The 60,948-nt window shown below is 41.0% G+C and overlaps 1 long non-coding RNA gene across 1 annotated transcript; it reads right to left on the bottom strand.

Annotated features, from left to right (window-relative positions):
* Positions 1–19,495: 19,495 nt before the first annotated feature.
* On the bottom strand, positions 19,496–40,945 carry LOC127468601 (uncharacterized). The gene is made up of 4 exons (XR_007903605.1): positions 40,838–40,945; positions 39,275–39,418; positions 35,165–35,230; positions 19,496–19,556 (listed from the first exon to the last, which is right to left on the bottom strand). It is a non-coding gene; the product is annotated as an uncharacterized LOC127468601 (long non-coding RNA).
* Between the last annotated feature and the right edge of the window lie 20,003 nt (positions 40,946–60,948).

The following is a 60,948-nucleotide window of genomic DNA, read 5'->3' as shown; positions in this document are numbered from 1 at the left end:
ATAAATAAATATTAAATATACATTTTAATATATATATTTACACATACTTCATACAACCATCTTTATAGAACAACACTGAAGTGCTGAGAGTGAATCTGCAATTTTGAAGCTCCTGTTCACTCCTGTCTCGATCATAGAGATGGAAATAACAGAGTTTGAGAGCTGGAATGTCTTTTATTTCTTTTTCCTTTCAGTATCTTTTCTCCTTTTAAGATTCTGTGGCCTACTTGCTGAGGGAAGAGTTTCCCTGTTCGTTGGGAAGGAGTCTGCCTGTCTGACTTGAACAAAGCCGTCAGCCTGATCACAGGAGATGCAGCTGCATCTGAACATCTACATTTTAAAACATCTTCATTTCCAAACATCTGCCTTGGAGGTACAAATCCCACCTCTCTGTGTTTTTAAGCCACACACCATAAACTCAAGAATATTTGGGAAACAGGTTGAGGGAGGGGATTCTGCCCCTCAGCTCAGGTGGGACCCCCCTGCAGAGCTGCCTCCAGCCCTGGGATCACCAGCACAGGAGGGACATGGAGCTGCTGGAGAGAGTCCAGAGGAGGCACCAAGATGATCAGAGGGATGGAGCAGCTCTGCTGGCAGGAAAGGCTGGGGGAACTGGGATTGTTCAGCCTGGAGAAGAGAAGTTTCAGGGTGATCTAATGGCAGCCTTTCAGGACCTGAAGGAGCTACAAGAAAGATGGAGAGACTGTCGACAAGGGATGGAGTGACAGGACAAGGGGGAATGGATTAAAACTGAGAGGAGGGTTAGATTAGGAAGAGTTTCTTTCCTGTGAGGATGTGAGGCCCTGGCACAGGTTGCCCAGAGAAGCTGTGGCTGCCTCATCCCTGGAAGTGTCCAAGGTCAGGTTGGACAGGGCTTGGAGCAACCTGGGCTAGTGGGAGATGTCCCTGCCCATGGCAGGGGTGGAACTGGATGGTCTTTAAGTCCCTTCCAACCCAAATAATTCTATGATTTCAGTCTAATGATGGATAGAGTCCCAAACCATCTCTCCAAACCTCAAGAATGATCCATTAGCACACACATCCTCTGAAAAAAACCTGGGAACAAAACCATACTCTCATGCTTGCAGTGTCACATTAGGAATGAACAACCTTTTGGAACAAACTCTTCTTTTTATGGGCCAGAAGTCACAAAGAGAGCTAAAAAAGCATTCCTGAAAAAGCTTCTCGGTGGTAGAGGAAGGGTAAGAGCAATAAGGAGTGAGAACTCCATTCTAGGAAAATAAAAACCCACCAACCTCATGAAAAATAAGAACTAGGTAAATATCTTTCACCAAATCTAGGAAACAAACAAACAAAAAAAAATCCAGGGTGCTATGATCACTTTGAAAGCATAAAATGAAGTAAAAACCAAGTTCAGACAGTGCAGTCAAGAAGAAAAATTATACAACAGACTTCTCTTCCAGTCTGTAAGAGTCAGCACAATATGTGAGTTAGACCTTAAATAAGGCACTGGGGTTTTACAGCAGGTCAAAGCCTCAAACCACACTGCAGGCATTTGTACGGAGAGGTAGCACTGCAAGCAAAAAGAAAAAAATAAATAAATAAACCTGAATTTCTCAATTGTATTTACACTGAGAAGGGGAAAGAGGCCAACAGGAGAGTTCTCTGGGAAGGATGAGTTTCCAGAGAGCTCCCAACTTCTCCAGGCAGCACCACAAATCCTGTAAGAGATCATAATCCAAATTCCCTACCACAATCTTCACGTTTTAAAGTTATTCTGATTCAATTTCTCAAGTCACTGGGACACATTTCTTTGAGGACCTCACAGAGACCATTTTTCTTAATTGCTGTGGGACAGCTGACAAAATTGAAACCCAAAAATAAAAAAAAAAAAAACTGGAGAGACTTGGTTTTCCAGAGGATATGTATGTGTGCTTATACATGTGTGTATATATAAATATCACACTTAGCTCGCTCCCAAATGTTGTGAGAACTGAAATAATTATGCTGTTCACAACTTTAATTAAAAGACTCCAGTTTTGCTACTTTTCCAGAACCCTTTCTTTTTTAAATGCTGGGGGAAAAGTGTAGCATCTGATGGAATGAACTCTTACGGCTCAGGCAGGTCTGGAAATTCCAAAAATATATTAGAATTTGATTTGTATGTTTTCTGTAACTTTCTTCGAGGTTTGTAATGAAAATCTGGACCACGTATTGCACAGTAACCATTTACTGAAACTCCTGCTCCACTGCCCTGGCAGTAAATCCCACTTCTGCAGAACCACAAGGAATTTTTTCCCTTCTCAATACCCACCCAGGAAAGCCAGTTGGGTTTTTTTTTTACTGCAAAACTCAACCCCTCAGCTTTTAAACTTCTCTCAGAGATACACAGTGATACCACAACTCTTCCAGGAGTCTCTTTGGATTTAGGAAATGAATTTTTGCTTGGACTGGCCTCAAACCCAGGCAATCCACATTAGGCTTAGGGGGTATCAGCTCTGTGGAATTATAGTTCCCACACAGGTTATTCCTCTTGCAAAGCAAGTTGAAGGAAAGAGAAGGAAATCGAAATTGTCTGAAATAAATGTCTTTATAGCTACAGTTTATTCCTACAATTAAAAGAAAGGGAGATTCTTATAATGATCATGTTCATGGAGAAAACTGTTTTCCTGAATATCAGTATCTTTATGTATCAGTGACAGCAGGAGTGATTTTATGTTAGTTTGCAGATGCATATATTTGCAAAGGAAATGATAAATGTCTCACCAGGATTCACCTGCTGCCAGACACAGTGAGAACACACCGGTGACTGTCACCAGTGTCCAAGGAAATTAGGGCATATGCAAAATAAACATAGGGAGAGAGCATTTGGGAGACATTACTAATCATGTTAAATACACTAAAAGCCTGAATTTCAAAGGCCTGGAGGTCCCTGATGAGATTTTTTCAAAGAACTGGAATTTCTGTGATACCACCTGTGGCCACACTTTGTTCCAGCTCCTGGCACCCACATTCCCTGGGCTAAGTCCCACACCTTTAGGATTGAGGCCACATCATTCATTTATTATCTAGTGAGGAATGGTCTCAAGTTGTGCAAGGAGAGGTTCAGGCTGGATATCAGGAAAGGTTTCTTCAATGGAAGAGTGACAAAGCTTTGGCACAGCCTACCCAGGGCAGTGAGGGAGTCACACCCTTGGAAGTGTTCAAACCATGATATGGTTTAGTGGGCATGGTGGGATACAGGTGAAGGTCAGACTTCACCATCTTGGAGGTCTTTTCCAAATTTAATGATTCTGTGATTCATTCCCATTTGAAATAAGAGCAGTGAAATAACTTCGGTGACTCCTGAGTGGGTTCCTACATTCCATACATCCCATGGCTTCTGCTCCAGGCAGACCTCAGTGACCAGCTGGGCTCAGGGATGGTCCCCTCTGAGGGCACCTGTCATATCACCCAGGCCATTTCTGGGGCACAGGTATCCCCTGTGTTTCTAAGAAAAGGGTTCTGCTTTGCCCAGAGAGGTTGCAGATGCTCCATCCCTGGAAAGTGTTCAAGGTCAAGCTGGAAGAGGCTCGGAGCAACCTGGTCTAGTGGAAGGTGTCCCTGCCCATGGTGGGGCTGGAACGAGATCTTTTAAGGTCCCCTCCAACCCAAACCATTCTGTGATTCCATGATTTTTCAGCTTAACCTGAAATGAGGACACGGTGCAGCTGCTGGGCTGGGTGGGCAGAAGAGCACAGTGTCCTCATGGAGTGTCAGGACAGCTCTGGAGTGTTATGCAGAGTCAGAGAGAGAGGGAAAAAATCCTGGATGTTGTTTACTTTGAACCAAACCAAGCCTTGCTGAGTAAAATCAGGAATATTTACAGAGCAGTGTGGGGACTGGGGTTGGGACCAAACCAGGGAGTGAAGCTTTGACAGTCCAGACACACTTTGCAATTTCAAACAACTCCATTTTTTTTTCTCCTTTTAAATTTGTTGTTTCCCTCTCGGTTCCTAACAAAAATATATCCTCTTAAAGATGAAGGGTAAACATTGCATTTGAAAAATGTCATAAAAATCCATTTTTCTCCCCCCCTCTAAAAAACCAAACTATTTGCATAGTGAAGCCCAGCCTGTCTTTCTTCTCCCCACGGGCAGGTTCTGATGCTTCAGAAACACAAAGAACAGAATACAAATCAGTTCCTACTTCCATGACATGCAATGATTTCAGCTGAGAGCAATTTACTTGAGATGTATTTCTTTGGCTGGGAATACACAGGACTAGTTCTCCTTATTGTCCTGGACATTTCACCCACTAAACCATTAGTTTCCTCTGAGAACAGAAATAAATAGCACAATTTGTCCTCACAGAAGACTGGCTGCTTCTGAAATGTGAAGAAGCTCGTGGTAAATGGGCAGAATGTTGGGAATAAATAAGAAAAACGGGGCAGCAGAAATCAATCTTGCACCATGACTTCTCTCATTCATTTAAATGGGAAAAGTTTTTTTTTTTCTGGGGCTCCCAGGAATCGAGACACAGCAAATTTGCAAGCTGCAGAGAAAATATGGGGAGTCTTCTATGCAGATTTGAAATATGAACTTGAAAGAAAAATTTGAAGACACAAACAGCCAGCAATTTAAGGAAATTATATCAGCCAGGGGAGAAGAGATGTTTGCTGTAGCCATTTAAACAATAAATTGCTTTAAAGTTGTAAGGAAATCAATGAAAACACTAAATCTTCTCCTATTTTTCAGGCTACACCCAGGCAGGGATTAAATAGCACATGTTGTACCTGATCTTACAAAAAAGTTTAATCTCAGTGCCACTTCATAAGCCTCTGAAAAACTCCATCTGCCAAAAGATTCACCTTTTCCAGGTACTATTTCATGATCTTCCCTCACCTATAGCAGACTCTTCCCTCTGCACTTTAATCTAAGTCTCTTCAGATGCTCAAGAGAGTTAAATGGAAATGATAAGTCGTGACTTTGAGACAAGTCTCTCTTGATGCTCCTCAAATTATCAGGAAGATTCAGTGCAAGTGCAGGTGACAAACCTGCCCCAGCCACATTTCACTGGGAATCTCCTGAGCAAAAGCAGAAATGAGATCTTACTTGTCTGAATTCTTCCCAGATTTTCAGGTGATCTGGACAGTTTTTCCCAGAAGAATTTCCAATGACCATCCTTACTGGAACAGCACAAAGAGGAGTTACCATCAACACTGCAACAACCAGAGAGAAGAGGAAGAATTAAGCAAAAAAAAAACCCAACAAAACCAAAAAAAACCCAACTTGCATTGGAAACACTGGTTTTGAAGTATTTCCAGGTTTTTGCTGATGTCAGGAGATGGTTCAGATGGCAACACACAGCTTTGGTGTCCAAAGGGAATGTCTTACCCAAAAGGGCCTTTTAACTCAGTTTTTTCCCATCCTTTTGGGCCAGAGAGGAATAAAAAGAAACTTTCACAACCAAATGTGCCCAAAGAAGGTGGTGCTTCAGAACCACTTTATTTCAGTAACAAATGTCCATGAATTTGTTGAATAATTTCTTATTTGTTCCCTTCAACATATGCCGTGATTTCACTTCCCAAACAGCATTTTCACTCCCCAGCTGACAAGCTGATTGATTGTCCTTGTTATCTGTCAGAGAGCTTCATCACTGCATTTTGAAAAGAACTTATAGGCCGAAATAAATTCAAAAGATGAAGTGGCTGAAATTAGAAACCTTCAGATTCAAACCCAAATTACAACACTTCAACTTTTTCCTCTAACTTTTAACCACTGTTCAAGTGCCACGACTTGTACGTTGTGGAGCAGAGCAAGGCCCAAGTGACATTAAGAAGAATCAGTTTGGACTTTCAAAGCATTTCACACCCCTATTAAATGCCTTAGCAGCTCTGCTCCTTTTTTATATTCAAGCAGAGTTAAATTTAGGTTCTTTTAGCATAAAATAGGTGATTGGAAATGTGGTTGTGTGTTGGTGAGAGTGAGTCCCCACCTGTCTGTGGAAATGGGAGCTGACATCTGATTAAGGAGCAATAGGAGTCACAAACTCCTTCAGTCTGGATTCCCCCTGGATTCCCACGTTCAGGAATTCGCTCCATAAACTTTAATGGTTATTCAGTTAATTTTTCTGTTGGAGTGTGTGTGCCTTGGCACGAGCTCCATTAAACCTTTTGTCTGTGGGAATGTCACCAGTGAGGCAGAAGCCAACGTGCCCCCTGAGCCCGTGCAGAGAGCGCTGAGCTATTCCTGTGACAGTGACTGTCACGGGAGGAGAAATGTCACCTCACAACTGCAGCTTTCTGAAGTGCACTGAAAGGCAGCCTCGTCACTGGTAGACTTTTACAGACCTACAGGAGGAACACGGAACATTCTCCTACCTCTTCACATGAAGAAGTTGCCTTTGCAGAGTTTCACAGACAATAAAATGTTGGCAGAGGATGCCCAGTGCCAGCACTGGTACCAGTACACGCATGATCTACTTATCAGGTGTGAAGGCAGGGAGCAAAAAACAGCTTTGCAACAGATCATTCACTTACAGTCAGAGACCTGGACAAGAGCACCTCAAGGAAACCCTCAGACAACTCTGGGAAAAGATGGAGTGAGGATGATTGAGAACATTGGTTTTTAAAATTCCAATAAATTTGTTTTTCAAGATGCTGCAGGCAGAACAACACAGAATCAAATCAGCCTAAAAAAATATTTCCCTCTCTACCAAACCCTCAGACTGGTAAGAAAAGGGCAAAAGTACCTCTGGGAGGGATCCTGGCAGAAGACACAAGAAATGTGAGGACGGATGAGGCTGAAGCTCAGATGAGCCATTTCCACCAAAATACCTGGTAAAGCAGAAGGTTTGGTGGTGATAGCTTCAGATTTGGTAAATCTGTGAAAGAACCCACAGAAATGGCTTTAGCAGCCACACCAAATTTCCCACAGAATCACCAGGAAAGGCTGGTCTCACACTCAGCCTGGGGGTTGAACTGGGCTCTCTCCTTCCTCCGATGGGAGGTGCTGCTGTTCTGGTAACATTTACTTCTGTGTTAGTACCAAAATGTTACCAGAAGCATAATTAAAAAGGAAACAGTTAAAATACCTCTGGCCAATGAAATAGGAAGTGGGGTTGTTCAAACACAGGGCAGAACCCCTTTAATATAAGAGTGTTTTTCTACCAAACAAAAAGCACTGAGGAGAGGACGTGTCGCACAGATGCAAGATGAACTAAATTTCACAATAGATTTCTCCCCATATGAATAAAATCTCTATCCACACAGAATGTTTGTATTGTCTTACATTAACTTAGAACACTCAGATCTAACAAATGTGGCAAGCTCAAAAATAGGTGCCTGTAAACTTTAATCTCCTTTCTAGAGATGTGTTTTTATTAGGAGACCGTGGCTGCCAAAGCTGTGCAGCCAGTCAGGAACAGATTTTATTCAGGACTTTTATTCAGGAATGCATGCTGCAAAATAAGTTTAATTTAAATGTCAGCGAGGGAGAGGATTTCACCTGAGCAATATTCAAAGGTTAGGACAATATGTCAGTGGAGATTCTTCGTTAATGCCGCTACAATGGCTTTATAAACACCCACAACAGAGATTCACCCAAAGCAACTTTCATAAATTGAAAACTCTGTTAGAAGGTGCTTATGAAATGCATTAAATCCCCCTGTGAGTTATTCAGCAAGGCGAGGGAATCTGTTGTTGGAGTGGAAAGACCATGAAGTTGTTGAAAACAGCTATTTTGAAACCTCAGCCAACACTGTGATTCCGAAATAGCTGTTTTCGAAGCCTCTTGCTATAGTGAATTTCTGTCTTGATCATTAATTTTCATGCCTGAGAGTATTCTTGCATATTTTACTCTCATTTTGCATACCTGAGAACAATGAAAGCCAGAAAAAGGGAAGGGATGCTTTGCAAGTTCACCCAAAGTGATTAATACCTCTTAACTTCACCGCAACAATAGGACACGTGTGACCTACACCACAGAAAGAAATGATGAACAGACACGTAAATCTTCCTTAATTACCTCTCTTTGTAACACGGGAAAAAAAGGGGTGGCAACTTGAGGAGGAAGTATCAGTCAGTCAAATCACAGAGTAGTGGAAAGGTCAGGTTCTTACAGCCTAAACATCGTGAATTACAAGAAATATAAAGCATTAAAATTCCAAATGGCTCCTTTTTGACAGAGGTTCTAATGAGAACGGAAAACGAGAAAGCAATCTGTCCTCACGACAAAAATTGGAATGAGAATGTTCTCCCCTTTAAATCTCTTCAACGAGGGAAAATATGTTTCTGTGCCAGGACCACGAAGGACTCGACTCATGTTTGCACATTACACAGTTCAAGAAATTCGTTCGTGATCAATTGATTGGCCATTTCCCCATCCCAAAACAACTGTGCTGGAGCATCTGGCCTGGTTTCCATGACTCCTGTTTCCCACTTGGCTAGTAAAAGGCACACCCAAATTCTCCAGCGGGCAAGGAGCAATTAGGAAAGAAGCAGGAACAATTACCAATGAAAGCTAAGCAAGCCTGGCTAAATGAGGGAACTTTTAACTCCAGCATTAAAGCAGTGAAACCAGTAGGGGAACAAGGTGTTATTTTTCCCTTGCAACACTCCAAAAGCCAGAAGGCTCTTGGAAGAAGATCCCTGGAGCTCAGTTCCATCTCCTCCCACACAGGCACCACAGAGCCATGGATGGGCTGTGCCAGGAGGGTGGCTCTGTCCTGCTCTGGTCACTGAAGGGCTGTTTGGTGCCCACCACCACCAAAGGGGCTCCTGCAGCCTCCTGCTCCTTCCAATGTGCCCCTGGTGGCATTTCTGTACTTAACAACCCCTGTTAGAAATGCCTAATGATTTTAATTCCATGTGAAAAGCAGCAATCTTCCCAGCATTTCCATGCTAATGTACCTCAAATACACTCAGGAGAACAGCTCCCCAGTGGGAAGGTGTCTTACTCTGCTCTTGGCTTCTCTACTGCACTGTTCAGCAAGGATTTAAAAGTTTGGTTTTCCATCAGAACAAGAAAATAACTTTTTTTTTTATATATATTTTTTTAAATACATCACTAACCATTACTCATTTTTTGTAACCTGCATTGCCACAAGGTGATCACATCTTTCATGACAGTACCATCACACGTGGGTATAAAACAAGTTCTCCTTTCTATATTTAAAAACAATCACGGCGTCGTGGTGTCTTACCATTGCACTTCCTCCTCCCCTCGCTTTCCTACCACCTCAAGCCCCACAGGAAGCAATCATTTCTATGCAAATGCTGCCTAATAGAAATATAACTTCTCCATAACCTGCCTTTTCCTTGGGGAAACCAATCTGCTGGATGCGTGTTTGGATACGGGGCGAAATCAAACCGCTCGCGGTTTCCGAGCAAAGCACTAAGCTGCAAAATTTATAGCATATTAATGGCCTCCTGCATCATTTCCATATTCATGGAACGCTTCTGACTCGTGCACACTTCATTTTGGAGGAGCAATAACAATCTCATTCACACAGCAAGTGACAATGGGCAGGTTCAATAATGGAGGTAACTGGTACAAACACCATCAGCCACATCCCGCCCCCCCCGGAGTGTCAGCTCGTAAACCACTCACAAAGCATGTTTAAAAGATGACGGCAGCTGGGAGGGAGACTGGGTAGGAACATTTAATTGCAAAATGCTTCATATTTCCTGTTCTCCATGGGGAATGTGAAGGTTGTAGCACCCAGTGACCATTTGGGGCTAAACCACGAGAAATCGGCCTGTTCACAGTGAGCTATGCAAGAAGCCACTCTGCACATGGACTGCTTGTCCCCTCCTCCTCAGGGGTGACAAAAATGGCAGATATGGGTAATAATGAACAGGAATTATTGGCAGAGAGGATCTGTCACCTCCATCACCCTGCAAAGCAGTTGGTGGCCCCTTGAGCAGGTACAGTGTTGCTGAAGCAACCCACGTCCTCTGGACAGCAGGTTGGGGCTCAAAGGTCCAGATTTGTCCTTTTTTGCCTGTGATCCCAAATGTCCCACTGGGGGGTCTCGCTGTGGGAAGGAAGAAGAGGCTCTGCCCAGCATCACACAAAGCCTTCAACACTCCTGCTGAATGCACAAGCTGCACTGCAGTAATTTCAGCCCAGCTGCCAAAAATCTGTTTGCCTTTATAATTTTCCCTGGGAGTTTAATTTTTTTAGAACACCCAGGAAATTTATCTATGAGAACCTTTGAATTAACACATGGGGTGCTGAGCTCAGCAGCTCTGATAACTCCCTCCAGAGTGTAAGACTTTTAAAGTGAGTTGTCCTCTGCAGCTTTTTCATATTTCTGCCCAAATACCTGAAGCAAATAAATAAATAAACAATGTGAACCCCTTGTATACACAACACTGAGAACAAACGTCTCAATAAACGTTTCCTGAGAGCCTGCACTGTGCTTTTGCACATCTTGCAGTCACATGGTGGCCTTGATCTCCTCTGATCTTCAAAGATCAAGGTGAAAAAGCAGCTCCAAGAGTTTCAAGAGCTCCAAGAGAAGCTTTTGTGCTTCTGGCACGTGTGACAACACTGATGTGGCCCTTCACAACCTTTCCTTACTGTCCAAGGATGTGGGAGTCATCCCCAGAGGAATCACTAGAAGCAGACATAGAACAGGTTCTCAAGCCTGTTTGAGGAGTAGATATTTGGGTACATCTGTAGTAAGTCAGAGGCACCACAAATTACAAGAAGGACGGAGAACAACTACTTACAAGAGGATGGAGTGACAGGACAAGGGGGAATGGCTTCAAACTGACAGAGGGAAAGGTTAGTTGGGATATTAGGACAGAATTCTTCCCTGCAAAAGGCACAGGTTGCCCAGAGAAGCTGTGGCTGCCCCTGGATCCCTGGAAGTGTCCAAGGCCAGGCTAGACAGGCCTTGGAGCAACCTGGGCTAGTGGGAGGTGTCCCTGCCCATGGTAGGGGGTGGAACAAGATGAGCTTTAAGGTCCCTTCCAACCCAAAATATTCTGTGATTCCATGAATCTATGATATAAGATAAAAAACAGCTCCAGAACAAGAAGTAGCCACAGAGACTTATGGCAGAGTCTTGAGCATTAGGGTGTGTTAACAGTAAAAGATGTGGTGAATTGTTAAGTCAGAAATTAAAGAATGAAATCCTTCACCTTTTAAGGGAACACAGACAAGTAGAAAAGAAAAAATCTCTGCCTGAAAAGTAAAATTTTCTTCAAGCAAGAACTGCCCACAAGAAGCTGCATAGAAATTCCTTCTTATAATTTCCATGTGAAAACTGTTAAGTGCACACAAATTAAGAAGTAAAAAATGGCTCACAAAACACCTCGTAAAGATCTAAAAAATGATCATATCAAATTTAGCAGGTTTTTTTCCATTCTTTTCATCAAAGCCCTTGGTTGTACCCCACCCTAACTTGTTCATGCCTCTAATCTTCTCCATGGGGAGGGAAATGAAACCAAACACGTTATTTCTGCTTGATGAAGCACTTCAGCCTCCCTCAACAGGCTCGTGTTTCCACTAATAACACAGTCCTACCTCTAACAAAGGATTAGATTTCCAAAAGACAAAAACAAAGAAAAAGAAAATCAATGCACAAGTGTCATTATTTGAGGAAATAAATAGAAAAAGAAGCCTTTGTGCAAATCAAATAGAAATAAAGAGAAGCAACGTGTGAGTTGGCACTTTGGAGCCAACCTCCACCTATTTGTGCTTTCTGGGACCCACAGGTTTTTACTTTTTCTGCCTTTACTGCTTTGTTTTGGGTTCAGTTTTGTTCATTTTGGGGTATTAAGGCTTTTGCAGGTTTATGTGCTGAGTCAGCAAATTCCTCCACCGAGCTGGATATGCCACTTCTCCTGCAGCTGCTGAACCAGAGGCCCGTTTTTGGGAAGAGCTGGGATCACTGCTTGGTGCTGCAGTTGGATTCAATCCCATATTCAGACTGGGAAGGATTGAGCCCTGATCCATTTGTGTTTGAAACGGCTGCAAGTGTGCTTTTATAACCTTGTGGGAATTTAAAAACATTAGCCTAATTAAAACTGTTGTTGTATTTGTTTTGCCAGGCTCTCCCTTTTATCTGCATCATAATGATTTTGCCTCATCAGTTCAAGAAGTGTCTGTGGGTGGAAACAGTGAGTGATAGATTCATATAATGAGGCTCTAAATGACTACAAAAGACTTTACATCGCTGTGAATCATCCATCTCCAGTGCTGCATTATTCAGAAATTAATGCAACCCTATAAATGAATAATGATTTAAATGTACTTTTAAAAATTGTTAATGCTCCAGCACTTTTCCCTTCTCTACAGAATCAGAAAATTGATTACGACTATGACTAGACCTATGTTCTTAATTTAACTTATGTAAAGGGGATGTAGAAAAAGCCTTGTGACAACAATGAAAATGAAAAGATTTCCAGGAGACTAGAAATGGATTTCTAACCTTCAGAATTTCTTTGGCAAACTCAGTTGATTTCAGAGAGAATTAACACCAAATAAAGCCTCCTGAAAGGCTGAAGGGATCTAAAGACAACTGAATTATTGCCAAAAAGATACAAAATAGATCAGGATATATGTCAAATAACTAAGGATACAGGAGCACAGATGACATTTTGCTTGTTATTTGGGTTTTCAAGTTACTCTTTTCTTTTAAAAAAGATTAAGAGTGATTAAGAGAATCACGAAGGAAGAAACTGTGGGAAAAGTAGGAATAACACAAACTAATTTCCAAGCACTTGTCTGAGGATGATCTCTCATGTAGTTTATCTGGTGAACAACAGAGGCTGAACACAACCACAGACTTTATCACAGTGGTTTCTGTAAAAGGATCTGTTGCCCAGAGAAGCTGTGGCTGCTCCATCCCTGGAAGTGTCCAAGGCCAGGCTGGACAGGGTTTGGAGCAACCTGGGATAGCAGAAGGTGCCCCTGCCCATGGCAGGGGGGTGGAACTGGATGAATTTAAGGTCCCTTCCAACCCAAACCATTCCATATTTCCATGATTTCATTCCTCTATCTGGATTATTATTTATAGAAAATATTGGTATTTCTCTCAATTTCAGACAACGCTGATAAACAGATTGAAAACTGGGGAAAGCAGGGAGTTCACATGGAGACAAAAAGTTGTAGAGAATGGTCGTTTAATTCTTCAGAAAGCAGGATAAAATCAAGTATTATGTGACAACGATGGTTTCAGCACTTCTGAGATTCAAATACAGGGGTTGCCCCTCCATCCATGTCCCAGAATTGTGGAATGGCCTGGTTGGAAAGGGCCAGCTCAGGATAATCCATCTCATGTCCAACCTCTCATGCACAGTAGCCCCAAGTCCTGGCTGTACTCAGAGGATGCTGAGGTGTTGTAAGACACATCAGGCTCCAAATTCTTCCCTTGTAAAGCTTATTCTATTAAAATCCCTAGAAATCTTCTGCTTTTAGGAGGATGGAGGATGTGACCAAGATTAGAAGTGGGTCTATGCATTTTTACTGAACACTATCTGAACAACATCTCAGGCACTTCTTTAGGCACATGTTTTAAAATAGATATTACGTAAATTATTAAATGCTTTCCTGTTCAAGTCACACTGGAAATTTTTCAGAAGCAGCCCAAAGATGAGAAATTGTTCTCTTCACACTAAAGCAAGTGAAATGTAACAACTCTCTTCACCAAAAGACTGTTGAACAGGGTTTTCTCTTGTGCAATGATAAAAGTATAATGGATACGTTATTTCGTGTTTCATTGAAACCAGACACTTAAAAGAATCTTCAGCCACAGAAGATGGTTCCAATAAAGTCATTTTCCACTAGGATTGTTTTATATTCTGCGGGTCCCTATTGAATTATTGTAAATTATTGATGCTATAAAGGACATGAACTCTGCTAAGGCTACAGTCACAGATGTCCCCTTATTAAAACCTTGTAAAAATCACTACCAGTCGAGCAGCAGAATTGAGTTTGCATCAAAGCCCAGTGAAATATTGCCACCCACCTCTCAAACTGCTGCTCCTTTCAATTACTTGGGAGTTTGATAAACTTCCCACCATGTGCTTTCCTCACCACTTCATTCTGCTGATAAATGGGAGAGCTCAACATTTCCCCCACAAATGATTTCCTGGGCTGAAAACAATATTGTCTGTCTTAATTCAGCTTGGCCAGGGAAGGTTTATGGAAGGGCTGGGGGAATTGTCTGATCCCTTGGGATGAGCCCACCCTGCCTGTAAGGAATATCATCTCCAGGGGATAACTCACAGACACCTGCCTTGCACTGTCCCACAGGGCAACTCTTCCAAATACTGAGAGACCTGCTCCTGTTCTGCATCATATTTAACACTACAAGTGAGATTTTAACAATATTCAGGCACACAAATCATGACCAAACCTGTTTCTTTTCTTCTTCTTTTCTGTTATTTTTTTTAACTGCCAATAAATACTTTTATGTCTTCAACTCGATTACTTGTGCTGAGCCAAACAAAACTCCGTGTCCAGCATTACATGTTTCTCTTTGAAAAAAAAAAAAAAAGAGATCAAAGTCTTCCATTTTTTATAGATTTAAAGAGATCTTTGACTCTGTTTTTTCCTCTTTACAAGAAGAAAAATTTTTATTTCAGTGAAAAATATTGTCCAACTACTGAAAAAAGTCTCACCTTAATATTGGAGAGGATCTTTGATGTCTCCTCTCTCAGCCCATTAACAGTTAAAACAATATCACCAAAATCAGGGTGTCTTAATTTTTCTAATTAATTGATTAAATTTAAATTTGTTTCCAGTTTTTTTTTCCTTTCCAAATGCTTATTTGTCTATTTTTTAATTATCAGCAGTAATTTCTGATTTCAGTACTCTCATGAATGAAGTCATTAATTAGGAAAAAAGCAAATTTTTACCAGTGTCTGCAAACTGAGATTTATTCCAAAACCAAACTGCAGATTGATTCTCCTGGCATTCAGCATCAAGGAATTGACTAAAAGAATCCTAAAACTACCTCACATCTCACAAGTGGTTTTGTTTTAAATAAACTCAATGCAGGGATTAAATCAGGGGATTGTTCCATTTCATGCAATTAACTTTGATGACCTGTATGTAAAACATATAAAATCTGTCACTCCTGCATTTTCAGGATATCTGGGAATGTGGCCATGATTTGCAAAAACTCACACAGGAAGAAACATGAACAATAAGCAACAAATCCAACTCATTTAGTACCTCCTGGACAGACACACCAGTGGAATGTGACTGTCCTGATCTTCATCTCGGAAAGCTGCCAACCTGAAAATAACTTTGTGCTGCTTGTTTTCAAGAATTCCAGGTCTTAGTTCTCGAGATCTGATCTCAAAAGGTGCAGGAAATGCATTATGTGAACCTTGTACCGTTAAACAGAGATTGCCAGGATTCATAAATTATTCTCTTTGCAACGTTTAGGACTGACAAAGGTGCCAACTTTTCAATTTAATTAGGGGGAATTCTCTGTAAGAGACGTATTTTAGTCAAGTTCTGTTCTCCCAGTCTCACCTCAGGTTTCATCTTTTATATCAACCAAAAAAATCCACTGCACTTGTTTTCTCAAAAATCATCTCACGTAGATAAAACAAATTTTTTAATTTTACATATTTACACTTACCTTGAAAGACGCCTTCACATCCTTCTCTGGTTGGCTGGGAGATCCACTGCTTTGCTGAGCTTCCTAAAGGAACAAATTCCCAAAAGAGGGGAGGTTAAAGGACATAAATCATCACCATTCAACCTGCACCTTTCACCTCCAGCTCCCAAATTCTGCCCCTACATTTCATTCACAGAAATCCATGGAAAGGCTGTTCAAAGCAGGGGCAGAGAATCCATCAGGGAGGAACAAATAAACTAATTCCTTTGAGGTTTTTAAGTTAAAAAATTCTAGAGCTCGTTTCTGTATCCATCACAGAATTTTGAAAAGAAAAGAAAAATATCTTTTCACTGCAAGGATTCAGACATTAAACTTTCATTGTTCTTTCTTTCCATTTTAATTCAAGACCCTGAGACAGAATTCACTGGATCTTTATGCAACAGCTTGCAAGTCTTAACTATGGATTTACTACTATTGATTTGTAATATAGTAACCAAGGAGAAATACATCAAGTTGATTAAAATTACCCATTTTTATTGAATTAGTCTGTAATGAATTTTCCTCCAGCTGAACAAAAAGCACATTAATACAGTCCAAACTTTCCTGGAGTGAAGAATCAGAAACAGCAAAATGGACAAATGACTTTGAACTTAAACTCTGTCTGCTCTAATCTGAGCCATGATTGTAAAACTTGTACTCCCCAAATTATGGCAGATTTACAGGTTTGAATGCGGGTGTTGCTGCCACTGCAAAGCACATACACAAGAAATTATATTATTTTAATATAAATAACTCTCTAGTTATGGTTACACCTTGAGAGTGTCTTTTAGTGAGTTATGAACACTCAGGACCTGGGATTTTTATATATGAAAAGTGTTGCTCAAGACTAGTTCTAGAATTACCAAAAAAATCATGAAACCCCCACAACTTATGTGAAAAAAAATGCAATAAATAATAAAAATAATACAGAATATGCACAAAGGTTGTAAAGAACACACACACACACACAAATGCTATTCCTTTCCTTGTCTGTGTGAAATAAGATATATTTTTTTTCATTCCCACGTATTGGGCTTATCCCTGACTTCCCTATTTCTTGGGTTTCATAAACTATAAAGCTCTAAAGATTTTTTAACTACTTGGGTAGTCTGAGTTATATAAAACCTAGTGAGTGGTGACATGACATTTAAAATGTGATTTATTATATTCCTGAATGACACAGGCTTTATTTTCACAGCTGGTAAACCCAGAGAAATTTAATAATAAGTTTTTTTCATCCCAGGTAACTGTTTATCCGGTTCATTAGTGCATTTTTTAGGACCTATATATTTTGGTGACATTCTTTTTTAGACATTTATTTAATTCTTACTCTTCTATTTAAGCAGAACTATTTCCCAAAGCTTTTTAAAATAATGGATTTAGTAAAAATAAAAGTGTGGTTGGTTCCCCACCCCAAATCCATGATCTGACTCCCAACAACTTTGTTTCAGTCATAAACATTTTCTTCTAATACTGTTATCCTTTTGGCACTTTTCAAGATTGCTCTGTGATTGCTTCTTTTTATTCTCACGGCCCTGTGAATTATCTCAAAGAACATACTCTTTATGTCACTTTTTTTTATCTTTATTTTATGGTATTAGGGTTTATCGAGCTCCTGAAAAAGCTCAGTGCTTTTTCCTACAAAATGTAGCAGTCAAAGATGCAAAGAAAAAAACTGAAGTGTTTCAATTTTCTAAAGCCAGGGGGTTAGGTAAAAGAGGAGCCAGGTTTTGAACAATTTTGTCCTAATAACTATTGATCCTACTGGGGAATTTCTGCAGCGAGCAGAGTGGAACTGCCAAAATATTCAGCAGAAAGGGATTAGAGGTGTATGTAGAGATAAAATAATCTTCCCATAAATCAGTTAAATAGTCAATCAAGCAAAAGACACAAATCCATAGGAATCCTGGCTTCATTAGTTTCACTGCTCACAGAACTACTTGGATTTTTTTAATGGTGCTTTAATCCTGTTAAGATTTCAGAGGCAAAGCAGTTACGAGATTGAGCTTGAATCTATTCCTTCTTATGCATCATTAAACAACTCTGGAGTGAATTAATTACATCTGATCAACCCACTGAAGGCAATGAGGCCATGCAAGGTGCAAGTTGGGGACTGCAAAGCATTTATTACTGATGACAGGGCACCAGAAGGAGAACTCCGTGACTTTCAGATCCAAGTGTGAGTTAAAGATCTAAGTAGGAGTTAGCAGGGCTGGTTTTAGTGAAATGACTCTCTTAATCTCCAGAGCTGTTGCATTTGAAGTGGAAAAAAAATGGAATGCAGAATGCCATGACATTATTTTCAATTTTACAGAGCTGTTCTTGGGCGTGATACTACAATTTCACTGGGATGCTTCAGGCTTCACCACTGACCTCAATTCCTGCAGGACCACACTCAAGAGTAAAAAAGAGCACACTGGGAGCCCCAAACCCTTCTGGATGATGATCCATGAATAGCAGAGGACTTGGTGACATTTGCTAATCAGGCACCACATCCCACCAGGAATTTGGTGCCTCTCACTCCCAGGACCAAAACCTCACAAATTAAACAGCAAGTCCTGTGCAGTGCAAAGGAGAGAAAAGCCATGGATGCCACAGAAAAGCCATGGAATTTTCAGGGTTGCACTGTTTTAGGGAGCTTCCCCATCCTCACTAACATCTCATCTCTGCAGGAGGATGTAAGACTCTGCAGTGCTAAGATGGCCCTTCCCTCCAGTGGGAGCTGGACCATGCAGGAATTATGGCAGATCATCCACTTGCTTTACCCAGAAACTGCTCCTGTAGGAGCAGGGCTGGGCTCAAAGCTGGGTTTAGCCACCTAACCACAAGATATGAGCCCTAGGGGACAACTCAAGTGGAATTCCACACTGATCCATAAGGCTTTCTGCATCCATCTCTCTCTTGAAGGCAAGCTTCCCTCTCCTTATCTGAGCCAAAATCCTTTAGGGCTTTTGTTTTTCACCCTCTGATTTAAGCCCCCCTGACTCCACCTCTGCACATAAAGTGTTCTTGGAAAACCAAGACTTTTACCTGCTCAACACAGCAAACCTGGAATCCTTCCATCCCTCCAGAGACCAGGACTAGCAAGGAGTGCCCACGGGCCACATTTGGCTGCTCCAACCACCTCAGGGCCCTCTGGGATAGCTGTCTGGATGAATTTGATCCTCATTCTGCTGTAAATTCATGACAGGTGTAACTGGGGCTTTCTGCTGCCAGGATACCAATAAACCCCCCCAGCCTGAGGGGTGTCACCTGTGCAGTACAACCCTCCCCAAAGCTGCCCACAAAGATCAGTCAAAACGTTGAGACCTTTACACCACCACAAGCACTGACAGACAGATCTGAAGCCTCTCACCTTGGGCAATTAAAATTAATCTTCCTCCCAGTCTCTGTTTATTTGTGAGCCCTTGGTTATTGTGTCAGCAGGATCATTTTCTCCCAACTTTTAACCCCTTCAGATACTGGCAGATGAAAGTCTTATTCCTTTTCACTAAGCAAAACCCTAAAGTGGGCTCTTTCTTCTTCCTATCACCCCAACAGTCATTTGTCAGCCAGTCTCCCTTTGAATTCACATTTAATTCCATAAATACACTGTATTTAAGTGAAATTTAACTAATGGCCTGAAATATATTTTGCATTAATACTGTAAGTGCATACCTGCACAAAACCTACATTATGTGGCTCTAAACCAGTGACATCTCTATTTTATAATACCTCAGATCTAACAATCCAATTCTCTTTTCTGTCAAGACTAGAAAGTGGATAAGAAAAATTATGATAAAGCAATTTTCTGGGGGTTTACTGACCTCTATTACAGGAGATATTTCAGTGCCATTGATGTTGGCAGAGTTCACACACCAATTTTTCTGCCCAGCTCTCCTTACCCACCCAGGAGGTGGATTCAGCCCTGTGCTGTCCACGAGGATCTCCACAATTTGGGATTGCTCAGTTCCCAGATACACTTCAATATGCTTCAATATAACAATGTTCTGTGCAATACAAAACATTCTGGTTTTAGCAAGTCTCTAGGTTATTATCCATGACCCAATTTATACAAGAAGTCCACATAATATTTCAATATTTACTGTGTATTTTGCCAAACCTTTTTGAAAATACTTATATTGACAATTTTTTTCAGCAATTACAAAACATCTATCAAAAAAGTTCATTTAAAAAAAAAAAGATGCTACAGAATTAACAGATCCTTTTCCTTTCTTCCTCCCCATCTTCTGTCATAAATGGAAAGAAATTTAACAAGTGGAGCTAGTTAACCATATTTAGCACAGGTACCTAAAGCAGATTTTAATGGTTTCAGTATTCCAAAAATATCTCCTATTTAAAACATGCAGCTAAAAGAATCATCAGCCTGTGGTGCAGGTTTTTTTGAGCTGACTTTTCAAGAAGGCATCACTACAGATCACCTTTGTTGTGATGGATTAAGAAAACCTTTGGAATTCTGCTCAGGAGAGCACTTTACATCACATCCCCTGGCAGCAGCTCCGTAAAACACTCCCAGACCTCCCAAATTCTCGTGTTCACTCTGCAGTTCGAATTTTAATTTTTGCTTTTTGAATTTTAATAATTTGGGGACATTTATGTTAGCTTTATACACCTCTGGAATTTTCAAGGGAAGGACTAAGATCACTCCACTGTTCAACACGTTAACCTAGAAAGAATCAGATATTTTTGGGTGCTTGAAGACCCTGTGCATCCCCAGCTCTGAGTTTTAGAGGAGGTGAATTTGTATGACTGAAAAACACACCCAAACCCATCTTGTTATTTTCCACACATGAGCAGTTTCAACGTGAAGGTGGGACAGGTGGAATAAAAAGAGCTTTCCACGTCTCACAGAGGTTGGAGCATGGAGATCCTGGGATTAATAAATGGCAGATCCTTTCTAAACGCTGGAGTCCCAGATAAGAAAGCTGTCCTTCCCATCTCAGCTCGTCAGGAGGAGTGACAGGACATCCACACTACTTCAAACTGCAATTCCAATTACTCAAAGACTTTTTCACCTCTTCAAATGTCAGGCACTATGAACAATCCCATGGGCGTTATTAGTCCTCCTCCCTTTTATAAAATTAAGGGTAACACAGGCCTAGAGCTGAGATAAATCATCCATCAAACAGATTATCTCCTCCAGATCCTCAGCATGTCCCAAAGTTTGTGCCAAGAATTTTTAAGCTACAGAATAATCAGTCAGTCCTTAATACTGACTGACACCAAATATTGAAAAGAAGTCATTTCTGGGACACTGATTCCAACTGTTTGGTTTAAACTTGAGCTCTTAATGCAGATACAATTATAAATCAACCAGCACATGTTTGCAGAGGTTTCACTCATTGTCACATAAAGGTTAACTGCTGGCACATTTGAAAGCTCATAAATGCCAGAATTGTAAAAAAAAAAAAAATAAAAAGTTGTGATTTTTTAACTAGAACTAGATAAAACTATGACTGGCTAGGGGTAAAAAAAAAAATCCGTTTAAAACTAAGTTACCCAATCCTCAAAACGAAGTTACCTCATAACATTCTTTACAGAATGGAACTATAAATAATTTCATGGATAAAAAAGAACTGTAACTCCCTGAGGATGTCCAAGGCCAGGCTGGATGGATCTTGGAGCAACCTGGGCTAGTGGAAGGTGTCCCTGCCCATGGCAGGGGGTGGAATGAGATGGTCTTGAAGCTCCCTCCCAGTCCAAACCATTTTGAAATCCTATGAAACTCTGATCTTGTGTTCTTGTAACTTTCATTTAAAATACATACAATAATATTACTATTTTCCCTGGAAATTCCTCGCTTCCACATTTAGATAAAGATGAAATGATAAAGAAAAACAGAAGTAAAAACACAACTGTCACGTGATTTTGCTGAACTGATCTTCACTGAGTGTTGGCCTGGTGTGAGGTTCACTGAGTATTCAGACTTTTCCCTGAGCAAATTGGATTATTTTTCCTTATGCTAAAAGTTTTATTTATGGATGGGGTTGAAAAAAAAATTTAACTGCTGTCCTGTGGTTACTGTGAATGTGCTCTGTCCAAAAAAATGAGCAGCATTTCTAGTTAATCTTGTATAAAGGACCTAGAGGTACCTTGCTGTAGATGTCTAAAGAGGTGCTAATGACAAGGCATTTCAGTATTTTTTCGGGAAATCAATACTTTCAAAGCAGAAATTGTGATTTTTCTGCCAAAATTAATGAATTTGCCTCTCCAGAGGTCGGGATGTCATTGGCAGTGAGTTCTGCAGCCTGGGAAAGAAATAATTTCTCAGGACTTTTCCACGCTGAACTGGAGCATTGGGCCAGTGTGAATATTAATGGATGTGTGAGCAAGAGGACAGACTGGAATATAAGGAACTGCTGCCTGCAGTGAAGGAGACAGCTGAGCTGAAAAAAAAAGGCATTATTTAAGTGTTTGTTGTAACAAGAATAATGAAACAAAGCACGTCGAGTCCCCCGAGTGGTGTTTTTTCCGTGGCTCCCTCAGAAAGGTGAAGGAGTTATGAACCAGCTCATTTCCCCAGCTCATTTCCAACGTTGTCCTCTCTCTCTCCCTCAGCTCAGAACAACCCCAAGAAACCTTCCAGGCCCCTCCTGCTCCCAGATCTCATTTCCACCATCACTCTGCTGGTCCAGCATGGGAGGGTCTGTCAGTTGTGTGATGTACTGGGACATGGGGCTCGGGCTGGAGGCTGAGGAAACCACCTCCTACTCCAGGCTGCAAATCCATGTGCTTTAGTTACATCCTGGAATCATCCACGCTGTAAATCCCACTGGGTTCATCCTGGAATCACCTGTTGTGTGATGAGAGAGAACCCAAAAATCCATCGAGCAAGTGCATTGTGATTTTGTAGCTGAGATCTGCAGATCAACCTCTATAATTATTATTAAGATTAAAGGCCTAACTAACATGATTCCCAGGCAGTGGCTACTTTAACTTGGATTTTAAACATTCCTCCATTTTAAAGGATTCTTCAAACTTTCTGTAAATAACGAAGTTCCCCTTTTCCCCAGGCATCTGCTCCCAAGGTTTCACAGCTCTAATTATTATGAGCAATATCTTCATGGTCTCCTGCTACATCGCTCAGAAAACATAACCAAAAAAAAAAGATCTATTTGGAAAGTTTCTTTGAACTTCCTAAGTCGATGATTTCTTATATAACTGCAATAAAAACCTCTGGGAAAGAACCTATTATGAGGACTGTGTCAGCAATTTTAGCTTATTACAGATGGCTTGCTCCCCTTTCCACATAACTATTTAATGAATTTAAACTAAGGATTGTATAATTTCAGAGCCAGCAGCAGCCAGAGCTTTTTACTGGGAGGTTTTTAATCTGAGATTACGGGCTAATTTAAGAAAGGGATTTGATGAAGCAGGTCATTTTTCAGTGCCTGACATCAGCTCTTACAGCACAACCTCACCACCAACATCAACTTCCAGCAGCAGAGCTGCCACGTCCCACTGCCATCCGGGGAGGCAAAGAGAGAAATGCTCCATGTTTCCATACTTTCAGGTGGTTGGGAGGAATTTTGATTGTTAATTACTGGGAGAACCTCCAGCAGCAGCTGTCAGAAGGCAGCACATTGCCTAATTCAGGCATATTAGCTATTAGATTTAACAACTGAGTGTATCCTTATTGTTGTTTTTAATTTCTTATCCATTTTCCGCCCAATTATCCATACATTTTAAAGCAGTGTTGTAGGAAGTGTTCTCTGTCCTCCCCTCGCTCTGTTATAAAGCAATTGTTAGTGCTCCCTGTTAGAAGAGCAGTTCCCAATAAAACTATTTATATCTTTATGGTGTGTCCATTCACTGGTAAAAGTTTAACTGTACTAAGAACTGTAAATAGGATAAAAATATAACAAAACATTTGCCTCTCTCCATCCCTGAACAAGAAGCCCAAATTGATTCCCACAGAATCTTCTTTCTAGGATTATAAAAAGCTGATGAAAGGAACAGAGAGAACAGAATGAGTGCAAAAATATTGTATTGACATAATTCTTTGCTCACATTACAAACCACCACAGGCTTTAGTGTCAGGAAGAGAACAATGAGGTCATTTTACAATGTGAATTACAACCCTCTGCCTTTCAGACCAAATTTGATAACAAACAAGAGCACAAAAGACAAAGTTTTCAAGGTCTAATGGAACATTTAGATTCTTTCTCAGCATGACTCTTGTAGGACATTGTTTCTGCACTAAGGTTTTGGACAAATTGTTAAAGATTTCATACATGGTATAAAGCATAAATTCACTGCTGGCTAAAGACACAGGAAATCTTGTGTGCTTAGGGTGACCTTATACTTTTATGACTTTTGTTTTTTTCCCTTACAATTATGACATTTGTGGACTTGAAGGAACACACCAGAAGTTCCAGCCAGGAAGATTTTGGTTCATATCCTTATCTACACCCAAACAATGATCCTTTTGCTTTTGCAAAGCCATTAAAACCAAATTCACCACCATAAACTGACTCACCTGCTTCCCATAACAGCCACATATGCAGCATATGACATATATAACATCTGTAACATCACTATTGGCACTTAATAGCTCAAATAATACCAGAAAGCAAATTACAGGTATGTTCCCTGATTTATATGAATGAGAGAGAATGGATTTGATTGAGGGTGATGTTTTTCTCTTGCCCAGTTTTGTAGGAAACAACCCTGAGCACTGCAGGACCAGCCTGGCTGTGCAAAGCACAGGAGACTGGCAGAAAAGTTTCTGCATTCCAGGTTTCCCAGAAATTCCCCATGATCAGGGAGGAATTTTAGAGAAAAGAGAGGAATAAGTCATTCCAGACTCAAACACCTCTGGATATAAATCAGAGATCAGAGCAGAGAACTCAACACACACCAGTTGCTCAGTGCCCTGCAGAAGATCTGCTTCTCCACAAAGCACAGCCCCTTTCCCAGGCATTCTTCAAGCTGTTGTACTCACAACAGGACCAGGAGGGAAAAATTAAGTCATAGGTAGCCAAATGCCACCTGTTCCCCAGCCTGGAAGTGAACATCCACCAGAAACCCTTCCCTGACTACACTTTTTCTTCTGAAGGAGGCACCACCAAGGGTAGAGGTGAGCTACACCCCCCACTGCAGCTGTTCTACATGTTACACAAGCCCTTGTTTCTGTTTTAATCCTGATGTTTAATTCTATTTTGCATTCTCTTGGGAAGCCAGAGTGCATTCCAATATAAAAAAGAAACCAAAGTATTGCGTTTTCCCAGCAAAAAACACAACAAACAAACTCAATGTCAAAAGGAAGAATTGCTTGATATCTACTTTCTTTTCAAAGTTGGTTTTATCAGCTTAGGTTTATACAAGATATCTAAGGCACAAGTCCTTAAAATTTGGCCACTACCCAAAAAACCCAGACTGACAGTGGTGATTTATAAGGTGGCAAAGAAACAAAGTTACTTTTTACTGTCTGGTGTCTTCCATATGCCCCCAAACACCACTGATTATCCACTAGGAACACATGCCTGACATCTTCCTAATCCTAGTTCTTACCCTAACTACTGTCCTTTTGCAACTTAAGTGCTAGAACTTGCCTTCAGGTAAGGTGAGGTGAAGTTATTAATGCATAATTCAAGAAAGAATCCTATGACACCCCTAAAAGTAATATTTTTTTTTTTTTCATTTCTAGGCTAAGTTATGCAACAGCATCAGAACAATATGGCCAAATTTTAACATTATTGCAAGCAGATAACTAAGAGTAAACAAATAAATCCATAAACATTAACATTTTCATTACTTACATCCTAAACACCGTGATAACAGCCAGATAAAAAGCACAGCAGAGATTTCTTCAGCCTCAGTATTATGAGCTGCAAATATTGCTGCAGTAAGTCAACAAGCAAAGTTTTTTTATTGCTAAATATGTAATTAAAAAAACATCACTTTCACCTAGGAAAACCTGCACTGATTTGAAGCAGAACATCTTGTTCTGAATCAGCACTTCAGAACCCAAGCAGAAGCCCCATATCAGTAAAAACTCAAGAACTGGGTTTGTCTGGGTTTTATTACTCCACAGTCCTTCCACAGTGGAAAAACAGATTAATTTGACCTAAAATAGAGCACATTTATTTGCATAATAGTAGCCCTGAAAAAAAAAAATAAAAAGCACCTTAGGACTATCAGGTAGAGGATGAAACAGAAAATTAAACTAACACAGTTTTCTGGCAGTTTTTCAGCATTTTTGTGACCTACTTTCCAGCATTTTTTCCAAAGCTGGTGTAACTCCATCTAGTAATCCCTAAACTATAACTGAAAAAGAAAAAAAATATATGGCTTAAAATGCACAATTCCTTTTGGAAGATTCTCAAATACCAAGTAAGTCTCTATGACACTTAATATTTTTCTTAGTTAACTAGGACATCACAGGGGCTTAATCCAGCTCTATAATCACGGCAGCAGTTGGTGGCAGACTCATTACTAAGAAGATACTCTTAGGTCTGGCTTTTTTCCCTCTTTATGGTATCTTTTACACCCTTTCCTAGTAGGTACCTCAGAATTAAACCCAACAAATCTCCTTTAGATTTTATGCTAAAATGAGGGGCTTTACTTGGCAAACACATGATAAGACACGTCTGTACAAGAAAATTAGGGAGGGAGGGAAAATAAAGTAATGTAAAGTTTCACTAATGAGCTGATCTTTACAAATGGCTTCTCCCATTCAAATTGGTTTTCTCATGTCCTGTTTTGACACACAGACTTGCACTGTGCTACAACACGACATAATTTCATTGATTTCACAGCAGTGATAAAATTCAGGCACATATTAGGGTGGGAGATAGAGAGATAAATTGCCTCACTTATTGAATGTTCGGTGCAATAATTAGCACTGAAAAGATCCCAGGGAAAGCCGTGTCAGCAAGCATCTATCATTTCTCCAGGAATATGCCTGTGTTGGAAAATGGGATGATATGGTGCTTAACCTGTATCTGCATCATTGCAACCATTCATCTTTTCCATGTGAAGTGGCAGCTGAGTGCCCAGTTCGAGCGTTGCTTTCTTAATATTAAAAATAGAGCTGCAAACGTTATTTCTGTGCCTGCTCCTCGCCAGCCTGGGCAGAGCTGCTTCTCCACCACCTCTGCTGGGAGAACTCTTTGGTTTCTCTCTCCCTAGTGTGAAATCCTGCAGTTATTTCTCCCCTTGTGTCTGATTCTGATCCTTCATCTTCCTTTTTTGAGCTACTTCTGCCTCTCTCTGTCTTCTCCCACTGCTCTCAGTCCCAGTGAGGCCTCACCTGGACTTCTGTGTTCAGTTCTGGTCTCCACAGCTCCAGAAAGACAAGGATCTACTGGAGAGGGTCCAGTGGAGGCCACAAAGATGATGATGAGTCTGGAGTATTTCTCTTAGGAGAGCCTGTTTAGCCTGGAGGAGACTGAGAGGGAATGTCATCAATCCATACAAACATCTCCAAATGGGTGTCGAGAGGATGGTGACAAATTTTTCAGTGGTGTCCAGCAACAGGACGAAGAGCAATGGCCATAAAATAAAACACAAGAAGTTCCATCTCAACATGAGGAAGAATTTCTTTCCATGAGGGCGGCAGAGCACTGGAACAGCTGCCCAAGGAGGGTGTGGAATCTCCCTCTCTGAAGACATCTCAAACCCACCTGGATGTGTTTGTGTGTCACCTGCTCTGTGTGACCCTGCCTGGGTGATCTCCAGAGGTCCTGAATCACTCCATGACTGGGATTCTCTCCAGCCATGAGGATGCTGCATGACCAGCACCCCTTCCATGGCCACTTCCTTCCCATCATGAAACCAGAGCTGTGCTCGGGAAAGGGGTGTTCTCACTGATGGAAATGAGATGAAAGGAAAAGAATCCTGCTGAAAAGGAATCCAAGAATATCATCTGTGTGCAAAGACTCATGAAAATAAATTAAAGGCTTCCCTTGATACACATTCAGACCCAGATTGTTGTTTACCTCTGTGAGAGATGAAGCTGATTATTCATCATCAGTATCTCATCAGTAACAGGAGTCTCAGTTTCCCCCCTCACACCGTGCAAATGATGTTCTGATCACATCAACATATTTTATTATTATTGTGACATCAAACCATCCTCCCAAGGTAAGTGTAAACACCTTTGTTTCCTTCCACTGGAGCAGCTCACTGGGTGGCCTCTTCACAAAATAATGAAGAATTGAGGTGTTCACAGAGATTTGTGTAACAAAAGTACTCAGCCATCCAAGGAGTGGAACGAAACAGCATCTCTGCACACCTGTAATAAAATCTGCATGGCTGTTTTGACAGCACTGAGTCCCTAATCAAATAAAAGGGAGTTCACATCATTAAACAGAAGCATCCTGAGAGGCAGGGAGAGAACAGACTCACCCTCAGTTCCACCCTCCCAGACAGAACTTCACACAGTATCAAGCAGAAGTTCAGACTGTCCAATACAAAACTCAGAAAGATCTATGAGCCCAAGAAGCACCTTCAAAGTTCTGACAAAAATCAATCATTTGTGGAATTCAGCACAGTGAAGGAATCCTGTCCATACTAATGACAATGGGACCTTCACACCAGAACTTGTGGCTTTGTGAAGTCACCAAGATCCCAGTTTAAACCATTCCTTGGCACTGATCCAAGACCTGGATGAGCCTTGAGTAACAGAGTTGTGAGGATGCAAGTCCAAAAACAAGGGAGGGTTTTAGGACAGGGGACTCTGAAGCTCAGAAACGGTTTTGAGAATCTCATTAAGGAACTAAAATCCATAAATCTCTGTAGTGCAGCGAGAACAGAACTTCAGACAGGTACTGCTGCCCCAAAGAACTCACCTGCCTCTTCTGATAACCCTCAAAGCAGAGATTCCAACTGCTCCCTGTCCTGGGCTGTCTCAGCAATTAATATAATTGAGTTTAAGATTCAAGACACTGCTCTGTATTAAATTAGCTTTGCTGTTGCATCTGCCTGGGGGATGTTTCTCCACTCTGACAATCTCCAGTGAAGCAGCATCTTTAACCTCTGTCAGTAAAACATTCTGGAGTCTTCCCCTATCCTGGGTTTAGAAGCCTTTCTTCCTAATATTCACCCAAAATGCTTTTTCTGGAAAACTATTCACCCTAATGCCTATTTTTATAAATCTGTCACCTGTCCTGTGACTTTCCCAGGATGTGGCAGCCCTTGGAATGTGCATTCAATACACAAAACACCTTCTGCCCACTCAAACCTGTGCCCTGCTCCTTCCCATGTGTGTGTACACACAAATTCAAGCGCACACACACGGCCTGGAGACTAAAAATGAAAGGAATTTTGTTTATGGAGCATATCCTTGTGTTCAGCCTCAAAAAAATATTTCATTTTTGCCCTGCCAGGTCATTTGAAGAGCTCAAATATGACCAAGTCTAACGATAGTAACAATACAATCCATGAGACTGGACAAAGCCAAACCCATTAAATGCTCGATTCTATCACTTACAAGCTCCACAAAATGCAAAAAGAATTCCTGGGAGTTTTCTATTTGGACAGAACATCAACCAGATGATCTACTATAAATTTTTTCCCCCATAAAACCTGTGATTTTTTTTTTAATTACAGGTTTACATCCAAATGCAAATTCATTATTACAACAACTGCCATCCTAATAATAAAAGCAAATAAATAAAGGTGGATCTTTTAGACTGTAGCTCTGTAAACTGCAGACTTTGAAAATGTTATCCATCTATCAAGTAATAAAAACTTCCTCCTTCTACAGCTATTTAGATTTTCTGGGAATGACAGCTATTGGTAATTGAGTAAAGCTGCTAAAAAACAAAATGAGGAGTTGGTTTTGATTGATAGGAAGGACCTTTCACTGCCCAGTTATCTGAATCCTGAGCAGATATATGACAATACATCACCCAACGCCATAAATAACATCCATTAGACATTAAAACAGAATTAAGTCTTCAGTCCAGTCCAGTTTTTAACGTGCTAAACCTGTTTATTCCATTCTTTCTTTCCTTCCTTAAGCAGCTTCTAGTCCAGAAAAGTTCATTATGCCCTGCCCTGTGATTACTCTCAGTTTCCTTAATGGTCATTTCAGCTTTTTAAAACCCAAAATAAATTAACTGTATCACTTCTCAGTTATCTGTTATTTTGCTGACACTCTGGAGGAAAGAAAATTTTCCTTTTGGGATCACTGCAATTTATCCTTAGAATATATCACATTCATTATTAATCTATTGTTATTTTTCAGCTATTTTACTAAACACTGAGGTAAGGCCCATTGGTTCACAAGTCCTGAGCTCAACCATGTGTTTTAAAGATAGAGAAAACATCATTTTCCCTCTGTTTGTCCAGATTTTAACAACAAGGCAGTTCAGAAAATTAATTCTTTAACTTTTTGGATAAACTTTATGAAGGAGCTGCCTCCATTTCAGGGGATTCACTTCAATAATGCCACCAGTTGTCATCTGTGGTTTCAATCTACTGAATCCCTTGGTGTGCCAACACCTCAGAGCACAGGCAGAAATTTCCTAGGAAGAAATATGACTCTTACAAAGTGATGCAGAATAGATTATCTGCATCTTTAATCAATATTTTCAATGTATATGGAGCATTGAAACATGGTGTTTACTGCATTATCCCTTGTGGGGTATAATTATATTGTGTATACGTGAAAGCAATTTAATTTGTTTGCAGCAAGAGAGACACTTGTGTCATATTCAAAACAATAATAATGTGCACAACGATGCAGAGAGGATTTAAAATTTTTTAACTGTTCTGTCTCAAATAACACATCCTTTTATTGTTTTTGCACACTATCTGCATTCAGAAAATAAACCCTAAAGTGAGCTCCAGCAGAAGTGAGGGATGGTTTGATTAAACCTCGTGTTGCTGCACTCTTCCTCTGGACTCAATATGTTCATTTTGGTGCAGTTCAATAAATCAAATGTGTGATACATTCAGGAGATGTCCCTCCCATCCTCTAAGCACGGGATTTGAGCTCATCCTGACCTAAAGGGGCAGGTTTACAGGGAGGACTGACTGCACCTGATTGCCTTGGCACTGAAACAGAGGCTATTTTATAGATAGATAGAAATATAGATATCTTATACCTTTGGTAAGGTTTGGGTACATTTGGGAAAAGGAAATCAAACAGCAGGAGGATCCACTTTTCACTCCTTGTCCTGGTGGAAGAACTCTGTGGTTCTGAGCATCAGATCTGCAGCAAAGAGGTGAAACCCAGAACATCCTGAGTGGGAAGGGAGTCACAAGGATCATCAATTCCAACTCCTGGCGCTGCACAGGACACTCCAAAATCCCACCATGTGCCTGAAAGGATCATCCAAACCCTCCTGGAGCTCTGGCAGCCTTGGTGCTGTGCCCACTGCCCTGGGGAGCCTGGGCAGTGCCCAACACCCTGTGGGGGAAGAACCTTTCCCTGAGATCCAACCTAACTCTGCCCTATTAGAGGCCTGTCTATGGAATTAAGACTAGTTTGCTTGGTTTTTTTAATGTTCTTCCTGTAGATTTTGCTATTAAAGCACAGAGAATGAACATGTCTTGTGTTTATTCATAAAACTGTCAAATAATAGAGAATTCAGGGCTGAACTCTCCTCCTTTTCCCATCTCCACACCCTCATCCCTCTCCACCAGTGCACACCAACCACGTGTCTCTGCTGCAGGACTGTCACTGCTTCCATCCCCTCTTCCCATCCCTGGAGTCAGGTACAGAAAAGCAGGGAAAAAAAAAAAAAGCCACTATCTTTGTGGAATTTTCATAATAGAGCTCTACCATGACTAAGTGATCGGTTTTGACGTGCGATGCAAATCTGGAGTTAAAAATATCGTTTTCCCTCAAAGTTAATTATGAATCATTAGAAAGACTGAAATAAAATCTCCTACCACGTTCCTTTCAGCTTTTTTTTTTTTTTCTGAGCAAACATGGAAAATATAAATCACTTCAGAGGACTGTTACAAGGTAGCAGACACTTGGTAACTTTGGGGTTTATTTAAACTGAACTACTGTCTCTAAATCATTTGTTGTTGCATCTGCAAGTACTACAACAGCTGAAAATCACCTCAGAGATATAAATACCTTCTGCTGAAGTGTATTAAAGTGAACAGGTACAGGAATAGACACACATCCATGAGTGTGATAAAAATTTGATACTTCTATTGAAAAAGCACTAATCATGCAACAAACCAAAATAGAAACAGAAATTGGAGTATTTCTTCTCACAAAGTAGCCTTTGGGAAATTTAAATTTGACTGTTTTCAATCTCGCCTTGGGCTGGAGAAGCAAATTATCAATAATGCCAAAGCTGCAGAAATTCCATTATTTATTTTAATTTCACATCTTCTAAAATCCACAAAGAGATATTTTTCTCTTCTTCTCACATTTAAATCACTCCAGAAAGAACGGGGTGTTGTTTCAACAGAACCAGAGGTTGGTTGGCTTGTTGGTGAATTTTTAAAGATAAAGCACAAGAAGGCAGAAATAGCAACATATTCTTCCCTCTCTTTTCTTAGCACTGCACCTCAACTGAGATCCCTGAGGAATCCTCCTGCCCAGCCATCCCCCCTAATGCTTGAACATTTAAGTTGAATTTTGCTGTGGATGGAGAAGAGGGAATTGGGAGGACAAAGGGAAGAGAGAAAGGGGGAGAAAAGTCAAAGGTATGGAAACTTGCAGGAAGATACCAAAGGCAGGAGAGGTAAATGGAGACGTGTCTCAGCACACAAATGTGACACCAGCGACCTGTGACATCCTCAGCCCCAAATATCAGACAGGCTGAGACTTAAGGAATTTAAAGTATTAGAGGCAGGTAAATAATTCATGAGCATATCCACAGGTACAGGAGAAAGGATAAAGTAAGAGTGGCACAGGGTCCCCCAAAGCCCAGTTGAGTCTGAGCCCTGCCCACGTGAGCACTGGCACTGCTGGGCACTGTCCCCAAAGGATTTCTGGCAGAGGGCAATGGGGTCATGGATGGGACAGCTCACACACAGCTGGAAGCTCACAGAAACAAACCCGCTGTACAAAAGAGGGATTTACAGCAAGACACCACTTCTTTCCTATATTTATGGCAAAAAAAAGCTACCACTACCTGCTTATGTTTATTTATGGCAAAAGACACCCCACTCGCCTAAATTTGCATGATAAAAAAGCAGCATTTGCATGAAATGTCTAACAAAGCACCACTTTCACAGAATAAAGTGGGCTGGAGGTGCTGGGCAAAGCTGAAACACATTTTCACTCTGCTCCCTGTACCATGTCAGAGCACAGGGGCTCTGTTCCCACCCAAAATCCCCTGAGGTGGTGACTTTTGAGAGGGGAAGGTGGCACAAGGCCCCCTACCCCGCTGGGTATGGCTGGTGTGGGCACTGGCAAAGGCAGGAAGCCTCTTCACTGCTTCTCCTTCCAGCACCAGGGATGCACAGCAAGGCTTACAAAGTGCTGTTTCCAAAAATACAACCTGTACCCCCTCCAGTGATGCAATTACGAGGAGGTGTTGAGTGATCTCCCTCCCCGTGTACCTACGGCAAAGCTGCTCATTAAATATGCTCCACTAAGTGCTTGTCTCACTCCTGGGATAAAATATCATTTTAATAACCTCAGCAATAAACAGGATACCTGCAAAACCCACAGGATGGGGAGAACAGTGCAGGATGAACTGGGAAGCAGTGCAGGATGAACTGGGAAAGCAGTGCAGGATGAAGTGGGTGCTGCACATTCCTCGGCACAAACCACCTCCTCCAAAAGGTTGGGAAAGGGAATGTCCCCGAAAGAGGGAAATGTCTGATCCTGCCAGGCATCCATGGAAAAGGTTGAAGGAAAATGACTCCTCTGGGTGTGATTAAAGCCTATGACAGACCCAGGGAGCTGAGAGCCCTGTGTCCTGCTTCATTCCCACTGAATGAAGGATCCAAGAGGAGCTTGGATCAACTTCATCTCCTGAGATCCAAATTCAATTTCACCTGGATTTCCCCTTTCCCTCATCCCACTGCTTTTGGGAAGTTAGGACTCCTCCCCTAGCAGCACCATTCCCTTCCCAAGAGCCCAAACCCTTCTGCACCTGCAGAGCCCCTTTGGGGAAGTTCTGGGGATGCAACACTGGGACACCTTGGATTTCATTTAATGTTCAGGTCTACTTTATATAATGTTCAGGTCTAATTTATATTTATCCCACTGGGCTCTCTTATAATCACAAAATATTGTTCTTTTTGCTCATATAAACAATTTTTTTACCTTTCTATGGGCTTGTTTCCCCATTTTGTTTTTGCTCTACTGCAATTCCTTTGATTTAAGCAGGACAGCTGCAACTTAATACAAAATCGGGATCAAATCTTTCTTAATTTACATTGAAATTGAAATATTAGTAATTTTTCTTAAGAATGCTGTACGTTTGACCAGCAGAAAGAATAATATTTTTTTAGCTAGTGCAGGCCTACAGATTGCACCAGTCAAACATCCCAGAGTGATACAACACAGAGGCAGCTTTGGTGAGGTTCCACAGTGAGCTGGGAGCTCACATTTGGTGAAGATGCACTTAATTTTGATTTTCAGAGAATCACAGAATGGCTTGGGTTGGAAGAGACCTTAAAGATCATCCAGTTCCAAACCCCTGCCATGGGCAGGGACACCTTCCACTAGCCCAGGTTGTCCAACCTGGCCTTGGACACTTCCAGGGATGGGGCAGCCACAGCTTCTCTGGGCAACCTGTGCCAGGGCCTCCCCACCCTCTGAGTAAAGAATTTATTCCCAACATCTTATCTAAATCTCTCCTCTTGTAGTCTAAAGACAAGCTGATTTTCTTTACAGATACAGATAAGCCATTCTGGATTTCCTTAATTTCTCAGGCAGCTTCAAGCCCAACACAAGGATTAGTAAAATTGTCCTTTTCATTCCCACTGTCGGTTCACATTTAGCAATGTATAAGAAATAGTTTACCTTTATTTAAATGGAAATTACCTGCCTCAAAAAGTAGCTCCAGTGTGAGTTAAAAGCTGCTGCATCTCCAGCAAAATTAAGATAACTCCATACACACTGCTGCTGCTATTTTTTTCTTGGTATGATGGTCAAGTACACTTTTGTTTAAAATGAGAAACCCCAAACCTTAAATTCCATGTTAACCCCCGGGAATACAAGGCTGGCCTGGAACAGGAAACAGGGGTTTTTTTACAGAAATTTCATTTTATCATGTTCTAACACCTACTTGTTCTCTGGAGTAAATTACCTGCAAAGATTGTATTAAAGAACTTCTGTATTGAAGAATAATAATGGCAATTTCATAGTGATTTCACAGTATTAAGCATGCACCACACAAGAAAACCATCAGAGCAAAATCCAATTTGTTACTTTTCCCACACTGAATTTTACTTCTCTTTGGTTGGCAATTAGTGATTACAAAAGTTTAATCAAAGTCTCGGTTTCTTCTTTCTTTTTAAATGTAGCACAGTCAGAATTAGATTTAACCAATAATTAAGTAAATTGGACTTGGCTTAGTACACAGGAAATTGAGGATAATTCATAAACATTATCCATTAGCAACTTGTATATTCATACAGATTTTTTGAAAAGTGATAGTGTTGAAACAAATAATTAGAAAATAAAAGTGTTTTTCAAGTGTATTAGAACGATAAATTCTTTTACCTGCATGTAAAGAGGGCTGCACTAGGATTTTTTGAGGAGCTGCTGTTCAAATAAGTGGAGATTGACCTGAAAGAGAGAAATGTAAATGGGAAAGAATTACAAAACCTCAGCATGAAAGAATGACGCAGAACCTTTTCAAAAGAAGAAAAAGCATCATGGATATGGTGAGAAGGGAGAGAGAAATACCCAAATTGACATTTTTAAGGGAAATTAAAGACAGATTTAGGCCTTGCAGACTGTGGAAGAGAGAACAGTAGCATTGAAAAGAACATTTCAAATAAAGAGGATGTAGAGAAGGCTCAGCAATTTTGGGCTGGTTGCAGCTCTAACCTTCCTTTGCAGGTGTGGAACCTGGTTCAGCAGCCACATAATGATGCTCACAAGGGCTGTTCAATCCATTGCAACCCTGTTCTGCACTCAGAGGAGTTAAAAACTGAGGTGCAACTTGGAAATATGTAAGACTTCTGCCAGAAAGGATCAGAGTTGGAAACACAGAGTCAGGAGTTCTGTCAGGAGAGAAGTTCTGCTGTTCCAGCCCAACTCATCCCCATTTCCTCTTTGTTTTCTCCTCTGTCTTCAGTATATTAGTTTTTAGCTGAAGGAGTCTGAGTTGTTGCAGTGCAACACCTTTGATTCATGTGCTAAGACAGCAAGTGCAGCAGATGACATCAAGAACTGTCTGTGGAAATGCTGATTTACTGTTGTACAGCTTTGGGCTGAAACAGATCCTGAAATAATCCACCTGTGGCACACAAAAAAAAATCCCCAGACTAGATTTCCAAAATATCAAAGCTCGGTTTACAATATAATTAATGAACTTTCATCTTAAGAGCATGGACACATAAGATGTCTTTAAATAGAGCCAACATCCAAGTTACTGCTGTCCAAAGTCTAATAAATGATATGATGTTGTGGCTGCACTTCACCCCCTCTCCTGGATAAATACCTTGCAAGGAACTGAGGACCGATAACCAAATTCCTGTATCTGTTGCTAAAATTATGAGCTAAAATTTGGGCACTGTGTGAAGTTTTAAAAATAATAAATTTATCAGGAGGCATATTAGCTTTCATGGTTATCTATTTTAACATAACAAATAGGATTATATTGTCCATCCTCAGTGCATTAGAGTTGCAAGCCTATATTTAAGCCTTTACACATCAAACTTCAGCAGCAGTGAGACAAAAATGAATTGTGCTGTGGCCCAAAGTCACACCTCATGGTCACTTAACTGTATCACCCATTCAGACTGAGGGTAAAATTGGTTAAGATGGCATTAGATACACAGCAAATACATAAAAAAAATGAGTCCCTGAGATTTCATTAAATTCTAATGCAGTTTGAAATGACATAAATAGGTATGTTCATAAGCACAGCACTTTAACTGACATTTGCAAGGTCAAGGACAGAAACAGAGGACCAGGAGCCCAGAATTTTATTTTTGTGGTTTACTGCAGTCTTGGATTTTTATGACACTGACCATTCTTTCATTCCTCGTGGAAAACACTGGTAGGATTCAATGATCGAGATTACCCTGAAAAGGGAACACTCAATGAAGAAAGTTATTATGGTTTGCTTGGTAAGCTCATGGTGTGGGAGGATTCCAAGACAAGGCAAACCCTGGAAGAGGAGAGTCCACAGGGTGAGTCCATCTGCCCGACAAAACAACAATAAAATGGGATGTTAAAATGTAACACTCCTTCAGCTCAAAGGCGCTCAGCACAGCAGCACCGAGAGTTTTGTTCCAGAAATACCCTCTTTGCCTTGGAATCACAAGTAGGGATTTTTATGTTTCCAGACTAAAAATAACTACTGAAATATCAGAGCTCGGAGCAGGACATCAAATCCAAATTTCACCCCTATGGTTTGAGGGCTGTTTGCTGAGGAAAGTTTAACTGTTGATGGGTGTAAGAACCCACACTGGTACTGACAGTGACACCAGCACATGAATATCTAATCTCATGCAATTGGAATCCATAAAAAATACGGCGATAAATCCTTTATTAGCTAACAGAGACTCATCATTTTTTAAGCCTTCTTGCACTGCTACAAAAAACCCCACAGAATTGTTTGCTAACAATGTTTTCCACATCCAGGATCCTGCATTCACACACTCTAACAGCTGGTCACTGGAGCACAAGGTTTCTTTTGGTTTTGTGTTCGTGTTCTACAGGAAGGTGTTTCCAGTTTAAAAAAACACTGTGTGTGTCCCTGAGTTCTGATTAGTTTGTGAATTTTCCAAGGTAATCTTTCCTGTCTCACAGAATCACTGAACTCTCTCCATTTTACCTTCTCTTTTCACACCATTGCTGTCTCCTCCACTGCATCACATAAACAGTGGGGAAAAAAAAATATCAAGGAAAAAAGTATCCTCATAAAATAAAACTGCCAAAGTATCAAAAAAACACTATCTCCTAAATGTGGATCCTCACTCAAGTGGCTTTGGGACTGCAGAATTTACGTAGCCAAAATCCAGCTCTATTACACGCATCAAAAACCAAGTTATAACCACTTGGAAAGGCTATAAAGTCTGGGGGTTTTTTGAAGTTTCAAGGTCATCAATATTGAGTCAGAGCACCACTGCAGAGCCAGGGACAGGGAACCAGCAAGTGGTAGGAGCAGCCCTGGGGACACAGAGCATGTCCCAGCAGATGTGGGAGCTCAGCCTTTGATGTCAAAGGAACTTGGGTTCGATGCATTCTATTGACCAGTTTCTTTGCTTGGCTATATTTTGGGGAGGGGTTGAACACCTGAATGTGGCTGAGCTGACAGGGTGTTTTGGGAGGAGGTGGGATTGTCCCACCACTCGGAATGGCAGCATTATCACTGCTGACTCTTTCATCAACTTTTTGCCTCAGCTTGGAGCCATTTGTCGTTCCCTCCTCACATGGAGATGGAAGCTTGGAGAGAGTGAGGAGCTTGTCAGAGCTGTGACTAATGAGCAAAGGAGTGAGAAAAGGGACTCAGAGGCTCTTTCCCTTGGCAGCTTTGCTCCAGGAGGGTGATGGCACTGGCTGTGCACTGTGCATGTGTCATGTTCTCTTCAACTCCTTTCTCTGCTGTGCACAAAGGAACAAGGACAGACCTGGAGCAAGGCAAACCTGGGAGACACTCTGGGTTCTGCCTCGGCCCATTAGGCCCATTAACTGAAAGCTTCACTTGTGATTAACTTCTTTAGGCTGAAGTTACAAGTGTCTCCTATAATGAGGAAAAGAGGCCGTAAAACACAACCAAACCTGAAAAAGATTATATGGAAAGAAGTCTGGGAAGCAAAAGCAGTTATACAGCATCCAGGACTGTGAGAAGAAACTGGGAACCAGTGTAATGACTCTGAAGCAGAAGCTGGAAAGTGTGGAAAGCTGACAGGAAAGGGTCAGAGGGTTAAGCCTCTGACCATCTGCTTAAAAAAAATTAAATAAATAGAACCACAGTATCTTTCCCAAAGTTCAGAAAACTCTGTAACACACAGCAGAGATGTAGGGAATGCCAGCAACGGGATTTATCCATTACTAGACAAAAATAGCAGAAAAATTAACACTGGTAATTCACTGCATGGTAACTCACCTGTTGCTGTGCCAAAAGCCAATTGATTTATTCTGTCCATGAGATGATGAGTCACTTTCTTTTCAAAAATTAAGATGCCAAGTTATTAAATACAGGCATCATAAACGAGGAGGGCCAACACAGGCTCCTTCCATAGGTTTCAAACAAGTGTTATTTATGATCAGTGACTTTCAATGTCTATTCAAGAACAAGTGAAAGAAGTGCAATGTTTTGTCTACATATACAAGAGACAAACAGAATGACAAAGTAATTATATAATTATCATTCTGACAATGATTCCAGGCCAAGTAATGGAATGACTGAGGCAAAGCTCATTAAGCACAGAACTAAGAAAAGTGTAATTAATGCCAATCAAACTCAGGTTTATAAAGATTAGATCATTGCCCAACTAATGAGGTGCCTCTTTGTAAGATTAGAGGTTGATTAATGAAAGGTGAAAACATCAGAAACATTTAGTTTGGGCCCTGGGTGGTTCATTTTAAAAAGTAAAGATAGGAATGAACATGGTAAACGATGGGATGAGCTTGATTATGTCCCAGAATTGATACCTGTGAACAGTCAGGATGGGATGGTCCAGGGTCCATGTCTGAGAGGGTCTTTGTGGGTCATCACCACACATGAGGTAGTTTAAACCCACTGTACAATCCACCAGAGGAAGAAGGAAATCCATGTGGCACATTCCTACAAAGAAGCTGGTGAGAGACAATTTGTTAAACCACAGTAAATTGATCACTTCCAATATTTGATAATATTCTTCTGCTCTCTATTCCCATCTCCCCTTCCGTACAATCCCTAGAGTTCATCTCCTACGCCTGTCCCAGTCTGAGTGATGCACCAACATGTTGATCAATCACGGCCACCTGATAAAGCCTTTCAATTTGTTCATTTTTAAATTGTTCATCCTTCACTCTGGAACGCTGCACTTCATCCTCTCGGGTGCTAAACACTGCCTGCTATTCTTTGTCAAATGTCATTCAAGAACTTCTCTGTGATATTGTTGCCCTCCTCTTTTTACAATAGTTCCCATTTTTTCAACCACTTCCATTAGCATCCTCTCATTTTTTTCTCCAGAGGACTAGAGAAAACATCAAATAAGATCAGTTCTTAGATTGATTCTTCAGAAATTCCATATTTGAGTCTCAGAGTTCCTTGCAGTGCAAATCAAAACAAAACTTAAAAGCCTCCCAGAAACTACATGGTGAACAAGATTGAAAATGTGTTATTCAGGCCAGCTGAAAGAGATAAGTTTTCGGATACTAGTATAGAAAAATATACTTTAAAACTAGTGATATCTTAAACACAGTGACTAGAATTAATCATGATGCTTCAGTGATTATTTAAAGTTGAAAATATTCTAAGCCAGACAATACTTTCTGAATGGTATAAGTTAATTTTAAGCATAAAATTAAAGCTGTGGTTGCTGACAATAATACTATTTCATGTTTTATGATCTATTTAGTGTCACAGACTCCCCCAACATATACAGACAAGGGTGTCCACCCACATTCACCTAAGCTCTCCTACCTTTATGTTCCTCTATCTCTTTATAGGGTTATCTCCAGCTCAGAGTGAATGATTAACTTTATATTTACCCTCTAATACTCCTTTTGATGCTGCATTAAATGCTCTAATGATGTTAATCACATGCTGCCCCACACTCTTGGCCTTTGGCACCATCCTAAGCACACACACCACCAATCCTTTCTTCTTTTTTTTTTTTTTTTGCCATAAAAGTTCTTTTGATAAATCTGAGTAGAACCTGGCAAATCATTTATAGGACTATTTTCAGGAAGGTTATGACTTCAGTTAGAGTTGAACAGGAGCAGCACCTTTGATAATTAGATCTTAGGATTTCTGCAAAACATGTAACTGTCCTGTAAAATTAGTAACATCCATAAATCAGAACCCAAAGAAGTGTGAAATTGTATGTAATGTCTCACATCCATCACCATTTTTACTATCCTTGCTGTTTCCTGACACAGAACAATACTTTTTAAGAGTTAATGGGTTGTTCTGGACCAGAAATTCCATTAGCACAGTTATCTCTTGGATGCTGTTGGTGTCACTTCTTGTGGGGTTTCCTCATTCCCAGCTGAAGAAAGTCAATGTACCTGAACGTGGTGGCCTTGGCAGTGGTAAAGGTTAGACTGGATGATCTTAAAGGTCTTTGCCAACCTAAATCATTCAGATTCTCTCAGAGTTATCCTGTTTTTCCAAAGGAGGGTGGCACGAAATACAAAACAGAGACACAGCACAGAAAAAAATGGTTCAAATACTGAGAAGTTTGGATAAAGCAAGATTTTGGCAGCTCTACACCACATTTGCTTTTAAGATCCCAAAAACTCACACCACACAGAACCAGGTATTGAAGTCAACTTGCAGGCAGCAGAAAGTCAATAGCCAGAAACAAAAGAGAGAGAATTATTTTATAAAGTCCTTGTGCTACTTCGCACTTATTTCCTTCTGAACTTTGAGATGGGATAGAAGAGGTCACAGGTACAGGTGGGCAATCCAGTGCAGTGAGAACCGCAGGAGAAGACAGAATCCTTCTCACTTTCTCTTTATTATGAAATAAAAATGGAGCTATGAATCATCCCAGCACAGACAAATCATCCAAAGCATCTTAAAACAGCCGCTTGAGTGACTGCTGCAATATCACCTGTCAGTCAACAAAAAGAGCTGCAGGACGTGCTCACCAGCTGATAGAAATGTGCCCAAAGCCAAATGGAGTCATTAAAATAACATTATTTCAGAAGGTCCTCAGCTAAAGCATTTTCAGTGACCTCTGTGTGAGCCAGGAGGGGACGGGCAGGACAGAGGAGGGCAGGGCAGGAGGACAGAGGTGAGGGCAGGAACGACCAGGGATGCACCAGGGATGGAGCTGCACATCACACACGGCGTCTGCAGGGCTCCTGGGTCACCCACAGAACATCTCACTCACAACTTCTGCCAGGTTACAAAAAAGTTGAGGTTGGAGACAGAAAGGAAAAGCAAAGAGTTATTATTGCCGACGCTTCCCAAACTTCCCAGCTCACAAAACCAAGGAAGAGCAGGCAGACCATGACACAACATCTCGGAATTGGGTGTTCCCCTGCCCCAGCAAACAGCACAACACGCAAAGATCTTCCCACATATGAATCCCAATCTGGAAAAAACACATATTTTCAGAAAAGTCCTGATATTCCCATGTGAACACATTCACTTTTTTCTTTTCTTCCTATAGCCAACAGCTTCACCCCTGCGAAGACTTCTGTGGAAATAAATCCAGTTTCTACCTGAGAGAATGATCTGTGGGTGAAAATAAAATATAAAAATACAATATTCTGTTTTCAGAAAGACTTCTGGCCTGTGTTTGTGTCTGAAAGTATTAAATTTTGCTTGATTTCACAACTGAATTCAGATAATTCAGCTATAAATCAGCTATAAATCTTTTTGTGTAAAAGTCTTTTTGGAAGAAGGGAACTCCTTTGAGTCTAATCAAAGTTACTACATAATTTTTGTATCTTATTTCCCCATTTTTTCCCCTCTTTATCATAATAGGTTTATCCTGTAATCCCAACCTTTTTCCACAACATGTCAGAGATTTTATTTAGAACCACAGAATTATAAAATCATTAAGTCCAACCTTTAAGACATATTTGTATATATTCATATATATTTGTATACAAATACAAGGCTTTAACAGGGAAGACACAAATATATACCATAAATTGTAAAAGCTGCAATAATATCCTACAATAATTGTCATAGGAATTGTAAGAATGTTGGGAATTATTTTTTTGAAACTAAAATTCTTGAAGAAATCTTTTTATTCAAACCACAGAAACTAAAGAGAAGAACACCATGACCCCCTATTTCTCATATGTAATTTTGATCCCCCCAAACCATCCCCAGACCCCTTAAAACCTCCTCAAACCATCTCAAAACCCTCCCAAGCCCACCTCAAACTCCTTGGACCACCTCCCAAATCCCTCCAAGCCCCCCCAAATCCTCAAAATTTCACCTCCAGCCCCCCCCCCCCAAACCACCTCGAAACCCCCCAAATCCCCCCTAAACCAATTCAAATCCCCCCAAACCACCTCAAACCCCTCCAAACCCACCTCAAAAACCCCCCAAGTCCCCCCCAAACCAGTTCCAGACGCCTCAAATCCACCTCAAAACACCCCAAACCACCTCAAGTAACGTATGAAAAGAGCGAGAAAAACACCCAGTTTCCAAAATGAGGTCACTGACTTTTAAAAACCACGAATTTTGCTGTGGGGGTTCCACCCCACATGGCCTAACCCTAAAATCTGTGAAGGGTTTGCCATCTGTTTTCTGTTGCGTCACACAATGAGTCAAACTTCCCCAGTCTGGGGGGGGTTTCTTTTGGCAGATGATGCACAGAAGTGTGGAAAAAAAAAACCAAAAACAGCCTTTCTGAATAAAATTGTCAACAATTACTGTGACTTGTGCTCTTTTCCAGGGATAAATGATATTTATAATATATGTGTTACGTGATCCGCCGTCAAGTATTTATTAATATTTTGCTGACTAAGAAAGCTTTTGACAGAGTTATCATCTGAGCCCCAGCTGAAGGCAGCACTTCAGAACAGCCCTGAAAACTGAACACCATAAATAATTCGTAGCAAAGTGAACTTTCTAATCTCTAAAGGAGCTGCTGACGGCAGAGCTGCCCGTGTGTGGGGCTGGGAGCAAAGCACACTTGGCACCATGTCACAGGAGGTCCCAGGAGGGCACCAGGTGGTGCTGACCTGCCTGAGCACCCCTTTTCTCCACAAATCAGAGAGCAGAATAATCAAACTAAAGTATCCATGTCTCTCTTGTAAATATTTTATTTTATTTTTTAAACTTGGGATTTTTTATTTTTTTTTTTTTGGAAATATGTATTTCCTTCGCGGTCCCTTCCAGGTTAGAATATCCTTTTATCAGCTCTCCTGCCCACAGTTTTCCTCCCTTTCTGAGCTCATGTGCAAGTGGTTCTACTACCACACTGACCACCCAGTTCCCAGGGGTGGTTTCATCCAGGCTGAGCAGGTACCTCCATCCCAACCTCCCCTTTTGCTTCCAACAGCCCTCCTCAATAAAATAGTACCTATCAGTAGCACCCAAAGGTGCCCCAACAGTCTCAGAGACCAATGAAAACAAAACAGTTCCACCCAACCTTCCAAATCATCTTCCTCATCCTGTTACACAAATCCCTTCGTGATTTACATTTTAATTGTGATTCCCTGAAATTTTCAGCCCAAACCAGGCCCTCAGCACCATCCATAGGGAATGGATTTTTGTTTATGAGGTGCCCATTTGCTTTATTCTCTCTTCTGTCCTTCAGGCCTTGCTCCTCCTCACACCCTGCTCTGGTTGTTGGAGTTTCTGTCAGTGCTGGGCAGTTTCTGGAAGTTCCAGTTATCTGGGAATACAGCCAATTTTTCCCCTTTCATTTTTCTTTATTCCTTTTGACTATTTGCCTTTGTAATAAGAAGAATTCTCAGCGTGAAGGGCAGGGTTGTTGATATGTTTTTAGCTTTGTAATTACTCTGGAAACACAAGGGTGGCTGCGTTGCCCTGAACACTTAAAGCCTTTGATGGAGACCACTTTTAACGGTTTCAACCTCCTGAAGCCACTTCTCTGCAAAGAAAGAATTTATAATCTCTTGCCTATAATCAGATCAAGTGCAGAGCTGAGAAAGGCAGCCCTGATGTGTCAGCTCTGCTTGTGTCAGTCAGAACCCATTAAACTCACCTGTCATTTAGCACATGACCTAATCCAGCTCTCGTCATTCCACTTCCATCTCCGGAAAGAGCTTCCAGTGGCACATAATGATACCCTGAGACATTGAATTTCAACCCTTATCAAGCTGCTTAACCCAATGTATCGCCCTCAGCTCTGACTGGATGTAAACGGGCACCCACTGAAACTCAGGAGAGTTAAAGTCACCCCACCTGGGACAATTCGGGTCCCCTTTGCCCCAGCACCCAGGGGGTCCGGGAGAGGTGGGCACTGGGTGGCACAGGGGGCTCCTCCACAGCCTGTGTGACACTGAGGGGCTCCTGGTCCCCAGAGGGGAGCACTGGAGGCAGACCCTGCAGGTGTCATGGGACACGTGCTGCCAGGGGCTCAGGTGGGTGAAGGCTCTCATGGAGAGACCATGGAATCATGGAATGGTTTGGGCTGGAAGGGACCTTAAAGCCCATCTCATTCCACCCCCTGCAGGGACATCTTCCACTAGCACAGGTTGCTCCAAGCCCCGTCCAACCTGGCCTTGGACACTTCCAGGGATCCAGGGGCAGCCACAGCTTCTCTGGGCAACCTGTGCCAGGGCCTCACCACCCTCCCAGGGAAGCGTTTCTTCCCAATACCCCATCCATCCCTGCCCTCTGGCAGTGGGAAGCCATTCCTTCTTGTCCTTTCTCTCTATCCCTTGTCCCAAGTCCCTCTCCAGCTCTCCTGGAGCCCCTTTAGGCCCTGGAAGGGGCTCTCAGGTCTCACCTTCTCTTCTCCAGGTGACCCCCCCAGCTCTCCCAGCCTGGCTCCAGAGCAGAGGGGCTCCAGCCCTCGGAGCATCTCCAGGGCCTCCTCTGGACTCTCTCCAACAGCTCCACGTCCTTCTACTGCTGGAGCCCAGGGCTGGAGGCAGCTCTGCAGGGGGGGTCTCACCTGAGGGGGCAGAGGGGCAGAACTCCCCCCTCACCTCTGCCCTTGCTGTGGGATGAGCCCAGGGCACACTTGTCTCTCCGGGCTGCCAGTGCAGATGAGCATTCCCAAGCCAGAGGCACATCCCAGTGTGCCCTGGGTGGGAAGGGCAGGAGAGCACGAACCCTTCCCATAAACCACTGTTCACATATTGACACATTTACATCTCCCTGTTCCAGTCTGGGCCTGGGCTGCTCCACGACGGATGAGGCTCAGGAGGCTGCTGGAACCATTCAGTGAGCAAGTTGTGTCTTCATTTATACTTAAAGGGCTTAAATGCCAAGGTTCTTATGCAGATTCATTTTTTTTAAAACCCATCACCACCTCAGCAAGAAGAACCCAAAACAATTCCATCAACAGCACAAAAACCAGGCCAGATTTTAGCAGGATATATAGATATAAATGCACATCACTCCTATCCTAAGACCTGCACGGAACAGCTTGTCCCAAAACGCAGCGTTCACCAGTCAATGCCTAAATCTGGGAGCATAATTAAATGATTCCTTTAATTACAAATGCTCTAGAACTATTTATATATTTATAAAATATATAAATATTTATATATTTTATATTTATAATATAATATATTTATAAATATAATACATAAATATAATATATAAATATAATATATTATATAAATATATAAATATTTATAATTTATCTATTTATATAAATATTTATAAAATATCCCTTTAAAGGTACTACTCGTACACACTGCTGAAGGTTCCTTCTCCTTTTAGAAAGGCACTCATTAATATTTAGAAACGGGTTCCTTCCACCTTTATTGTTGGCCTTAAAATTGATCAAGGGAGGACACAAAAAAAATCTGAATTTTATTTTGAAGTAAAAAGGTCTTAGAAGCTCGTATACAAAAGCTATAAAAATCCCTAATTAAAACCCCAGAGACCCCAGAGATCTCTAAAAAGCACTTATCTTCTCAGAAGGTAGAGTTTTGTTCCCAGTATATCTGTACTCATAAACTGAAAATAGGTGAACACACTTTGGGCTGTATAAATTAGTGTCTAATATCCCATGCAACATGCACAGATACATCTCATTACAAAGGTATTTTTTTCCCCATATTTAAGAATCATTTCCTGGTTTTCAAAAGAGAATTTTTTAAATGTTCTCTTATTTACAAGTATAAATATTTCCTGGTTGCAAGATGCTTAGTGGTGGCAAAAGATACCAATACTTTTTTTCCATCTGTTTACTACACTTTCTCCTTGAAACCAAATTAGTGCACTTTCAAAAAATAAAGTTACAGGTAAGAAAAGCAAAGAAAAAAAAAGAGAACTGCTTTAAAGAAAGGAAAAAAAAAATCACAGCCTCTTATTTTTTGTGGAGCTGCAAATCTCCCTCTACATCATAAGGAGTTTTGAACTACATTTCTATGGAAGCTGGTGGGAAGGCAGCTTATTTCTCCTGTGTATTAAAGAGAATAATTTATCTTCCAGAAGAAAAAAAAAAATTATGAGTGCATATGCAAATATCTTCTCCAAATAAAAACATTCTATTAAAAATTCCCATTTGTGAATAAGGTAAATGTTGTGTAACACACAGTCAACACCATTTGTATAAGCAAAATGTACAATAACATGTTCCAAATGATCATTAGTTTAATTCTATTTTGCCTTTGCTGGGATGGCAGCACAATGAAATTAGATCTTTTTCTCAAATATGTGTATTTTACCATTATTTCATTTCCTGGCACTTCAGGCTACACTAATTTCGTCATCTGTTTGTTTCTTCAGAATTTTAGAGACAAGATTTAATGTATTTATTTATGTAAAACCTGCCAGTTTCCCTTTCACTACGTTCCTTCAAAGGCCACAGATAGCAGTTTAAATAGAAAGTGAAAATATGTCTTAACTGAGACATTTGTGCAGCACTTTTTAGTTTGTTTGGAGGTTTTTGTGGGTTTTTTTGGCTTGTTAGTGTAGAAATGCTGCCTGGCAACTCATCCCCATCCTTGGAGGTTTTCAAGATTCAACTAGACGAGGTCTGACCTGACCTTGTGCTGGTTTAAGGAGTGTTCAGGCAGCAGAGGTTGACTCAGAGGTCCCTTCCAATCAGCATTTCCATGTTTTAATTCAGATAACTGTAATGTGATTACCACCAAAAACTGAAAAAACCCCGAATTTCTACACTTTGTATTATAAAGACTAGAACGGTGGGCTTTAACTGCACAATTAAAATGAAGATCCAGTCCCTAGTGACTGAATTCTGGGAATTCTGAGAGAGTTTGGAGGGTCAGATTCCATCAGCAGCCCTTCAGCTCCAAGCCCACGTCCCCCGAGCAGCTCCGCTGAGATTCTCAGAGCCTCAAGCATGGGCTGTCCCGTTCCTAAACTGGGAAGCTGTGTGGCACACAGGCTGGCCTGCAGATGGGAGTGGGAGTTCTGGATCACAGGAGATTGTTTAGACTAGAAAATTATTAGCAGAAAACTTGTACCAACAGCAGGTTTCCCTGCTTTGCCTAATTTACTTTCCGAGCCGCAGACCGGCTACATTTATATTTCTGGGCTGGGGAAAAAAAGGTCAAGTTAAGATCTGTGTTGACTGTGCAATATTATTTCAGCATTCCCCTTGATAATATCCTGCTGGAACTGTTTGTTCAGAGAGGAGCCATCATGAATATACAGGAGCAGATCTGAGGTGAATATGCAATCGCTGCCACTCGTGAGGCAGAATTTTAAGTGCCGGTACAGGTGAATGATCTGCAGGTGCATCTAGTCCTTTCTAAGCCTGATAAGAGTGGCTTGAAGGATTAAAAATGGTGATATTTAGGAGTTGAGGCTGGTTTGTGTCATTTAATTCAATCCTAATTAAACAGCAATCCTTTAGGCAAGTTGTGATGGGTGTGAACAGCTGAAGTTCTCAACAGGCCACTCAAAATGAATTCAGAAGTCCAGAGAGTTAGAAAAGTAATGCTAAAACCAAAAAATAAACTGGACTAAATACTGCAAATCCACCCATTGCTTCCCCTGTAATCACATAGGTATGAAATTGTCATATTTATATACAATAATTAACCTTTAAAATTATGAATTATAGAGCAGACTGAATCCTCGTTCTGTGTACTATTTTTTCACATAAAACCAGAACTAACACTTTAAATGATTTAGTTTTTCACATAACACTAGAAGTAAAATTTTAAACAATAAATAGTAGGAAAGTTCCTTTTTAACTCCTGTTTCCAGTTGGGTAAAAGTTCTAATACCCTTTGGTAAGTCCTTGCTTTTGCCACCACAGGAGGCTGTACCACTTCCATCCCTCAAGAAGTAAGACAGCACCAGGATTATTAACAGCTTTCCTTCAGCCAAATTTCCAAATTGTCACAGAACTTACTGTTATTTTGCATGAAATCTAAAGTAAGTGAGCCATGCACTTTTTAAGATGCTCAAAATCCAATTTTACACTTGTCTTAATCACTTCAAATCAGTTCATCACACGTACAAACCGCCATCTGCTCACCCATTTATCAGATTTCCAAACAGAAACTTCACTTTGCTGCTTCTGCACAGACACGGCGTGTCCTGGGGGCAAGAAATTCCCACAGGTCTCCACCTTATCCAGAGAAACCAAATACTGGGAATGCACTGGGAGGTCTCAGCTCAAAGCCATCACAAACAGCAGTGACATGTCCATGGTGGCTTCACAACTGACAGGGACAAACAAGGGTGACAGTGATGTCACATCCCACATTCCAGTGACACAACAGTCCCTAAAAACCACCCCAATTTTTATTAATACAAGATTATCTTTTTCGTCTATCACTAATCATCCCCCATCCAAGGCCAGGGGGTTGAAATGACTGGCACGAAAATCCAGATGAAGTTTCCTCCTCTCTAAGTCTCACAAACACACACTGGAATTAAAGAACCGATGGGCCTGAACATCAGGCCAGATGTTCAGGGCATAAGAAAGCACACCAGGCAAGCATTTCTGCTAAATCATCCCAAATATGGGCATTTATAAATGTCTTATTTCTAAGAATGGCAGAGAGTTCTGTTAGAAATAATTGTAGATTTTGAAATGGTAAGAGACCACAACCTTATTAATCAGGTAGAAATTCTTAAAACAACCCTTTCTGAAAAAAAGATAAACAGTGCATTACTGTTAAAATAAACTTATTTACACACTTGTGGTATATCTGCAGTAGAGGAAAGGAAAGTAACAGGCTATTTTATCTTCCATAACTACTTTCTTACTAGATATTAAGACATTAAAATGTCATTAATATTTTCATAACATCTGAATTTAACTGTTGTCTTTGATTATAAATCCACTTACTTTTTCCAAGGGACTTTCTGGTTCAGGATCAAGAAATGGTCTCCTTCCATGGCAGAAATCTGAAACAGTGATCAGAAAAGATGGATTTCACTATTCTGTTCATTTAAAGCATATTCAGATAACCCAAATTAGGCACTGACCAAAAAATTAAGAAAGAAAACTAAGATTTTTTTTGACCATCTGCATAAAGTAATAAATTAATGTACATTTGGTCTGTATTTTAAATTTTTTAATTATTTTGCCATGATCAGTCTCCCTGATGGGATGAAATAAATGCTTTTCAGTTATCCCTGTGAGGATACACATCTCTGCATCCCTGCTAATCCTGTTTCCTAAAATAATACTGTGATTAAGTTTCCACTTCTGTTTTTCCATCCCCAGTTTTCTTTGGATTCCAGGTACCAAATTAAGATGATTGATTAAAATGGGATCCCAGCTAAAAATGACCAACTGATCCCTCTGTTATTATTTATCAGTGTTACACCCATCTTACCTCCTGTTATTGTAGGACCCATATATTTTACAGTATATACACCATTTTAGTGTTCTCTCCTGGCTCCTGGGAATTTTTCCTGAGCTATTTTCAGAGGTTTAAAAACTGGGAAGAGCGAGGACAAAAATACAGCAACGATTAGAGATGCTCATGTCATTAACTGGATTGGAAGTATATTGGTGTAGCAATTCAAATAATTCTACCTTAAAGAAGGTCAAAGCTAAAAATGGACATGACCAGCTGCTGAGGGGCAAAGTTGGCTTCAATTTAGCCCAAATATGAGTAAATAGCTCAGAAATGCACAAAGAATTTCACTGAGTTCTATGATCAAACCTTTCCTGTTTGCTCCTCATGCCACACGACCACCGTGCTAAAGAATCCACCTGCTAAACTATAAAGTTTCTATAAAGAAAGCGCCCAAATATATAGAAAATATATTGAAATTAAGCAATTTAACAACAGAAAATTATGCAGAAGGTCAGAAAATACCCAGTACAACGTGGTCAGTCAGGGAACCCAGAAACCTGTGCTTTGGGGTCCTCTGGGGCTGGGCAGGGCCAGTACAGAATATTCTCCTTAAATCCTTTGCACTTTTAGAAAACATTCTGAACAGCTGTAAATGTGTTTTACTCTATGGAAAGCCATAACTAAGGAATTTAAAACACCTTTTTCAGGAAGCAGCAAGCTCATAATGTGACACAACGCTGCTAGCTCTCCCCTCCCTTTTTTTTTGGTGAATAGATACTACTGGTTCAAAATTCTGTCTAATATCTTTACAGAGGAGTGAGGAACTGACCTTTCAAAATGTATTTTCCAGAGGGGAAACTCAGCAAAGCTACCTGGACTTTTTCATTTAATAATGAGGAATTATAGCACAGGCACGTGAACCACACAGACATGAGGAAAAAAGGCAAAGAAAGCCCCTTTAGTTACTGTAAAAGGCTTCACACACACACAAAAAAAAGATAATTGACAGTACATCTCACATGAAAACCAGTTAATGGGCATAATGAATTTAATTTGGGAAAATCTGAGTTGCAACATATTGTCACAGCTCAAAAAACTCCCCGTCCAGATGATTTGCCACCCAGTAACAGACCCAAAGGCAGAGATTCTCTCTTGCAGGAACCCCATTAATGCCCTGCTGAAACAAATCTGGATTTAATTCCAGCTCGGTGGGTAAGTGCTGTCTGCTCTCCTCTTTACTGCCCACCATAAAACCCCAGGAATTAGATTTAGGACCAGCCAGCTGCTTTCACAACACACTGCCAACACCTGATACTTTTTATTATCCCTTTTTTTAAGCTTATTATTGTTGTAGATATAATTTCCTGAAACTTTGGTGCTTTGTTGATGAGCAAAGAAGAATAACAAGCAAAATTCTACACATATTTTCCTTCAACCCCATGATTTGCCCCCCAAAAAAAATCACTTTTCCAGTTATCAGTCTGATACTGTTCAGTCAGTGAAGACCAAAGGTGCTACAAAGGAATGATGCCCCAAATTTTAAGTCTGATTAGCACATGAGGGAGCAGTGCAGACTCAGAAGAATTCAGAGAGGACTTTGATAATTCCTGTTTATTCCATGGGCTCCTCTGCCACACTTAGTGCTGTCCATCAATCCCTCCCTTTCCCTGTTGCTGCCTGTATGTGCCATTATCATTCTCAACTCCACTGCCCTTCAACAGATCAGAAGAAGCAGGTGAAAGTCATTCCAGTTGTGCTTTTCTTAAAAAACATATAAACAAGGGTGTAATTAGCCCCCAAAAGGAGGTTTTTAGCATGAAACAAGCTGGTAGATGAAAACTGAAAGTCAACACCTAAAATCATGGAGCTTTAGTAGTGTGGTAAGAGCACCAAAATTAAATTTTCTTTGGCAAATTCCATGAATCTGAAACACTTCTGCTATGCCTGTTCTTAATTACTGTTACAAAATAATAATAATCACACGTGCAAGTTGATTATATTGGGATTCGAGACACATCCCAGGAATTCAGATTTAATAACTGAAAGCATTGATATGTTGGATTATTTGGAAGCTTTCCCCTACCCTGCAGCTCAGGACTCTAAAGCAGAATCTCCTCCACAAGTGCCAAGACTTTTGGGGACTTTCTCTCTGCAATGTTAGAAAATTGCTGAGCAGGAAAACCACACAAAGAAATGCTGAAGATTTTCAGGATAAGTCATAGCTAAATAAAAAGTCAACGGAGGTACCACGAGAAGTAGGACATCTTACATTTTCAAGCACCAAAAGGGCATCAGCACAGGAATATGAGAGATGGAAGTTTAAAAAATAACTCCACTTTGTTCTGTAGAACGGCACTGAGTAAACCATGGCTGAACCCCTCTCCCCAATCCCATTTAATTACAGTTTTGTTCCAGAAAAAAATGTGTGAAAAAAGAGAGTGAAGAGTGATGCAAACACTACTGAACAGGAATGACTGATGGAGTCTGAGAAGCATCTTAAAAATGAGCTGCTGAATTTCGTAGAATCACAGAATGGTTTGGAAGGGACCTAAAATATCATCTCGTTCCAACCTCCCCACCATGATTTAAGGGATTAAAATTTCCTCCTTCACAACAGCCAAAAAGGCAATAGCAGCCCGGCCAAGCTCCATTTGGGATGTATTATTCCAGAAATCCCTGTGCTGACCAGAGCTGTTCCTTGCCTTTGGTTGGCCCTGTTCCTCACACCCAGTAATCCCCAAGTATCTCAAACATTTATCTCAGCCCAGGCATTTATGCAAAATGTGGTCACTGAAAAGGAGTTCCCAGATGCTCTTTTTAACTCAAGAGCCAGGGCAGAAAGTTCCCACCAACATCTCTCTGCCCAGGACATCCCCAGCTCACTCCTGTGGAGCCTGTGAGGCACAAATCCTAATGGATTGTTTGACCAAAGCTATAAAGAAATGAAGAAATGTGATCCCACCTGCTCCTACTTCATTTAACAGTGCTGGCACCTGAACTGCCTTTCACTGACTGCTCCTCACATCCCAAATGGGATCCAGGGGTAAACATTTTCTAGGAGTTGAACTTCAGGCTTTTTCCTCAGAGTCAACAGGACTGGGAAGTGAATTTACAAATAAATTGTAAATTTATCTCTGGTGGGTCCCCACAGCATTCAAACTCGGCAGACCCAAACTCATTCAAACTCAAACTCATGGCAGCTCAGTGGACTCTCCTTTCAGGAAACATCTTATTATCTTATTATTTTGGGAGGATACAACAAGAGGAAGAGCAATGCCAACATTAATTCCCAGTATAGTAGCACAGATTTCTCTAGTCCTTCACCTCAAATCTAAAGTATTTTGTAACTTTTGTCAGACTATCTGAAGGCTTCTAAGGGGAGATAAAGCTCCTTTCCTATTCAAGGGAAGTAGAAAACCACTGGAGCTCATGCCCTGACCAGTTTCCCCCTTCTTTTAAATGAACAGCTTGTACTAAAAGAAGGCTGTAAAACCTTGACTATAAAACAACAAACAAATGGTTTGGCTTGGCTGTGAAACTCTTTCAACACTTTCTACTGGAATAAAAAGCTGTGATTCTACCATGGTTACCTCCACTCTGATTTCTATTGAATTAAAATCTGGTTCGGAGTTTTTGCAAATCCTATTTTGCAGGCAGGCAGAATTCATGCAAACAAAACTGCAGTGATAATTGAGAGAGAGTTTTTGAACAACTGCTGTGTTTGTCCCAGTCAATGCCCCTCTGTGGTTCCAATTCTGCCTGTCAAAAGGAAGGATTATTTCCTGAACTTCGGATGACGCTGAATGTGAACACTCAGACATGGGCACAGGCACAGAGAATCCCTCACCAGGAATTGTTTCTCTTTATTACAGACTATGCAGAGTCAAAATTCCATTCTAAAAATACTCCTTACTAAGGCACAGATTGGCTTGTAGGAGCCACACCAAATACTGGTAGACAGCAGCAAGAGACTGCTCCCTCCAACCCATTCTCCCACTGAGTGACTAAAATGTAAAGACATGCAAAGTCTCCTTTTAAACCCAGAATTGTAGATGTTATTCCACAAAATTTCTTGGGAATTGACATTAATACTGTCAGTTTGTTGCTGGCAAATAGGGGGTGTACACTGTGGATGCTGCTGGACCAGCTCCATCATTCCCTCTAAAACAACATTTAGATATTGATGGCTAATTAGCCCCCAGAATTGTACTTGTTGTAAAATTAGAGAGGAATCTATGACAGATCTAGTTCAGCTTCCTAAAATCACATCAGCCAAAGCTTTGTTTTACCAGCTTACTAAGGTCTGTAATTTTTAAGGCTCAGGATCCAGGACCAGCTTTCTCAGAGATGCCAAGCCAGAGCTCCTGAAAGAGCCTCTCAGGGTGTTCCTGGGCTTTGCCTCAGTCACAGGGATGTGCAAACGGGAGGGGAAAAGGAGCCCAGCAGCACAAATTGGACTTGTGAAGTCTCAGAATACTGACAGAGCTCTGAGCCGGTTCCTAAAGTATCTACACAACTCCATCCACCTCTGAGCTGCAAGTTGGGGGATAAACTAACAGAAAAAGAAGTATTCTTGAAGGCTGATTGCAAGTCTGAGGCAGAAAGTGAGCTTCCAGGAGGTTGGGAATGTGTAAACCTCCGATATCACGCAGTGGCAAAAGTCTCTCTTCTTTTGAAGTTTTCCAGTCTAAAATAAAGTTTCATTTTTAAGCTAAGAAATAAAGGCGTAGTTTCACCCCAGTAAGCCTTCAGAGAGTAAACACAGAAGGAAAATGTATTTAGGCATTTTATATCTCAACAAGCTGCAAACAATTAAACAGGCACCCACAAACTACAGGCACTTTGTAATTTAACATGCTCTAAAGTCTTTGTGAGATGGGATTATTATTCAGTAAAATAATGGGCCCAGGAGTGGTAAATATGCACTCAGACAAAGAAGTAAGTTATGTTTTGAGCTATTTCTTAAGAGCAGCAGTGCTTCTGAAAACCATCAGATCCTTCTGTGATTAGATAAAAACATCCCAGCAGGTAACCCAGAGGCATAAGAGATGTGAAATCACAATTAAACAAAAGCAGAAAGAAAGGGAGAGATTGTGTCAAGCAGATAACACAGAGGCAAATAAAATAACATGAGCTAATGCAGCACCTTTGAAATCCGGGGAGTGGAAAACCTGGGAAATCTCTCATAAAAAGTAATATCTGAGCCATTTATCTCCCAATCAAGGACGGCAAAATCTTGCTTGGAAACAAAAAGCATTAACTGAGGCTTCTAAGAGCTGCTTAGCTGGAAACCTGACCAGCCTGAAGAGCCTGTTAAACCAAGATTACAGTAAGCCGGGTTTCCGACTGTGTGGAATCACAGGAGGCAATCAAAGCACCTCAACAGAAAGGAATTCCACAGAGATCCTTGCAGGAGTTCAGAGGGAAGGAGCAGGATCTGCCCCGTGGCCATGAAAGAAACCATCGATTCCCAAACATCTGCTCCAGCTCAAACAAACACTTTGAGATCCAGAGGCTGGATGCAGGTCTTGTTTTTAATTGGGAGTGGAAGAGCAGCAGATCTGGTGGAACCTTGCTGGCAGCAGCATCACCAAAGTCAGCTTTGGGGGGTGTTTTGTTGCTGACTGGTGTAATATTAAAACATAATCACCCACCATCATGAATATGACAGTTTTAAAACTGATCCTTGCACTGGGAAAGAAATTCAGGTCTCAAGCTTATCCCTCTTACCACAGGATTCAGAGATAACTTCCCATTTACTCCAACAAAATCAGAACAAACTCAGTGTGGTTAATCAGAACCCAGAGGAAAATCTAACCAGGGGAATAAAACGTGAAATCATAGAGCACAACAAATCTTTCAGGAGAAATTATAGTGCAGGAAAATAGCAGAATGATGGTATTGAACACAAGCTTTTATTTTAAACTGTAAATAACAATGTTTGTCTTGGGATTGGTTTTCAATTACAAGCCCAGTCCAGTCTTGTGGTTTGTTATGTATTTAGCTTTCAGTATGAATTGTAGGGAATTACAGGTTGGATTAAATGAAGAATTTGGTAATGCTCTGCACTGCTGGGCACTCCACTAGTCCTGAACCTCCAATAACAAAAAATCAAATTAAAAAGCTGTAGCTACACTGTGATTAACACCCAAATGTAACGTTTTGGCTCTTAGAGATAATCTTAATGCTGAAATAGTTAATTAACTTAAACAGCATTCTAAATCAAATTAAGCTGCATTTTAAATCAACTAGACCAAGTACTAAAATGGACAGTAAATGTAAGAACTGGTGTGAAACACTCTACAAGTGGACTATCACACTGCACTGCATAACACAGTCATAACTTAGCACTTACAGCAAATCCTGGTGCACCTACAAAGAAACTTGTGCCTCACAGTCCTGATTTATTTTTATTATCCAGTAACAATACAGCCTTTCTCATTAATAGTAACTTTTCCTATTTTTTCGTGGGTAATAGAGAGGACTTTTTTTATTTTTACATATGCCATAAGCGCTATGAGTTTCCTCCCTGACATTTAACACAGTCTCTTTATCAGCTTAATGCCTTTTCTACTTACACTTCCAGCAATGTATGTTTGGCTTTTCCACCACAGGGCTCAGGATGATGTATAACATCCCACTTCAAGGAAACACAGTATCTTTACACAAGTGCCACCTTTTCAATTCCCTCCTTCCTACTATCTCAATTCTATGCAGAATGGGAAATTATTTATATGCAAAAGATACTCTTAGTTACCTGTTCTTTCTGCCCTTGAGCCTCTCTGGAGGAATTGAGGTGAAATATCTCCATCTCAAGGTTTTTTTTTCAGCTGCCCTCTTCCACAAATTCATATCAGGTTTTGGGGTAATTGTTTTGTGTCAGTGCTTCAAATTGTTGTTACTTCACCTGAGCAGCTTAATGTGGAAGTTTATTTTGCCCCCACATATATATGGATCATATTTTGCCCACATATATAAATGATTATTAATTTTTTTCCATTCCCACGCTGCTATTTTTTAACACAGCGTCTCACGCAGAGCCTCCTTTGTGGAAAACAAGAAACAAGGAACATTCTGGAGGAAAAATTCCTGACATCAAATGATCACTCACCTCTCTGAAATTTGATCTTGGGTGAAAATTGGTTCTTACCCCAGTACTTGCAGTAGTTGAGCTGAGAACACCAACATCCTAACAGTGTCCAAAAGTCAACATACTGGGGTAAATAAAATGTGATCATCCCTTAACACTCACAGACGTTGGTTATTTTAAATATTTTAAAGCAATGGTGGTTCTCTAATTATATTTTTGCCGTCTTGGGGATAGATTTTTCTGAGGGGGAAAAAAACCAAATATATATTTATATATATATATACTTCACATGCACCAATTTAGAAGCACTGCAGTTTGAGCCAGTTGTGCACTGAAAGAAGGATGTGCTTCCCTACTAAAAGTTCCAGGATACACTGCAAAGTGTCACCTCTGTGCCAGCCTGACTGTTTTAGGCAGGAATTAGCAGGTTTCACTGCAGAAATCAAATATTTCATGTCTTTTTTTGGGGGGAAAAAAAAATCAATAGGTGCATTTAAAATAAACCCTGAAGACTCATGCAAATCACCTGAGTTTTATTTTTACCCTCAGAGCTTGTCTTGCCTACCTGCCTCTCTCAGAACTAAACTTCCAGGAGGAAATCCATGTTTCTCCTGCTGCCTTTTGCTCCAGTTCCCAGCAAGAACTCACCTACATTTTGCTCTTCTTGAATATGAAGAAAAACATATCAGACTCCTCACATCCTAATTGCTCAAAACTCATCTTCTGCTGCCCTTAAAATACGTTGATAGTCTGAATCTCCTCGGATTTCAAAGAAACAGGAGTGATTTCCACTGCATTCAGTAATTTTTACATGCCCTGACCTTTACCCACTCCTGGGGAAACCAACAGAAGAAATAATCACTTGGCTGGCTTTGAAAAACGAAGGGCCCAGCTGAATTATCCAAAAATTCCTGGAAGGGGCTGAATTTTCTGAGTGTTGAGCAACGTTTTGTTTTTCTCTGCCCGCTCAGCCTCGGGTGCAGCTCCTGCTCATCTCCCTCACCACAAGCAGGAGGGAAATGGGGATGGAGAGCCCCGAGGAGGACCTGGAGCAGGATGAGGCAGAGGAAGGAGCCCTCACATGACATGAAAGCCACGAATACAAGTGTTGGGATTGACAGCACACAAGCCCTGTCACCACATCCATGGAATAAATACACCATGGTTTGTGTTCATCACACAGTCAATCTCTTAAGTCCATCAAAATGACAGACAGCACAATCAAAATAAGAGGAATGCGCTGTATTTCAGCACTGGGTAATCATAGGGTTGGTTTCTGAGAGCACTGAAAGGGAGAAAAGAACTATTGAGGTGGGAGTGTTGCAAAACTTAAACACACACACAGCACCTTCACCCTAAAATGAAGTAGAAACACGAGTGTGCTGACCCAGCAGGTGAGGTACAAATCCTCAATTATCCTCTTTCACCTGCAATGGGAATCACTGGAAATATGAAAACATTCACTATTCCTTGGGATTTCTCAAAGCATTCAGAGGGCAGTTAAATAAATTTGAGGAAAGAGATTATTTGGGTCAAAGAGTCTAATCCATCTGGCCCAAACACAAAAGAAGGGAAGAGGTGATTTTTGCTCAGCCTTCAGATTACTGCAGTGTTCTAAGGATTACCTGCACATTTAAAGAAGGAATATTTTGGGCACTGCACCACAGTTGTATGAAACTTAGAGCAGATATTTGCTATCAATTTTCCTTACAAGCTGAGCTCAATTCTGCCTCCTCTTAAAAGCCAGACTAGCTTAGCTTTTAGTCAGGATTTTTAGAAGGTAAGAAGTACAGTGACAGTCCAAACCTTCCTTTTCCTGGAAAAAAAAGCCAGATGCCTTAGCTGTTGACGGTAAAAAAAAAACCCTGAAAAATAATCCAGCACATAAAAGAAGGGGATGTACTGATGGCTTTGTCCATTTGTATGCAAAATATGGCTGGAACATCTTTTTTCTTTTCTAGTGTCCTTAGGCTTAGCGTTTCTAAAACCTATGTTCAATGATGAATTTAAAATGAAGAAACATGGAGAGAAAATGGACAGACAGAGGAAATCCAAACCTGCACCCAGCTGTGTGATAAGAGATTATAATAAAAAAAATACATGCTAAGCTCTTTGGCTCTCTTGATTTGTAGCAAGGAGGAGCTGGGAAGGAAGAAAATTAGGAATACTCTGATACTCATCCAAGGATGGATTTGCCCTGAAACCTGTGAAAGAATTAATACCAGGATAACTGATGGAATATTAATCACTGGACACCAGATTCTTTATCTGGCATGCCAGGCAATAAGTTTGCTACCAGACAGGACCAGCAAGGACTGACTGTCCTTGGATGTCTTCGTTTCAACTTCAAACCCCCACGGATCAAGCTCCAAGCAGACAAATCTGAAGGGCCAAAGGAGCTGTAAATTCACTCAACTTCCTGGTCAAAGTGGGATTGTTTCTCTGCCTGAGAAGCCCAGGGAAACTTTGCTGCTCCTCACCCTCCTCCTTCAGTGCCCTCTTGGTCTGTCAGCGGGATTAGAACTTCTGAGGAAGCCACAACCAGAGTTCCTGAGGATTGTAATCAGTTCTAATCCTCAGAGTTACTGAGGATTTATCCTCATTGCCACTATCCTTTCTCTGCCCTCTCCTCTCTTTACTTTAAACCTCTACAGAAAATAAACCAGTTGGAAAGCAGCTCTATCTGAGGACTACAAAGCATTTCGTGCCCCTTTGACACAGCATTCTTAACGCTCACCCTGCAACTCCTGCTAACTGTTGCAAGTCCTAAGAAATGGAAAAGAAGGAAAAAGTGCATCTGAGAGACCAAATAATGTGATAGACTAATGGGTAAAAGGAGTCAGCTTGCTTTTAGATACAAAAGGTCCTTGAATCTTGAAATGAAAGCCCTACTCCACTCTGTTTATGCCCATGGGCAAATGCTCTGATAAAAAAAAAGTGAGATCAGTAACAACTGTAAAGTACTTCAACTAATCACATCTAAAAGAGAAGATACACTTAAAAATTTAGTGTAAATAAAGAAAAGAGAAGCCTGCAGTCCTCTTCTGCTCCTCGTAGGGCCCCCAGAAGGATTAATTTCTGGGTTTGTTGTTGCACTAGGGGTACTGGAAATGAGAGTGACCACAATGACACAGTGCAGGCAGGAATAACTCCCACTGCTGTCAAGGGGAAAGCAAAAAATAAAAGGAAAAAAACCAAGTCATCCAAAAGGCACAGAAGTATGAACTGAAACCAGCAGGCTGCTTTTATGCATAGAATCACAGAATGGCCTGGGTTGGAAGGGACCTTAAAGACCATCCAGTTCCACCCCCTGCCATGGGCAGGGACACCTTCCACTAGCCCAGGTTGCTCCAACCTGGCCTTGGACACTTCCAGGGATCCAGGGGCAGCCACAGCTTCTCTGGGCAACCTGTGCCGGGGCCTCACATCCTCACAGCAAAGAACTTCCTCCAAATATCCAATCTAAACCTTCTCTCTGTCAGTTTGAACCCATTCCCCCTTGTCCTGTCACTCCATCCCTTGTAAATGATCTCACTCCATCTTTTTTGTAGCTCCTTGAGGTCCTGGAAGGCCACAGTGAGGTCACCCCAAAGCTTCTCCTCTCCAGGCTGAACAATCCCAGCTCTCCCAGCCTTTCCTCCCAGCAGAGCTGCTCCAGCCCTCTGAGCATCTTGCTCAGCTT

The sequence above is a fragment of the Manacus candei genome, unplaced genomic scaffold (assembly GCF_025592945.1).
Source record: "Manacus candei isolate 608988 ecotype Guabito, Panama unplaced genomic scaffold, ASM2559294v1 h1tg000015l, whole genome shotgun sequence".
Lineage (NCBI taxonomy): Eukaryota > Metazoa > Chordata > Aves > Passeriformes > Pipridae > Manacus > Manacus candei.
This window is presented reverse-complemented; position numbering and strand designations above follow the sequence as displayed.